Below are 71,841 nucleotides of genomic sequence, written 5' to 3'. Positions count from 1 at the left end.
GTATTCCTAATGTGGCCGAACCAAAGTCTGAAACAACTGTAACATGACCTGCCAACTCTTGTACTCAATACCCCGTCTGATGAAGGAAAGGATGCCAGTATGCCTTTTTGACCACTCTACTGATCTACGTTGCCACCTTCAGGGTACAATGGACCTGAACACCAAGATCTCTCTGTACATTAATTTTCCCCAGGACTTTTCCATTTAATCTATAGTTCACTCTGGAATTTGATCTTCCAAGATCCATCACCTCGCATTTGTCCGGAGTGAACACCATCTGCCATTTCTCTGTCCAACTCACCAATCTGTCTGTATTCTGCGGTATTCTCTGACAGACCCCTTCACTATCTGCTAATCCACCAGTCTTAGTTTCATCTGTAAACTTGCTCATGAAGCAACCCACATGTTCCTGCAAATCATTTATGTACATCACAAGCAACAGTGATCCCAGTACGGATCCCTGTGGAACACCATTGGTCACAGGTCTCCATTTTGAGAAGGTCCCCTCCACTAATACTCTCTGTCTGCTGTTGCCCAACCTGTTCTCTATCCATCTAGCTAGAACAGCCTGGACCCTGTGCGACTTCACCGTCTTCATCAGCTTACCACAGGGAACCTTATCAAATGCCTTACGAAAGTCCATGTATATGACATCTACGTCCCTTCCCTCATTAATCAACTAGGACTTGTATATAAAAGCAGGGATGTACTTCTTAGGTCCTATAAAGCTCTGGACATAGAGTCATAGAGATATACAGCATGGAAACAGACCCTTCAGTCCAACTCATCCATGCCGACCAGATATCCTAACCTAATCTAGGCCCATTTGCCAGCACTTGGCCCATATCCCTCCAAACCCTTCCTATTCATATACCCATCCAGATGCCTTTTCAATGCTGTAATTGTACCAGCCTCCACCACTTCCTCGGAAAAATGTGTTGCTGGAAAAGCACAGCAGGTCAGGCAGCATCCAAGGAGGAGAATCGATGTTTTGGGCATATGCTCTTCTCCACCACTTCCTCTGGCAGCTCATTCCATACACGTACCACACTCTGTGTGAAAAAGTTGTCCCTTAGTTCCCTTTGAGATCTTTCACTTCTCACCCTGAACGTATGCCCTCTACTTCTGGACCACCGACCCGAGGGAAAAGATCTTGTCTGTTTATCCTATCCATTCCCCTCATGATTTTATAAACCTCTATAAGGTCACCCCTCAGCCTCTGACACTCCAGGGAAAACAGTCCCAGCCTATTCAGTCTCTCCCGAAAGCTCAAATCCTCCAAACCTGGCAACATCCTTGTAAATGTATTCTGAACCATTTCAAGTTTCACAACATCCTTCCGATAGTAAGGAGACCAGAATTGGACACAATACTCCAAACTCTGCCTCACCAATGTCCTGTACAGCCGCAACATAAAATCCCAACTCCGATACTGGACCCTCCAACCACTGAAGGGAAGCATACAAAATGCCTTCTGTAATTGATCTGTGACTCGACTTTCAAGGAAGCGTGAACCGACACCCCAAGGTCTTTATGTTCAGCAACACTCCCTACATTCAGAGCGTGGCAAATTCATGGAATTCACTGCCACAGAAGGCCTAGTCAGTTACAAATCACACCACAACAGGTTCAGTTGGAAGCACTAGCTTTCAGAGCACTGCTCCTTCATCACGTGGTTGGGGAGAATAAGATTGTAAGAAACAGAATTTAGAGCAAACGTTTACAGTGTGATGTAACTGAAATTATATACTGAAAAAGACCTGGATTGTTTGTTGTCTCTCATGTTTTAGAATGACAATGTTGGTTTCTGTTCCTTCATACATAAATCACAAAATGTTTTTTTTTAAAGTTACATTCTCAAGTGAACTTGAGCAAGTTACATCCATTTGAGAGGGTCCGATAACTGTAGCGACCCCATTTTCACTTTGGCAGAGAGACCTCCGACAGTGGTCTTTCCCCACTGTGTCTTGGCAGCAGTTGCCCCAAGCTTTAGTATGTTCTTCATAGTCCAAGATCTTGCGATGTGCCAGTCTGCAACGCCCGGTCAGGGTCAACTCCTTGCTCTGGAAGACCAACAAGTTTCGGGCAGACCAAAGAACGTCTGTCATTGAGTGGATGGTCCTCCAGGTGCAGTCAATGTTTGTCTCGGTGTGTGTCCCGGAGAGCAGAGTCACGGAGCTGCTCGGGACAAACCTCGACCCAAACCATTACATCTCCCTCCAGATGTTATTTGCAAAGGCACATACCAGCAGGAGCTGGGTGACAGTCTCTTCACCAATGCAGCCACTTCAAAGGCAGTGTGCGGTGGCACATAGAAACCGGGCACACATGAAGGATCGAACGGGCATTGCCCTTCTCACCACCAGCCAAGCGACATCATGGTGCTTGTAGCAAAGTTCCGGCCAAGAGGCATTCTGCCAAATTCCTTTGACAGTCTGCTCAGGGGACCACATGTCAGGTTTGTGAGAGCTGCTCAGGAGAGTCAAATTAATCTGTCCGTGGGGGTTGGGGGGGTGATCCAAAACATTCAGAAGACAAAAGAGAAGCTTGAGGACGGTATAGATGTAATGAAACCAAGTGAAACAGTAATGGCAGTGTTGGTAATTCTCGTACTAATCAGGGCAGGCAAGAGCACGGCAGGAAACAAGGGAAGCCTTCAGTGAAATTGCATTGATTTCAGAGCAAGGGGCCTGACAGGTAAGGCAAATGAACTCACAGCGTAGATTGGAGACAATAGACTGGTGAGCCTAACGGCTGTGGTTGCTAAGTTGTGAGAGGGGATTCTGAGAGTTAGGATCACGAGGCATTTGGAGAGGCGAGGACCCATTTGGAACAGTCAGTGTGGTTGTGTGCGTGACAAATGGTGAAAGGTGCTCTCTGGTCTTCTGAAAAATTGTTGGTCTTCCAGAACAAGGAGTTGACCTTTCCCAAGTGTTGGAGGCACATTCCAAGGTCCAGGACTACATGCTGAGGGACGCATTAAAGCTTGAAGGCAGCTGCCAGCAAGACATAGTTGGGAAAGACCATTGTCAAAGGTCTACCTGCTCAAGGTAAACAGGGGTCCATTCAGTTATTGGACGTTCCTGGTGCATCAAATACAGTCAGAGAGTCACAGAGATGTACTGTATAGAAACAGACCCTTCGGTCCAACTTGTCCATGCCGATCAGATATCCGAAACCAATCTAGTCCCACCTGCCAGCACCCGGCCCGCATCCCTCCAAACCCTTCCTATTCATATACCCATCCAGATGCCTTTGAAGTTGCCTGTACAAATAAGGGTTTTCTTTGGTGTGTTTGTTGGAGAGCATCACACTCCAATGTTTCTTCATGTGCTATTTCACAGAACTAAACTGTGTCTGTGACTATATATGATTTGAAAATGCCGGTGTTGCACTGGGGTGTACAAATAGAGGGTGGGGAGTGGAACAGGCTGCCAGAGGGAGTGGTGGAGTGGAGTATAATTTTGTCATTTAAGAAACATTCAGACAAGTCGATGGATGGGACAGATATGGAGGACTGTGGACCAAATACAGGCAAACAGAACTAATTTAATTGTGAACACAAATACATTAAGGACAAAAGGATAACTAGTGAGAGAGTAGGGGGTCCTCAAAGATCAGCAAGGACGGCCTTTGCGTGGAGCTGCAGAAAATAGGAGAGATACTAAACGAGTATTTTGCATCAGTATTTACTGTGGAAAAGGACATGGAAGATTGAAAAAGTCGCAAAATAGATGATGACACTTTGCAAAGTGTCCATATTACAGAGGAGGAAGTGCTGGATGTCTTGAAACGAATAAAGGTGGATAAAACCCCAGAACCTGATAAGGTGTACCCTAGAACTCTGCAGGAAGCTAGGGAAGTGATTGCTGAGCCTCTTGCTGAGATATTTGTATCATCGATAGATTAGATTAGATTATTTACAGTGTGGAAACAGGCCCTTCGGCCCAACAAGTCCACACCGACCTGCCGAAGCGCAACCCACCCATTCCCCTACATTTACCCCTTTTTACCTAACACTACGGGCAATTTAGCATGGCCAATTCACCTGACCTGCACATCTTTGGACTGTGGGAGGAAACCGGAGCACCCGGAGGAAACCCACGCAGACACGGGGAGAATGTGCAAACTCCACACAGTCAGTCGCCTGAGTCGGGAATTGAACCCGGGTCTCTGGCGCTGTGAGGCAGCAGTGCTAACCACTGTGCCACCGGTGCTGAAAGGCTGGAGGTTGGCTAACGTGGTGTCACTCTTTAAGAAGGGTAGTAAGGACAAGCCAGGGAACTATAGACCAGTGAGCCTGACGTCCATAGTGGGCAAGTTGTTGGAGGGAATTCTGAAGGACAGGATACACAAGTATTTGGAAAGGCAAGGACTGATTAGGGATAGTCAACATGGCTTTGTGTGTGGGAAATCATATCTCACAAACTTGATTGAGTTTTTTGAAGAAGTACCAAAAAGGATTGATGAGGGCAGAGCGATAGATGTGATCTATATGGACTTCAGTAAGGCGTTTGACAAGGTTCCCCAAGGGAGACTGGTTAGCAAGGTCAGGTCTCACAGAATAAAGGGAGAACTAGGCATTTGGTACAGAACTGGTTCAAAGGTAGAAGACAGAGGGTGGTGGTGGGAGGTTGTTTTTCAGACTGGAGGCCTATGACCAGTGGAGTGCCACAAGGATGAGTGCTGGGTCCTCCACGTTTTGTCATTTACATAAGTGATTTGGATGTGAGCATGAGAGATATAGTTAGTAAGTTTGCTGATGACACCAAAATTGGAGGTGTAGTGGACAGCGAAGATTACAACGGGATCTTGATCAGATGGGCCAATGGGCAGAAGTGGCAGATGGAGTTTAACTCAGATAAATGCGAGGTGCTGCATTCTGAAAGCAAATCTTCGCAGGACGCATACACTTAATGGTAAGGTCCTAGAGAGTGTTGCTGAACAAAGAGACCTTGGAGTGCAGGTTCATAGCTCCTTGAAAGAGGAGTCGCAGGTAGATAGGATAGTGAAGGTGGCGCTTGGTATGCTTTCTTTTATTGTCAGAGTATTGAGTACAGGAGTTGGGAGGTCATGCTGCGGCTGTACAGGACATTGGTTAGGCCACTGTTGGAATATTGCGTGCAATTCTGGTCTCCTTCCTGTCGGAAAAATGTTGTGAAACCTGAAAGGGTTCAGAAAAGATTTACAAGGATGTTGCCAGTGTTGGAGGATTTGAGATACAGGGAGATGCTGAACAGGCTGGGGCTGTTTTCCCTGGAGCTGAGGGGTGACTTTATAGAGGTTTATAAAATCATGAGGGGAATGGATAGGATGAATAGACCAAGTCTTTTCCCTGGGGTCCGGTGGTCCAGAACTAGAGGGCATGGGTTTAGGGTGAGAGGGTCAAAGATATAAAAGTGACCTAAGGGGTAAAGTTTTGACTTAGAAGATGGTAGGTGTATGGAATGAGCTGCCAGGGGAAGTGGTAGAGGCTGGTACAATTGCAAGATTTAAAAGGCATTTGGATGTGTATATGAATAGGAAGGAGTGAGGGATATGGGCCGGGTGCTGGCAAGTAGGACTAGATTGGGTTGGGGTATCAGGTTGGCATGGGCGAGTTGGACCGAAGGGTCAGTTTCCATGCTGTAGATCTGTATGAGTGTATAAGAGTGTGCAGCATGGGCAATTTGGGCCGAACAGCCTGCCTCCATATTGTAAAGTTGTATGATTAGATGACAGCATCCACCGTGTCCTTTTACCTGGAGCAGGTGGTGAAGAATCAGTGGACAGAGCTGAATATAATCTGTGGAATAAATTGTTGAAAGAGGCATTTGAGCAATACTGGATGGAATAGGCAGGCAGTAAATAGAGGGAAATGGAGCAAATGTGGGGGGATATTTGTTTGTTTGAAGGGCTTGGTCCTGTTGTGAAAAGCATTGAACATAGCGGTTTATTGCAGGATGAAATAAAACGTGCGACATTTATTATGTGTCGATTTGAGTGAAACTGAATTGAACATAGACGCGGTACATAGGAGGCCGCACGAGGTACAAGTGAGCAGCATGTATTGGACAATCTGCTTTTTGCTTGTAAATCAGGGGGGAACGCGAACGCAGTCCCCCACTACCACAAATTTGCAGTCGAGTATCCCGCATTTGGGGACATCGCAGGCGTCAACACACCCGAAGTGCAATGGGATAGCCTCGTCCTGGGAGAACCACCATTTTTGTAATGTCAAAATTATACTTTATTCATAAATATTTGATCTATACAATTGGACATGCCATCCTTCTGTAAACATTCCATTTCTTTGCGTATCGAAACAGGGTAATCATTCCTATTCACAGGTTGGTGCAATTACATTGAGCTGAGGCGCCAGCAGAGCCCAAATGACTGCGTGGGCCCCCTGTTCTTCTTAGGCAGGCAGACTTTACACAGTGGTCTTTCCCCACCGCGCCTTGGCAGCAGCTGCCCCAAGCTTCAGCGCGTCCCTCAACACGTAGTCCTGGACCTTGGAATGTGCCAGTCTGCAACACTCAGTCAGGGTCAACTCCTTCAGCTGGAAGATCAGCAGGTTTCGGTCTCCCCAGAGAGTGTCCTTCACCGAGTTGATGATCCTCCAGGCGCAGTTGATGTTCGTCTCGGTGTGCGTCCCGGGGAACAGGCCGGAGAGCACGGAGTCCCGCGTCACGGCGCTGCTCGGGACGAACCTCGACAAACACCACTGCATTCCTCTCCAGACTTCCTCTGCATAGGCACATTCCAGAAGGAGGTGTGTGACAGTCTCGTCCCCCCCGCAGCCGCTTCGAGGGCAGCGTGCGGTGCGGCTGAGAGTCCGGGCGTGCACAGAGGATCTCACAGGCAGAGCCCTTCTCACCACCAGCCAAGCCATGTCTTGGTGCTTGTTGCAAAGTTCTGGCGATGAGGTATTCTGCCAAATGGCTTTGACAGTCTGCTCAGGGAACCGCTCGATAGGATCCGCCCTCTCCTTTTCCCAAAGGGTCTCAAGGACACTACGTGCTGACCACTTCCTAATGGACTTGTGGTCAAAGGTGTTTTTCTTCATAAATTTCTCCACGAAGGACAGGTGATACGGAACGGTCCAACTACTCGGAGCGTTCCGCGGCAGCGAGGCCAGGCCCATCCTTCGCAACACCGGGGACAGGTAGAACCTCAGTACGTAGTGATACTTGGTGTTTGCGTACCGGGGATCCACGGACAGCTTGATGCAGCTACAGGGCTGGCCATCAGGGTGAGGGTGGCATTAGGTGTTTTTTTTTCCCCCATTGCACCGGTCTTTGTACATTACGTCTCTTCGGACCCGGTCCATCTTTGATCTCCACACGAAGTGGAAGATGGCCCGGGTGACTGCGGCGGCACAGGTTCTGGGGATAGGCCAGACCTGTGCCACGTATAACAATACTGAGAGTACCTCACACCTGATGACCAGGTTTTTATCCGTGATGGAGAGCGACCGTTGCTCCCATCTGCCCAGTTTCTGCCTCACTTTGCTGATACGCTCCTCCCAGGTCTTGGCGCACGCCCCAGCCCCCCCGAACCAAATACCCAGCACCTTCAGGTGGTCAGTCCTGACGGTGAAGGGGATCAGGATTGGTCGGCCCAGTTCCCGAAGAGCATGGCTTCGCTCTTGCCTCGGTTTACCTTGGCCCCTGAGGCCCGTTCGAACTGGTCACATATGCACATGAGTCTGCGCACGGACAGCAGATCAGAGCAGAAAACGGCGACGTCATCCATGTGCAGGGAGGCCTTAACCTGCAGGCCCCCGCTGCCAGGAATAGTCACCCCTCTCAGGCTCGCATCCTTCCTGATGGACTTGGCAAATGGCTCTATGCAGCACACAAACAAGGCAGGAGAGAGAGGGCAGCCCTGCCTGCCTCCAGACCTGACTGGGAAGCTATCTGATTCCCACCCGTTGATTGAGACTGCACTGACAATGTTGGTGTAGAGCAGTCTGATCCAATTGAGATTCCCTCCCCAAAGCCCATTTTGGAGAGAACATCTCTCATATACCTGTGTGATATCCTGTCAAAGGCTTTCTCCTGGTCCAGGCTGATAAGGCAGGTGTCCAACCCTCTGTCTTGCACGTAGGCGATCGTATCCCTGAGGAGTGCGAGACTCTCAGCGATCTTCCTGCCCGGCACAGCACAGGTTTGGTCAGGGTGAATCACTGACCCTAGAGCAGACCTGACCCGGTTGGCGATTACCTATGACAGAATTTTGTAATCCGCATTCAACCGTGAGATTGGTCTCCAATTTTTGAGTTCCTCCCTCTCCCCCTTCCGCTTGTAGATGAGGGTGATGATGCCTTTCCTCATGGATTCACCCATGGTACCTGCCCGAAGCATACTGACATACACCTCCAGCAGGTCCTGGCCATTCAAGTCCCACAGAACGGAATAGAGCTCGACCGGTAAGCCGTCGCTTCCGGGAGTTTTATTCTTGTCGAAGGACTCGAGGGCCTTGGTCAGCTCGTCCAGAGATAGCGGCTGGTCCAGCCTCTCCCGTGTTCTGTCGTCTAAGACCTCCGTGATAGAGGACAGGAACGACTGGGAGGCCGTGCTGTCGGTCGGCTTCGTGTCATACAGACTGGCGTAGAAGGATTTACTGATCCTCTTGACGTCAGCCTGAGATGACGTTATCGAGCCATCTTCTTCCTTCAGGCTGCTGAGCATGGAGCTCTCTTTGTGCACCTTCTGGAAGAAGAAACGTGAGCACGTCTCGTCCTGCTCCACTGAGTGGACCCTGGACCGGAAGATTATCTTGGAGGTCTCCGAAGCAAAGAGCGAGGCTTGCTGGCCCTTCACCTCCTTGAGGTCCTCCGTGACATCCACCCCCAACGTCTGCAGCAGGAGCAGGTTCTGCATACTTTCCTGGAGCTGGGACAGTTTTCCCCGCCTCTCTCTCAGCTCCTGAACACCTTTGAGGATGAAGAAACTCTTGATGTTCCCTTTTACTGTTTCCCACCAGTCCGCTGGGGACTCAAAGAGGGGCTTCACGGTTCTCCAACCAGTCCCTCTTGAGCTCCTCAATGTTTCCCGGGGTCAACAGCTTTGTGTTCAGCTTCCACGTTCCCTTACCAGCCTGCTGCTCGTCCTGTAGGTGACAGTCGGCCAGCAGGAGGCAGTGGTCAGAGAAGAACACAGGCTTGACGTCGGTGGATCTGACCGAGAGTGTTCGGTACACAAACAGATAATCTATCCTTGAGTGGATAGACCCGTCTGCCCGTGACCAGGTGTATCTACGCTGCGCTCCGTCTGCAGGGGTGCTGAAGACGTCGTGCAGCTTGGCATCTTTTACCTTGTCCATCAGGGCTCTGGACGTGGCGTCCAGTTTACTGTCCCCCCCGCCGGATCGTCCAGCTGCATCAATGATACAGTTGAAGTCTCCAGCCAGAATGACCGGCCTGGACGTAGCCAGCAACAGTGGAAGCTGCTGCAGGATGGCCAACCGTTCACTCTTACCCACTGGGGCGTACACATTAATCAGTCTCAGGGGAGCATTCCTGTACATGACGTCGGTGATGAGGAGGCGCCCGCCCACCACCTCCTTAACCTCTGAGATGGTGAAGTTGCCTCCTCGCAACAGGATACCCAGGCCGGAGGCGCGGCTATCGTTGCCCCCCTGACCAAACTGACAGCCCATGGGCCCACAAGCTCGACCATCTCCTGTAGCTGCTGAGGTGTGGTATCCCACACTGCTGCAGAAACAGGACGTCGGCTTTAATGTTGGCCAGGAAGGCCATCGTAGAAACACATCACGTAGCCGATTTGATGCTACGCACATTGATGCTGGCAATTTTTAACCCCATTTTAACAGTTTACAAGGTTGACACTGTCCATTTGCTGCTGGTCTTGCCCCTCTGGGGTAGCTGTGTGCATCCCCGTGGTGACGGCAAACTGCTGGACCCTCCCAGGGCTGAGGTAGCTGTCCGGCACCACGCTGAAGCCATTTCCCTGCTGTGGTGTCTTTGGGTCGGGCCCAGGGTCCGCATAGTCCAGTTGTCCATCTGACAGTGGGGCTGTCACAGGACCGCTGCTCCCAGTTACCTGGAGCTGTGGGCCGGTGGGTACCTCTTGGTTCTCACTGGGTGGAGTGGTGAGAGTGAGGACCGGGGGCTACCAGGAAGGTAAATTAATCCTTTAAAAACTTATCTCATGAATAGGCGGAGCGCACGTTGAGCAGGAGCAGACATGGGACGGCTAAGAAAGTGAGGTAATATATTTGGGCTGTTGCTTTACCCAAAACAGTACTTATGTAGTGTCTCCCGCCCATCCTCCTCCTCTAACAAAAGAAAGGTTCTGTGCGCTGATTAGATTAGAGGCCACATTAGATTTGGTACTGGGTAATGAACCCGGCCAGGTGTTACATAAGGAGGTAGGTGAGCACTTTGGTGATAGTGACCACAATCCAGTTACATTTATTTTCGTGATGGAAAGGGATAGGTATATACTGCAGGGCAAGAGTTATAGCTGGGGGGTGGGGAAGACAATTATGATGTGATTAGGCAAGATTTAGGACGCATAGAATGGGGAAGGAAACTGCAGGGATTGGGCACAATTGAAATGTGAAGCTCATTCAAGGTACAACTACCGTGTATCCTTGATAAGTATGTGCCTGTCAGGCAGGGAGGAAGTGGTCAAACAAGGGAACTGTGATTTACTAAACGAGTTGAATCTCTTGTCAAGAGGAAGAAGGAGGCTTCTGTAAAGATGAGACATGAAGGCTCAGTTAGCCACTTGAGAGTTACAAGTTAACCAGGAAGGACCTAAAGAGAGAACTCAGAAGAGGGGACATGAGAAGTCTTTGGTGAGTAGGATGAAGGAAAATCCTAAAGCTTTCTATAGATATCTCTGGAATAAAAGAATGACTAGAGTAAGATTAGGACCAGTCAAGGACAGTAGTTAGATGTTGTTGGAGAAGATAGGAGAGGTGCTAAATGAATATTTTTCATCAGTATTCACAGAGGTAAAAGACAACGTTGTCAAGGAGAATACAGAGATACATGCTATTAGACTAAATAGGATTGAGGTTCATATGGAGGAAGTGTTAGCAATTCTGGAAAGTGTGAAAATAGATAAGTCCCCTGGCCGGATAAGATTTAACCTAAGATTCTCTGGTAAGCTATGGAGGAGATAGAAGAGCCTTTGGTTTTGATCTTTATGTCATTTTCTACAGGAATAGTGCTAGAAGACTGAAGGATAGCAAATGTTGTCCCCTTGTTCAAGAAGGGGAGTAGACACAACCCTGGTAATTAAAGACCAGTGAGCCTTACTTCAGTTGTGGGTAAAGTGTTGGGAAGAATTATAACAGATAGGTTTTATAATCATCTAGAAAGAAATAATTTGATTAGGGATAGTCAACACAATTTAAGGGTAGGTCGTGCTTCACAAACCTTATTGTGAAGGAACCGGGGCAATTTGTACCGATAGGATGGTTTCCACCTGAACCGATCTGGAACCAGTGTTCTTGCAAAAAGGGTAAATAGGCTGGTCACTAGGACTTTAAACTTGTGAGTTGGGCGGGGAAGGGAAAGGGAAAGCAATAGGGAGTATGGAGTCAAGTAGAAAGATAAGCAGCAGGTTAGCATATGTGCAGGGTTTCAGTTCAAGGCAGACTAGGAATGAAGCAAAAAGGAAGGATAACTTAGGACATATTACTAGAGATGATGGAAATCACAAGGATAAGAAAATTAGCATTAAGGCGCTTTACCTGAATGCTCGTGGTATTTGTAACAAAGTCGATGAATTAACAGCACAAATCATCATGAATGATTATGATGTGGTAGGCATCACAGAGACATGGTTGCAATGGGTTCAGGACTGGCATTTAAACATTCAAGGATTTACAACTTATCGAAAAGGCAGGGAGGTGGGCAGAGGGGCGGGCTTGCCTTGTTAGTCAAGAATGAAATTAAATCTATGGCACTGAATGACATAGGGTCAGACGACGTGGAGCCTGTGTGGGTGGAGTTGAGGAAACAAAGGCAAAAAAAAAACATAATGAGAGTTATGTACAGACCTCCCAGCAGTGGTCAGGACCAGGGGTGCAAGATGTACCAGGAAATAGATGGGCATGTCAGAAAAGCAGGGTCATGGTGATCATAGTGGACTTCAATATGCAAATGCACTGGGAGAACAATGTTGCCAGTGAATCCAAAGAAAGGGAATTAATGGAATGCTTACAGGCTGGCTTTTTGGAACAGCTTGTGATGGAGTCCACAAGGGAACAGGCTATTCTGGATTTAGTGCTATGTTATGAGCAAGACTATATATAAGATCGTAAAGTAAGGAAGTAGCAATCATAATATGGTAGAATTCAGTCTGCATTTTGGAAGGGAGAAGACAAAATCAGATGTACGATGTTACAGTTAAGTAAAGGTAATGACAAGGACATGAGACAGGAACTGATGAAAATCAACTGGAAGCAAAGCCTCGTGGGGAAGACAGTAGAGCAACAATGGCAGGAGTTTCTGGGTGTAATTGAGGACGCAGTACAGAGACTTATTCCAAAGAAAAGGTTATCCGGCGGGGGGGATTGGAATTAGACAGCCATGGCTGACAAAGGAAATCAGGAAATGTATCAAAGAAAAAGAGAGCATCTATAAAGTGGCCAACAGTATGGGAAATCAAAAGATTGGGAAGCCTACAAAAACAAACAGAGGATAACAAAGAGAAATAAGGAAGAAGAGGATCAAACAAGGCAAGCTAGCCAGTAATATTAGAAATGATAGTAAAAGTTATTTTCAATACATAAGAAACAAACAAGAGGCAAAAGTAGAAATTGGGCCACTCCAAATTGATGCAGGAAGGCTCGTGATGGGAGATAAGGAAATAACTGAAGAGCTCAATAAGTACTTTGTATCAATCTCCACAATGAAAGACATGAGTAATATCCCAACAATTAAGGAGAGTCAGGGGGCAGAGTTGAGTATGGGAGTATGGTCAACTAGGAGAAAGTGAGGACTGCTGATGCTGGAGTACCAGAGTTGAAAAATGTGGTGCTGGAAAAACACAGCAGGCCAGGCAGCATCCGAGGAGCAGGAGAATCAACGTTTCAGGCATAAGCCCTTGTTCAGGAATGAGGCTGGTGTGCCAAGCGGGCTGAGATAAAAGGTAGGGGGGAGAGAATTTGGGGGAGGGGCGCTGGGAATACGATAGGTGGAAGGAGGTGAGAGTGAGGGTGATAGGCTGGAGAGAGGGTGGTGGTGGAGAGGTCAGGAAGAAGATTGCAGGTCAAGAGGGCGTTGCTGAATCTGAGGGTTGGGACTGAGATAAGGTGGGGGGAGGGGAAATGAGGAAGCTGGAGAAATCTACATTCATCCCGTGTGGTTGGAGGGCTCCTAGGTGGAAGATGAGGCGCTCTTCCTCCAGGCATCGTGTGGCCAGGGTCAGGCGATCGAGGAGGCCAAGGTCCTGCATGTCATTGGCGGAGTGGGAGGGGGGAGTTAAAGTGTTCAGCCACGGGGCGGTTGGGTTGGTTGGTACGGGTGTCCCAGAGGTGTTCCCTGAAACGTTCCGCAAGTAGGCGGCCTGTCTCCCCAATGTAGAGGAGACCACATTGGGTGCAGCGGATACAGTAAATGATGTGTGTGGAGGTGCAGGTGAATTTGCGAAGGATATAGAAGGATCCATTGGGGCCTTGGAGGGAGGTGGGGGAGGTGTGTGCGCAGGTTTTGCACTTCTTGCGGTTGCAGGGGAAGGTGCCGGGAGTTGAGGTTGGGTTGGTGGGGGCTGTGGACCTGACGAGGGAGTTGCGGAGGGAGTGGTCTCTCCTGAATGCTGATAGGGGTGGAGAGGGAACTATATCCCTGGTGGTGGGGTCTGTGTGGAGGTGGTGGAAATGACGGAGGATGATACGATGTATTCAGAGGTTGGTGGGGTGGAAGGTGAGAACCAGTGGCGTTCTGTCCTGGTGACGATTGGAGGGGCAGGGTTCAAGGGCGGAGGTGTGGGAAGTGGAGGAGATGTGGTGGAGAGTGTCGTCGACCACGTCGGAGGGGAAATTGCAGTCTTTGAAGAAGGAGGCCATTTGAGTTCTTCGGTTGTGGAATTGGTCCTCCTGGGAGCTAATGCGGTGGAGGCGGAGGAATTGGGAATATTGGCCTTCGTGATGGGGGATGGAAGTGTATAGGGACTGGATGTCCATCGTGAAGATAAGGTGTTGGGGGCTGGGGAAGCGAAAATCATGGAGGAGGTGGAGATATGGGTGGTGTCCCGAATGTAGGTGGGGAATTCTTGGACTAAGGGGGACAGGACAGTGTCGAGGTATGCAGAGATGAGTTCGGTGGGGCAGGAGCAGGCTGAGACAATGGGTCGGCTGGGGCAGTCGGATTTGTGGATTTTGGGAAGGAGGTAGAGACGGGCAGTGCGGGGTTGTGGGACTATGAGGTTGGAGGCAGTGGATGGGAGATCTCCTGAGGTGATGAGGTTATAGATGGTCTGGGAGATGATGGTTTGGTGGTGTGAGGTGGGGTCATGGTCAAGGGGGCAGTAGGAGGAGGTGTCCGCCTACACTTCCATCCCCCATCATGAAGGCCTCCAAGCCCTCCGTTTCTTCATCTCCCACTGACCCAACCAGTACCCTTCCACTGACACCCTCCTTCGGCTGACTGAACTGATCCCCACTCTTAACAACTTCTCCTTCCAATCCTCCCACTTCCTCCAAACCAAAGGAGTAGCCATGGGCACCCGCATGGGCCCCAGCTATGCCTGCCTCTTCTTCGGATATGTGGAACAGTCCATCTTCCGCAGCTACACTGGCACTACCCCCCACCTTTTCCCCCGCTACATCGATGATTGTATTGGCGCTAACTCGTGCTCCCACGAGGAGGTTGAACAGTTCTTCGACTTTACTAACACCTTCCACCCTGACCTCAAATTTACCTGGACCGTCTCAGACTCCTCCCTCCCCTTCCTAGACCTCTCCATTTCTATCTCGGGCGACCGACTCAACACAGACATTTACTACAAACTGACCGACTCCCACAGCTACCTAGATTACACCTCCTCCCACCCTGCCCCCCCTGTAAAAACGCCATCCCATATTCCCAATTCCTCTGCCTCCACCGCATCTGCTCCCAGGAGGACCAATTCCACTACCGAACAACTCAAATGGCCTCCTTCTTCAAAGACTGCAATTTCCCCTCCCATGTGGTCGACGACGCTCTCCACCGCATCTCCTCCACTTCCCACACCTCCGCCCTTGAACCCCGCACCTCCAATTGCCACCAGGACAGAACGCCACTGGTTCTCACCTTCCACCCCACCAACCTCCGAATACATCGTATCATCCTCCGTCATTTCCACCACCTCCACACATACCCCACCACCAGGGATATATTTCCCTCTCCACCTCTATCAGCATTCAGGAGAGACCACTCCCTCCGCGACTCCCTCGTCAGGTCCACACCCCCCAACAACCCAACCTCCACTCCCGGTACTTTCCCCTGCAAAACTTGCGCACACACCTCCCCCCCACCTCCCTCCAAGGCCCCAATGGATCCTTCTATATCCGTCGCAAATTCACCTGCACCTCCACACACATCATTTACTGTATCCGCTGCACCCGATGTGGTCACCTGTACATTGGGGAGACAGGCCGCCTACTTGCGGAATGTTTCAGGGAACACCTCTGGGACACCCGCAGCAACCAACCCGACCGCCCCGTGGCTGAACACTTTAACTCCCCCTCCCACTCCGCCAATGACATGCATATCCTTGGCCTCCTCCATCGCCAGACCCTCGCCACACGACGCCTGGAGGAAGAGCGCCTCATCTTCCGCCTATGAACCCTCCAACCACACGGGATGAATGTAGATTTCTCCAGCTTCCTCATTTCCCCACCCCCCACCTTATCTCAGTTCCAACCCTCGGATTCAGCATCGCCCTCTTGACCTGCAATCTTCTTCCCGACCTCTCTGCCACCACCCCCTCTCCGGCCTATCACCCTCACCTCCTTCCATCTATTGTATTCCCAGTACCCCTCCCCCAAATTCTCTCCCCCCTACCTTTTATCTCAGCCCGCTTTGCACACCAGCCTCATTCGTGAACAAGGGCTTATGCCTGAAACGTCAATTCTCCTGCTCCTTGGATGCTGCCTGGCCTGCTGTGTTTTTCCAGCACCATATTTTTCAACTATGGGAGTATGGTAGCCATTACAAAACAGAAAGTCTTGGAAAGCTAAAAGGTCGAAAAATTGATAAATCTCCTGGCCCCGATGGGCCTCATCCTAGAGTTCCGAGGGAGGTGGCTGAGGAAATAGCGGAGGCGTTTTTTGTGATCTTTCAAAAATTATTGGAGTCAGGTAAAATCCCAGACGATTGGAAAATCACTGTTGTAACCCCCTTGTTCAAGAAAGGATCAAGACAAATGATGAAAAATTATAGAATTAGCTTAACTTTGGTTGTAGGCAAAATTCTAGAATCCAGTGTTAAGGATGAGATTTCTAAATTCCTTGAAGTGCAGGATCGGATTAAAACAAGTCAGCATGGATTTAGTAAGGAGGAGGGCATGCCTGACAAACCTGCTAGAATTCTTTGAAGAGGTAACAAGTAGATAAGACCAGGGAAACTCAGTGGATGTTATCTATCTAGACTTCCAAAAGGCCTTTGATAAGGTGCCTCATGGGAGGCTGCTGAGTAAGGTGAGGGCCCATGGTGTTCGAGGTGAGCTACTGGCATGGTTTGAGAATTGGCTGTCTGACAGTTGGGATAAAAGGTTCTTTTTCGGAATGGCAGCCAGTGACAAGTGGTGTCCTGCAGGGTTCAGTGTTGGGGCTGCAGCTGTTCACTTTATATATTAATGACCTGGATGAAAGGACTGGGGAGATTCTGGTGAAATTCACTGATGATACAAAGTCAGGCAGACAGACAGGTAGTTCTGAGGAGGTGGGGTGGCTGCAGAAACATTTAGACAGTTTAGGAGCGTGGTCCAGGAATAGGCTGATGAAATTCAGTGTGAGCAAACACGAGGTCATGCACTTTGGAAAAAAAGAATACAGGCATGGACTATTTTCTAAACGGTGAGAAAGTTCATAAAGCCAAATTACAAAGGGATCTGGGAATGCTAGTCCAGGATTCTCTAAAGATTGACTTGCAGGTTGAGTCCGTGATTAAGAAAGCAAATGTAATGTTGTCATTTACCTCAAGAGGGTTGGAATATAAAAGCAGCGATGTGCTACTGAGAGTTTATAAAGCTCTAGTTAGGCACCATTTAGAATACTGTGTCCCGTTTTGGGCACCACACCTCAGGAAGGACATACTGGCACTGGAGCGTGACCAGCAAAGATTCACATGGATGATCCCTGGAATGGTAGACCTAACATATGATGAACAGCTGAGGATCCTGGGATTGCATTCATTCGAGTTTAGAAGGTTCAGGGGAGATCTAAAACAAATTTACATGATAGTGCATGGCTTAGAAAGAGTGGACACTGGGAATTTGTTTGTGTTAGGCGGGGAGACTAGGATCTGTGTGCACAGGCTTAGAATTAGAGGGGGGGTCAATTTAGAATGGAAACATTTCTTCAGCCAGAGAGTGGTGGGCCTGTGGAATTCATTGCCATGGAGCGCAGTGGAGGTCAGGACGCTGATTGTCTTCAAGGCAGAGATTGATAAATTCTTAATCTAACAAGGAATTAAGGGCTACGGGGAGGTGAGGGTAAGTGGAGTTGAAACGCCCATCAGCCATGACTGGAGTGGACTTGATGGGCCAATTGGCCTTACTTCCATCCCTATGCCTTTTGTCTTATTGAATTCTTTGAGAGGGTGACCAAACAGTTGGATGAGGGTAAAGTGGTTGATGTGACGTACATGGATTTCAGTAAAGCATTTGTTAATGTTCCCCACGGTAGGCTATTGCAGAAAATATACAGGCATGGAATTGAGGGTGATTTAGCAGTTTGGATCAGTAATTGGCTAGATGAAAGAAGACAGAGTAGTGGTTGATGGGAAATGTTCATCCTGGAGTTCAGTTACTAGTGGTGTACCGCAAGGATCTGTTTTGGGGCCACTGCTGTTTGTCAAGGTGCAGAAGGATGGGTTAGTAAATGGTACGATTCTTGCTAGAGCGGATGAGCAGAGAGATCGCTGTGTCCGTGTGCAAAGATCCCAGAAAGTTGCCACCCAGGTTGATAGGGTCGTTAAGCAGGCTTACGGTGAGATTGAGTTTGGAGCCATGAGGTTTTGTTGCAGCTGTACAAAATTCTGGTGCAGCCGCACTTGGAGTATTGCGTACCGTCCTGGTCACTGCATTATAGGAAGGATGTGGAAGCATTGGAAAGGGTGCAGAGGAGATTTACCAGGATGTTGCCTGGTCTGGAGGCAAGGTCTTATGAGGAAAGGCTGAGGTACTTGAGGCTGTTTTTGTTAGAGAGAAGAAGGTTAAGTGGTGACTTTACAGAGACATATAAAATGATCAGAGGATTAGAAAGGGTGGACAGTGAGAGCCTTTTTTCTCGGATGACGATGGCTGGCACAAGGGGGCATAGCTTTAAATTGAGGGGTGATAGATATAGGTCAATGCCAGAGGTAGTTTTATTACCCAGAGAGTAGTAAGGGTGTAGATTACTCTGCCTGCAACAGTCGTAAACTCGCCAACTTTAAGGGCATTTAAATGGTTATTTGAAAAATATATGGATGATAATAGAATAGTGTAGGATAGATGGGCTTCAGATGATTTTACAGGTTGACGCAACATCAAGGGCCGAAGGGCTTGTATTGCACTGTAACTACGACAGAGGATAGTGGTAGATGGTTGCTTTTTGGACTGGAGACCTGTTACCAGTGGTGTGCAACAAGGATCAGTGATGGGTCTACTGCTTATCGTCTGTTTTATAAAAGATTTGGATGTGAATATAGTAGGTATGTTTAGTAAGTTTGCAGATGATACCAAAATAGATGGTGTAGTGGACAGTGTAGAAGATTATGTTGTCGATACAATGGGACCTTGATCAGATGAGCTAATGGGCTGAGGAGTGGCAGATGGAATTTAACTCAGATAAATGTGAGGTTCTGCATTTTAATAAGGCAAACCAGGGGTCGAATTCTACAGTTAATGACAGGGCCCTGGGAAGTGTGGCTGAAAAAAGAAACTTGGGAGGTACAATTTGCATAGTTCCTCAAAAGCGGAGTTGCAGGTAGACAGGGTGGTGAAGAAAGCATTTGGCATGCGTGCCTTTGTTGGTCAGAACACTGACCTTTAAGAGGCTCTATTCTCTCCTTCATGACTCTTTTGGTTTTCATGCACGCTTGCAAAGTCTTTGGATTATCCCTAACCTTCCCTGTCAAGGTTATCTCATATCCCATATTTATCGTCCCGATTTCCCTCTTAATAAAGCCCCTACTCCCCTGATATTCTTCAAGGGTTCCTTTGATCCCAGTTATACTGAATAGTAATGTAATAATACACAAAGAATCAAAAAAGTTATTGCTCGAAGGAACAACAGGTTAAATTTCTCAATCATGTCAAAGTGAGAAATATAGTCACAACCACAGCTGTGCAGCATTTCCTCCAGGTTTCCCACATTAGCAACCAGATTGATTAATTTAATTTCACAACTGGACAAACACTCAGAGAGGACAGTAAGCCAAGTGCACTGGGAAACTCAATCCATACCAAAGTTTGTGCGAAGATTTGTAGCTCGGGTGCTCGTTGTTGTGGTTCTGTTCGCCGAGCTGGAAGTTTTTGTTGCAAACGTTTCGTCCCCTGGCTAGGCGACATCATCAGTGCTTGGGAGCCTCCTGCGAAGCGCTTCTTTGATGTTCCCTCCGGTGTTTATAGTGGTCTGTCCCTGCCGCTTCCGGTTGTCCGCTTACATGAACATCAACTAGCCACGAAACGACATGACCAGCTATCCTTAGTAGCCACACACGCAGACAACAAGCAACATGAATTCGACTGGGACAACACTACTATCATAGGGCAAGCCAGACAGAGAACAGCCAGGGAATTCCTAGAGGCATGGCATTCATCCACAAACTCCATCAACAAACACATCGACCTGGACCCAATATACCAACCACTACAGCGGACAGCTGAAACTGACAACCGGAAGCGGCAGGGACAGACCACTATAAACACCGGAGGAAACATCAAAGAAGCGCTTCGCAGGAGGCTCCCAAGCACTGATGATGTCGCCTAGCCAGGGGACGAAACGTTTGCAACAAAAACTTCCAGCTCGGCAAACAGAACCACATCAATCCATACCTTCCTGACTCCAGGCAGAGATAACAGATAGCATTGAATCATTCAGCAGAGTTAGAACATATACAACATTAGACTGAACAATGAAGCCTGGTATCCATTTCTTTTCTGTTGAAGTAAAGATCATTGCTGAGATGGAAGATACGTCCTAAACTATCCAGAAAATTGAAGAGGGGATCTTATCAATGGGAGCCAGTGAGCGAGAGGCAGCAATACAAATAATCTCTGAGTTGCTAGTGGTTTATTCAAAGACATTCGATGTCAGCACTTTATTTGGAGTTAATCCCTCACCACGAGGTGAAATGTTGGGCTCTATGAGGGATAACCACTTTGACCTCACAGAACCTGACAGATCCTTCCTCACCCAAGGAAGAGTTCACCTGGGCTGTATGGAGACCAGCAGCTGAGGATACAGACTGCTTGGTGAGTGCTAACAAACATCCTGTGTATTCACTCCAGAGAATAACCTGTCCCATCAGTTGGGACATGTACACAGCTAATGTTTCCCTGACTGCCATTCACAGCCTATATCAAATTCTCACTCAGCCCAGGAATGGCAGGCATGGTAACCACCTTGTTCCCACACATATTCAGCGGCCTACTTGTGCCTGTCACCAATGGGGTGAGTTACTTTCTATCCAATGATTTAGATACTGATTCACAACAGAGAGGAATCATGGTGAAGTTTGATCTTGATACAAGTCAGTCACTGAATGAAAAATGTGTGAGGTCACTTGAGGCCCTGTTTAATCAGGGTGGTTGAAGTGACATCTATGGTGACAGTAGGAGGATGGCAACAGCTAGTAGGGATTGCATTTGATCAGGGGTGGTTCTGCTGGCCAGAGCTGGAGATACCAGGACTTTCTGAGACACATTTCACATCAACTGGTTTATGATTTCCTTGACATGGTGAATTCTCCACTAATTCAATTAATGGCAGCTACTGACCTTTGGAATTTCATGGATGGGTGACACTGCTTGTCTCGTTATCATATTGTCCCATTTTCAGAAACAGGTTAGCAAATGAAATGGGGCCAAGTAAGTTAAAATGCCATTTGCAGACAAAATCTCAATTCAGCTAAAAAAAAAGTGTGTACGGTTTGTCTCATTGAAATGTGCAGAGTCATTGTAGAATCACTACTTGAGGAAATGTGAGTTTTGGAGACTGGATGGCTACAGAACATTCTGACGAAAGAAACAGTTTGAGAAACAGTTCACATTCATACCAATGACATAGGTAGAAAGAGAGAAGTTGCAACAAGAATTTGGGAAGCTATGCAACAGAATAAAAACTTGGATCTCAAGGTCACTGGATTACTATCAGTGTGACATGTTCGTGAATACAGTAATAGGCCAATCGAATAGACAAATGCATGGCTGATGAGTTGGCATAGATGAAAGGCTTGAGATTTCTGGATCACTGGCTTCATTTCTGGAGAACGTAGGACCTATACAAGTCTGATAGCATGCACCTGAACCAGAATGAAAGCTACATCCATATGGAAAAGATTACTAGTGCAGGTGGTGGGGGTTTAAACTAATTTGGCAGATGGATGTCATACAAAATGGAGGCACAGTAGGGGAAGAGGTGAATTCATAAAGACTATTTCTACAATGAATGGCAAAACTGGTTACAAACTAAGCTACTGTTTAGAATTAAATTACAAACCCTTTCATCCCAAATCTGCACCAATTATCCGAGACTCTTAGAATGAGTCATAGAATTGTCCAACACGGAAACAGACACTTCGTCCAGCTTGTCTGTGCTGACCAGACATCCCAATCTGACCTCGACCCATTTGCCTGCATATCCCTCTAAATCCAAAATTTAAAAAAAGGAAAATGGTAAGAAACAGCCAAATGGGGCCAAGTTTAACAGATTAAAAAAAGATTCCCGCCATTGAGAGAACAATGCTGACAGTTTTAGAATTAATGAGCTCTTCAGTTCAGTTGGTAAGTCAGTTAGACTTAGGTCTTTGACTGGAAGTAACAGTTCAACTTTCACAGCTTAAGACAATGTTAAAGGTACTGATTTCTGGAACTCACCAAGATGGATGTGTGCACCTTGTTAAGTTTCAGAATTTTTCTTTTCCAGGAGAGAGATTTTTTTCTGTCAAAAAGCATGACGTTCTGCCATTAACTGATACAGCTCATGTTTACTGGAAAAAGTAGTCCAAAAGCTGTTGCTAGGCAACCTTCAGCACAGAATCTTCCAAATCTTCCAAGCCAAGTCTACCAAGCAATTAAAGCCATAAACCTATCTTTTTGTCTCTCTTAAAAGCTTTGGCTTGTCTTTTCCACACAGTTATTTGACTTCCAACCAAAACAATGGGATATTAACAGCTCACATCAACTTTTGAGTTTTGTAATTACTGCTGAATACAACGCTTAGAAATTACGTCTATTCAAAACTCTTTCAACCTAGAATGTCCAAAATCGTCCATATTCCAGTTCCTCACAGTCCTTGAATAAAATTTGTATTCCCTAAAAATTGTCCAGTGTGAATGTTAGTGAATGGGGAAGTGGATGAATGAGTGAGTGGATCAGGTGACAGGGTACATAAAGAGGCAGAATGGTGAGGTATGTGGCCAGGTTTAAGAAGCTAAGTGGTAGGGTGGCAGCTGTATGAAATGGGTGAATACTTGGGTGCTCTTGGATCGTCAGGTCACGAGATTTTATAGGTTTGTAAAGTAGTCTAGTTGTGAGATTTTATAGGTTTCAGGGCGAGCCAGGCTAGTTTGTGTAGAGGACATAGTGGGGCTGTGAGCTTTTGTCAAGTTGCAAAGTACTCAGGTCAGGTTAAGTTGGTTTGGGAGAGGGGCAGCAGGTTGTGAAATTTTACAGAGCTGCACAGGTAAACATGCTGGGTTGAGGTGTTCTTCGGGTTGTGAAATTTTATTGGGTTTGGGCCTATTCAGGTCTGTTAGGGAGGGGATAGTCAGGTTTGAAATTTCGAAGTTTCATAGGTTTGGGGACGGGCCAGGTCTTTTTGAAGGGTTGGTCCAGTGGACTTTAGTCATGAGGTGAGAACTGGTCAGTTTGGGCCAGTCACTGAGTCAGATTGGGCTGCAGAGAATCGGGGGTGATGTGGGGAGTACTCAGAAGGTTGTAGAGACTGAGCAGTGTGTCAAAGTGAGCAATTTAGGGAGTCAAGTGTAAGTGTACCTAGGAGTTAGAGGAGTTTATTTTTCTGTCTTAGAATTCCTGTGTAATTATCCAGGTAAGAAAAATCAGAACTGTCCAAAATCTTGCATGCTGACTCAGACTCTTGTTGGAATCTCCGGTCTTTCCAGTAATTTCTATGGTGTCAGTCTGTCTGGAATATTTCACACTTTGTATGAACAACAACTTCCTTCAGAGAGAGTGCAGCACTCAACAGCATGCCATTGACGTCATCTGCTTCCCTTGCTGTACTTCACTTCTGAGTGATATCTCTGCAAGCAAAGAAACATCCTTTCTGAATGCTTTAGAGTTCTGAAGAAGGGTCACTGTACTCAAAACATCATTCTACTTTCTCTCCAAACCTGCAGCCAAACCAGTTGAGTTTCTTCAGTAATTTCTGTTTTTATTTTCAAGCAAATGCAAATGGTTTGAGAATGATGTTTTTAACTGGCATTTGGTCAGACTCTATTACCACTTTCTTTCTCCCAGACAGGTGCAACTTTTCAATCAGCAAAGAATCTCTTTCTCAATCTGTATACAGTGTTGTTCAGTTTGTGTTAATGCTCTGGATACAAACACAGCGGGTTGTCCTCACTGCCTGGGGGTTAGTCCAAGTCCTGTTTCACTGACATCACACTGCAGGGTGACTCCATTGTTACATCATAATCCCTCAGCACTGGTGATGTCATCACTAGTTGTTTGATGGGAGTGAAAGCTGCTTCTTGTTCTGTGTCCCAGTCCCACTGAACATCCTGCACAGTGAGACTGGGTACAGGTAAACACTCTGACATTGGACTGGGCAAGAACCTGACCAGGTAGGTCCTGTATGGGTTCACTGATATTCCAGATGGTTCAATAACTGTGTGAAGGCTTTATGACAGAACCCACACTGATTTTATCCCTTATGTGAGTACATTGCCCAATGTTACGCTGACTGTGAAAGCATTGTCACAAACATTGCAATGGAAGAGAGATTCTCTATGAATCCTATGATGTCCCAGATGGTTAAAGACATCACAAAATCTTCATTACAAACCTCATAATTGAAAGATTACTCCCCTGTGTGGATCCTCTGATGGAGCAGGAGGTTCCATGACCTTGAGAATGATTTGGTGCACAATTCACACCTAAAGGGTTTCTCGCCGGTGTGGATGCATTGGTGTCTGCGGAGGCTATCTGAGTACAAGAATGACTTCTCACACACCTCACACTTGAATAATTTCTCCCCTGTGTGAATGCGTTCATGCCTGCGGAGGCTCGATGAAACTGAGAATGATTTGTCACAGTCCTTGCATATGAACGGTTTCATCCCTGTGTGAATGCGTTGGTGTGCACAGAGGCTCGATGACTGTGAGAATGATTTGTCACACACCTCACACACGAATGGTTTCTCACCTGTGTGAATGCGTTGGTGTCTGCGGAGGGTAGATGAATCCAAAAATGATTTGAGACATCCATTACATCTGAATGGTTTTTCCCCTGTGTGAATGCGTTCATGTGTACAGAGGATTGATGAGTGTGAGAATGATTTACTACATACTTTGCAAATGAATGGTTTCTCCCCTGTGTGATTACTTAGATGTACATGGAGTTTCATTGATGATGAAAATGATTTGCCACACACCTCACACTTGAACAGTTTCTCCCCAGTGTGGATGCGTTGATGAGTCCGGAGGTTCCCTGAACGTGAGAATGATTTGTCACACACTTCACATGTAAATGGTTTCTCGCCTGTGTGAATTCGTTGGTGTGTGTGGAGGGCTCCTAACTGTGAGAACGATTTGTTGCACACCTCACATGTGAACGGTCTCTCTCCTGTATGAATACGTTGGTGTTTGCGGAGGGTGGATGAGACTGAGAATGACTTATCACACTCCTCACAGGTGAATGGTTTCTCCCCTGTGTGAATGCGTTCGTGTCTTTGAAATGCTGATGAATCTGAGAATGATTTGTTGCATATCCTGCAAGTGAATGGTTTCTCCTTTGTGTGAGTACGTTCATGTATGAGGAATTTTGATGACTGTGAGAATGATTTGTCACACACCTTGCATACAAATGGTTTCTTCCCAGTATGAATAGGCTGGTGATTCACCAGGCCCGATAACTGTGAAAAGTTCTTGTTACATTCCACACATTTGAATGGCTTCTCCCCACTGTGAAGGCGGCGGTGATTCACAAGTGTCGATGACTTTGCAAACATTTGGTCACATACTTCACACTTAAATGATTTATCTTCCATGAAGCTGCCCTTCCGTTAATAGTTGTACAGCAGATGTTCCTTGTGCCTGAGAGTATCTTATTAAACCTGTGAAGCCTCCTTTCCCCCCTCACACTTGAACCTGTAAGATTGAGTCATTGGTTCATGAGGCTCACGGAATAACTGAAGTTCTCGTCACACTTGGAGCCACCGGCACTTCTTCCCAGCCGCACCCTGACCAATCACCCACAGCCGAACCTTCAGAAAGGTTGGTTCTGTTGGAAGGCTCCACACCACTGACCAGTTTCAAATCTAATGATGCATCCCCTGACCCAACCGATTTCCAGATGATGGTTTCAGTGCCCAACCTTCTCTGTATTGAGCAATGCTGTGAAGGGCCTGGATTCTTCTCACAGTTGTGCAGTTAAGTTTGTTGGGTGATGGTCAGAATCTCCCTGTAGTGTTTATCCTCTCTGTATGCTCTGATGTACTGTGGCACAATTTCTCTGTAAAACACGAAAGAAGACATGATTTTCTCGAATACTCCCTCCTCCTGTCTTGATGTTACTGGTGCAGGCAGAGAGTAGCTGAGCGACCACCAGGAAAGGCAAAGGGAGTAGGCAGAGAGTGCATGAATCCCCTGTGGCCATTCCCCTCAAAGAATAGTACACCATTTTGGATGCTGTTGGGGGGGGGATGACCGTTCAGGGGAAATCAGCAGTAGTCAGGTTGGTGGCACTATAACTGGCTCTGGCGCACTGCAGGAAATGGTAAAGGTAAACAGGCAGTTAGTGATTGAAGACATGATAGTTAGGGGAACAGACAGGAGATTCTGTGGACGGAAAAGGGAATCCAAAATAGTGTGTTGCCTCCCAGGTGCCATGGTCCAGGATGTCTCAGAGTGGCTGCTGAATGTTCTCAAGGGTGAGGGCGAGCAGACAGAAATCATTGTGCACTTTGGCACAAATAACATAGATAGAAATAGGAATGAGGTCCGCAGAGTGATTATAGAGAGCTAGGAAAAAAGTTAAAAACCAGGACCTCGTTGGTGATAATCTCCAGATTACGTCCACTGCCATGTGCTAGTGAGGGTAAGAACAGGAGGATATGGCAGATGAATCAGTGGCTAAAGAATTGGTGCAGGTGGCAGGGATTCAGACTTTTAGATCATTTGGATCTTTTCTGGGGCAGAGGTGACATGTTCAAGAGGGACGAGTCTCATTTGAACTGGAAGGGGACCAATATCTTGGCGTCCAGGTTTGCTTGTGCTGCAAGGGAAAGTTTAAACTAGATTTGCAGGGGCTGGGATCCTCAACAGCAGGGAGGCTTGAAGGAGATACAGTAGTCAGAAATAGTAAGTTGAAGAGACAGGTCAGGCTGAAACATGACAGGGAGCAAGGAACGCCTGTTGGATTAAATTACATCTATTTCAATATCAAGAGGGCTGGCAGGTAAGGCCAATGAACTCAGGGTATGGATAGGTACATGGGACTGGGATATTATAGCCATTACAGAAACATGGCTAAGGGAGGGACAGTACTGGCAACTTAATGTGCCAGGGTATGGCTGCTTTTGGCAGGACAGAGGTGGTGGAAAGAGGAAAGGGGATATTGCATTTTTGATTAAAGCAAGTATCACAGCAGTAATCAGAGATGAAATTATTGAAGGATCACCCAGTGAGGCTTTGTGGGTGGAGATAAGAAATAAGAATGTGATGGGGTTGTACTAGCCCCCAAATAGTCAACGGGAATTAGAGGAACAAATACGCAGGGGGACTGGGGAGACTTGCAGGAGCAATAAGGTTGTCATAGTAGGGGATTTTAATTTTCCTAACATAGACTGGGACTGCCAGAGTGTTAAAGGCTTAGATGCAGTGGAATTTGTTAAGTGCGTTTAGGAAAATTTCCTCAAGCAGCATACAGAGGATCCTACTCAGGACGGGGCAAAATTCGACCTATGCCTGGGAAATACGGCAGGACAGGTGAGTGAGGTGACAATGGGGGAGCACTTTAGGACCAGTGACCATAATTCTGTTAATTTTAAAATAGTTATGGAGAAGGACAAAACTGGTCCACAGGTTCTAGTTCTAAATTGGGGCAAGGTGAATTTTGATGGGATTAAACATGAGCTTGCAGGTGTTGATTACAGTAGTTTGTTTGCAGCCAAAGAGACCTCCAGCAAGTGGGAGGCCTTTGAAAAGTGAGATAGTTAAGAGTTCAAGGTCTATATGTTCCTATGAGGGTGAAGGAATAGGGAACCCTGGATGACAAGAGATATTGAGGCTTTGGGCAGAAAAAAGGAGGCATGTCTCAGTTACAGGCAGCTGGGAATCCCTGGAGGTAGACAGGGAATACAGAAGTTTACTGAAGAAGGAAATCAGGAGGGTGAAAATGGGCACGAGATCGCCTTGGCTGAGAAGATTAAGGTGAATCCAGAGAGGTACTTGAAGTATTTTAATGAAAAAGGATAACTAGAGAGAGAATAGGGCCACTCAAGGACAAAAGTGGACCCACAGGTTCTATGTGTAGAACCACAGGAGATAGACAAAGTTCTCAATGAATATTTCTCCTTTGTTTTTACCATGGAGAAAGACATGAAGACTTGGGAACTTGGAGAAATTAGTGGTGATATCTTGTGGACAGTAAAGTTATATACAAGAGGCTAGAGAAGAAATTGCAAGGGCAATTGATGATTTTTACATCATCGTTAGCCACAGGTGAGGTCCCGGAAGACTAGAGGATAGCAAATATTGTGCCCTTATTCAAGAAGGGCTGCAAAGAAAAACCTGGGAAAAATGAACAGTAATCCTAACATCTGTGGTGGCTAAGTTACTTGAGAAGATTCTGAGGGACAAGATATACATGCATGTGGAAACACAGGGCTTGATTACGAGTAGTCAGCACGGCTTTGTGAATGGGAGATCTCACAATTTTGTTCGAGTTCTTTGATGAAGTGACCAGGAAGGTTTACGAGGGCAAGACGGTAGACATAGTCTGTATGGATTTTAGTAAGGCCTTTGATTAGATTCCACATTGTGGGCTGTCCCAGAAAGTTAGATCACATGGAACCTAGGGTGAGCTGGCAAGTTACATACAAATTGGCTTGATGATAAGAAGCAGAGTGTAATAATGGAAGGATGCTTGTTGCACTGGAGGCCTGTGACTAGTGGAGTGCCTCAGGGATTGGTGCTGGGCCCACTGCTATTTGTTACCTACATAAATGATTTGGATGAGAATGCATAAGGCATGATTAGCAGGTTTGCAGATGACATTAAAATAGGCTGTATCGTGGACAGTGAGGAAGGTGATCGGAATTTGCAGCTGGACTTTGATCAGTTGGGGAAGTGGGTCAAGAAATGGCAAATGGAGTTTAATATAGACAAGTGTGCGGTCTTGCATTTTGGAAAATTAAATCAAGGTAGGAGTGTTATGTGAATAGTAAGGCCTCAAAGAGTGTAGTCGGGCCTTAAAGAGTGTAGTGGAACGGAGGGATCTTGAAGTTCAGGTTCACAGTTCTCTGAAAGTGGTGTCACAGGTCGACAGGGCAGTAAAGAAGGCTTTTGGCAAACTGGCCTTCATCAGTCAGGGCACTGAGTATGGAAATAAGGAAGTTATGTTGCAGTCATACAGGATGTTGGTGAGGCTGCACTTAAAGTATTGTGTTCAGTTTTGGTCAATTTGCTATAGGAAGGATCTTATTAAACTGGAAAGAGTGCAGAAGAAATTTACAAGGATGTTGTCTCGACTCAATGGTCTGAGTTATTGAGAGAGGTTGGACAAGCAAGGACTTTTCTATTTTGAGTGTAGGAGACTTGACGGGAGATCTTATAGAGGTGTATAAGATCATAAGAGGCATGAATAGGGTGAATGCATTCAATGCTTTTCCCGGGGTGGGGAATCGAGGACTAAAGGGCATCAGCTTAAGGTTAGAGGGGAAAGAATAAAAGGGAATCTGAGCGGCATGGTGGCACAGTGGTTAGCACTGTTGCCTCACAGTGCCAGAGACCCGGGTTCAATTCCCGCCTCAGGCGACTGACTGTGTGGAGTTTACACGTTCTCCCCGTGTCTGCGAGGGTTTCCTCCGGGTGCTCCGGTTTCCTCCCACAGTCCAAAGATGTGCAGGTCAGGTGAATTGGCCATACTAAATTGCCCATAGTGTTAGGTATAGGGGTAAATGTAGGGGTATGGGTGGGTTGCGCTTCGGCGGGTCGGTGTGGACTTGTTGGGCCGAAGGGCCTGTTTCCACACTGTAATCTAATCTAATCTAAAAAAAAATCTAATATTTACACAGAGGGTGGTACACATATGGAATGAACTGCCAACAGAAGTGGTTGAGATGGGTACATTAACAAGATTTAAAAGACATTTGGATAAATACATGTATAGGAAAGGATTAGAAGGACATGGGTCACCTGCAGGGAAATGAGGTTAGTGTAGATGGACATTTTGGCTAGCTTAGAGAAGTTTGGGCCAAAGGGTCTGTCTCCGTATTGTAGGACTCTATAACTACTCAGGTTTGATTTATTTGTACTTTCACAGGCTGTGGGTGCCATTTGCATTTATTGCCCATTCCTTTGAGAAGGTGGTTATGAGCCCCTTTTTGAACTGCCTTCGTCATACAGATAGCTACACCATCAGGGAATTATCAGATTTTAACCCACCAAGTGCCATTATAGTTCCATATGTGGCTTTCGATGGCAATATGGAAATAGTCACTTTCCTATGCATTTGATACCATTGTTATGATGGTGGTAGAAGTTGTGGGTTTGTGAGGTACTGTCAAATCAGCCTTGGTGAATTGGTACCATATGTATTTATAGATGATACACACAGCAGCCATTGTCATAAGTGCTGGAAGGAGAGAATATTCAAGTTGGCAGATATGGTGCCAAGTGGGCTACTTTACCCTGTATGGTGTCAAGCTTTCTGAGTGTTGTTGAAGCTGCAGTCACCCAAGCAAGTGCAGCGTATTCCATCACACTCATGACTTGTGCCTTGTAGATGAATAACATAACAAAGTTCATGCAATCTGACCTGCTTTTATAGCGACAATATCTATAAGGCTGGATCCTTTTCGGCTTCTGGGCAATGGTAACCCCAAGATGTTGACTGAGGAGATTTGGCTGTGGCAAGTCCATTCAATATTAAAGTTAGATTCTGTCTTGTTGAAGATGGTCATTGCTTGCCACTTGTGCAATGCGAATGTTGCATGCCACTAGTCAGCCCGAGCCAGGCAATGTTCCAGGTCTTGCTGCACATGTATATGGACTGAGGTTGTAGTGGGTATATTTGCCGAGCTGGGAATTTGGTTTGCCTTCAACAATGCACCAGAACAAAGACCCAATACTCATCATGTACAGGACAAATGAGGTGTATAAGATTCCATGTAGAGACCGCATGGAAATACTACATAGGACAAACAGGCAGACAACTAGCGATCCGCATTCATGAACATCAACTAGCCACTAAACACTATGACCAGCTATCCTTAGTATGTATACACACAGATGACAAATACCACAAATTTGACTGGGACAACACAACAATAATAGGACAAGCCAAACAGAGGACAGCCAGAGAATTCCTCGAAGCTTGGCACTCACCCATGGGCTCCATCAATAAATACATTGACCTAGATCCAATATACCTATTACTGCTATGAACAACCGAATCAGCAACTGGAAGTAGCGGGAATGAAAGCAAATAAATTTCAATCGAAACAGTATAGCAGCGCTTCACAGGAGGCTGCACAGCACTGAGGATGTCACCTAGAAGGGACAAAACGTTTGCAAACCAAATTCCCACACCCAAGCTACAAACCTTTACACAAACCATGTATATGGACTGTTTCCTCATTATCTGAGGAAACATGAATAGTGCTGAACATCATGGAAGCATCATGAAATATCCCCATTTTTTGACTTTATGGTAGGTGGAAGGTCTCAGATGAGCAGCTGATCAAGGTCAGGCCTTGGACATTACATAAGCAATTCATGCAGTAATGTCCCAGAACAGGGATAACTGGCCTCTAACCACCATAATCATTTTCCTTTGTGTTAGATATGAATCCAAACACTGGAGAGTTTCCCTCTTAGTCCCACTGACTCGAGTTTTGCTTGGACACTTTGATGCCACACTTGGAATTGGGATCTTTACTGTGGTGTCCTGGTCAATATTATTCCCTCAATCAACACAGCTGATTGTCTGATCATTATCACAATGCTGTTTGAGGGAACTTGCTATGTACAGAATGGCTGCCCCACTTCAAAAGTGCCTCAATGGCTGGAAAGAACTTCAGAAAATCTACTGTTTGGGAAAGGCTTTCTACAATTGAAAATCTTTGTAATCTTTTTCGATGGTGTTACAGAGACAGGGTAATGGGAGAGCTTGGAGGCACCAAAGGACAGGCCACATTCAGATTCCAACAGAAAGACAGAACTGACCAATTCACAATCCACAGGACAATAACAAGGTCCCAGCACACACACACAGAACTCAATAGGAAATCAGTAAGAATCCCCAGACACTCTGGATCTCCCAGATAATGACACCTCACCTTCTCATATTCAGGAGTGAACCATCAAATTCAGCCTGGAAATCAGAGGGAAATGCTTCCAATAAACACACTCAATATCCAACACACAGCTCCAGTCACACAGTTCAGCACAAAGCACCAAGTAAACAGCTCTCTCAGCTGGATCTTCTCACACAGCATAAGGGACATTTCCACCCCTGATTACCCACAGGATAGTCAGACTGCCTGAAGATTGGTGTGGATATTATGGGATACAATTTGTATAAAAGCTGCTCCTTCACTCACCATCTCCTCACTTGGTTTTCAGTCCCTATAGGAAGTGAACCAGCTCTGGAAGAGGAAGTGGAGACACTGGCAGAGTGGGTGGGCTCTCTGATTGACGTCTCTCACAGTCAATCCACATATTTCTGGGGCAACATGAGTTTCCCGAAACTTGGGAAACTGACCGGGGAAATGGAGGTGACTTTGAGCAGCAAATCATGATTTGGAGGCCTCAGCACCACACTCTACCGCAAACCCACAGACAACCTCACAATACTACACTTCTCCAGCTTCCACCAAAAACATATTAAAACAGCCATCCCCTATGGACAAGCCCTACGCATACACCGGATCTGCTCAGATGAGAATGACCTCCTCAGGAGACAGACATGTGCTGCAACCGACAGGGCAACCTTCGTTGTTCAGTATTTCCCAGGAGTTGAAAAACTACACCATGTTCTTCGTGACCTGCAACACATTATCAATGAGGATGAACACCTCACCAAGACCTTCCCCACACTTCCACTACTTGCCCTTAAACAACCGCCAAACCTCAAACAGATCATTGTTCATAGCTGGGTCTCAGGACAACTCCATACAACCCTGTCATGGTAGGTGCTGCAAGACATGTTAGAATGTGGACATAGATACCACCATTACACGTGGGGACACCTCCCACCTTGTACGTGGCAGGTACTCATGTGACTCAGCCAAAGTTGTCTATCTTATATGTTGCAGGCAAGGATGCCTGGAGGCATGGTACATTGGGGAAACCGAGCAAAGGCTATGACAATGGATGAATGGACACTGCACAACAATCAACAGACAGGAGGGTTCCCTCCCAGTTGGGGAACACTTCAGTGGTCCAGGACATTCGACCTCGGACCTTCGGGTGACCATCCTCCAAGGCAGACTTCAGGACAGGCAGCAGCGAAAAGTGGCCGAGCAGAGGCTGATAGCTAAGTTCAGTACCCATAGGGAGGGCCTCAACCGGGATCTTGGGTTCATGTCACATTACAGGTGACCACCATTGCACTATATACACACAGACACACACACACAGGCACTCCTATACACATACATACGGACACACATATACACAGATGCACACACAGACACCCACACACCCTTACAGACACACATACTCCCACACTCACACATGCACCCTCTCACAGACTTTAGACACACTACACACACACATACACTTTCTCACACTCACAACCCCCAACCCAGACAGACACACGCAGACAAACAGACAAAGACCCACATATATTTTGTGGGGTGAATTTGTACTTGCAGGGTTACATTATACTTTGCTCAAAAACTGCATGAATTCATGTAAAACTCCGTTATCTCACTTTTTAGATTAGAATCAATCTAAACATCATGACATAGACAGAGAACACAGGGGGCTAACACCTTTAACATATTGTCTAGCTATCACCCATTGTTAACAGCTAACCTGAGAATGCAACTTTTAAAAAAAAACATTTTGTGATTTACACATGAAAGAAGTGAAACCATCATGGTATTCATACAGATGAAAGACTCAACAATCAATTTTTTAATGTATAATTTCAGTTACATCACACTGTAAATTTTTGCTATAAATTCTGTGTTAGGATTGAGCCCTCCACTATCACCTGATGAAGGAGTGATGCTCCGAAAGCTAGTGCTTCCAATTAAACCTGTTGGACTATAACCTGGTGTTGTGTAATTTTTAGCAGCAAATCAGGTGGGGATTTAAACTTGTTATTGCCGATCTGAACAAAACCTCACTTATTGCGGCTGCTGTCTCAATTCCTGTGATAAATGTGAATAGTGCGGTACATCCTTGGAGAACTGAATCTTGTGGTATCTGCGAGGAAAGACAAATGGACTGGGATATCACAGAACAAATGAACGTACCAGGACATCGTGGGAGAGGAATCACAAAAGGACAACCACCTGACGAAGAAGCAGTGCTTCGAAAGCTAATGCCTCCGAAAAAAACCTGTTGGTCTATAACCTGGTGTTTTGTGATTTTTAACTTTGTCACCTGGTAAATGTTTGACAGAGATTTCTAATGTGGGAATAACATTTTTCATCCTCGGAGGCTTTCAATCTGACAACATCAGGAGACAGAGAGACAGGAGGGAGATTGATCTAACCTGGGGGATTGTCACTGTGAGAGTGAGAGGAGACACTTACTCCTTGAGCTGCTAACTGAAATCGCTGTCCTGACCAGATGTCACTTGTGAAGATTCAGCATCTCAGTTTGAATGTCCGAGGCTCAATTTTCACCTTTTCTGGTTCCTCTCCCATGATGTCCTCATACATTCATTTGTTCCGCAGTCTCCCAGTCTGCTTATCTTTCCTAATACTTCATTTAGTTCTCCTGGGACATCCCAGACTTTTCACCTCTCTTGAACTGTCTCAGTTTAGATCATTTTTGAGAGTGATATTGTTCAGTGTACAGTACAGTTCAATGATTGCAACCATTCTTTCTCTCTGAAAAATACTGTGATCCACCCCCAGGTGTAACTAATTTCTTAATCACTCTTCAATATCCCAAATTAAAAATCACACAACACTAGGTTATAGTCCAACAGGTTTTTTGGAAGCACCAGCTTTCAGAGTGTTGCTCCTTCATCAGGTGGTTGTGGAGTATAAGATCGGAAGACAGAATTTATTGCATAAGTTTACAGTGTGATGTAACCAAAATTATATACTGAAAAAGACCTGGATTGTTTGTTAAGCCATCTTTTAGAATGGGCATGCTGGTTTCAGTTCTTTCACATGTAAATCCCCGAACTTTCTTAAAGTTACATTCTCAAGTAAACTTTAATAATAGGTGCCATGTTGATCCAGATAATGCATTGAAGGTGTGAGGTGCCCTGTATGAGGCTGTCTGTGCCCCAATGTTCAGACTGATTCTAATCTAAAAAAGGGATTTACAGAATCTTACATGGATTCATGCAGTTTTTGAGCAAAATAAAATGTGATGCTGCAAGTACAAATTCACCCCACAAACTGATATATGCATGTGTGTATGTGTGTGCGTGTGAGGTGGGGGTAGGCATGAATGTCTGTGACAGACTGTGTATATGTGTATGAGTGTGAGTGTAAACAGGTATAAGTCTGTGAGAAATTGTATGTGTGAGTGTATATGAGAGCATATGAGACAGCTTGATGAGAGAGGGTCTGCAGGAGTGTGTGTGAGTGTGTGTAGTGCAGTGGGGTCACCTGTAGTGTGACATGAACCCAACGTCCTTGTTGAGGCCATCCCCATAGGTACCAAATTTGGCTATCAGTCTCTCTTGGCCACTTTGCATTGTTGCCTGTCCCGAAATCCGCCTTGGAAGATGGTCACCTGAAGGTCCGAGGTCGAATGTCCCAGACTGCTGAAGTGTTCTGCGACTGGGCGGGAACACACCTGTCTGTTGATTGTTGTGCAGTGTCCATTCACCATTGCCGTAGCCTCTGCTCGGTCTTACCAATGTACCATGCCTCAGGGCATCCTTGCCTGCAGCGTATAAGATAGACAACGTTGGCCGAGTCACATGAGTTCCTGCCATGTACATGGTGGGAGGTGTCACTCTGACACCATGATGTGTCATAATAAGTCTGAAAAAGTTAATTGCTAATTTACCGTTAGCTTTCCTAATTGTTTGCTGCACTTGCATGTTAACCTGCAAAGACGTATTGATGAGGACTCTCAGGTCCCTTTGTACAACTACCCTTTTTAACCCCTTACCATTTAAGAAATACTCTGCACATCTGTTCCTCCTACGAATATGGATAACTGCACATTTTCCCACATTGAACTTCATCTGCCATGCTCTCACCCATTCATTAAGTCTTGTACCTGCTTTGTATTTTCCTCACAGTGCACATTCTCATTGAGCATGTGTCATCCATAAACTTAGAAACGTTATATTTGGTCCCCAGATCCAAATCATCAATATACTGTTACGCCTTGCTGGGTAGCAAGTAAAAGTAAAGTTGTGTAGTCATCACAAAAGTTAAAGATTTCAAAATGTATGCAGAATTCCTGAATTTACCGGTCTTTGAGTTCAAGTTGATGGAAAGCATGGACCATGTTTTCATACTGAACAAAAATTACGGGGTATTACAAGTAAATAGAATCGAGCTACAAGTAACTAATTATAAATTGTCATGATATAACTCAACTAATTAAAACTCTACTCCCGTTATAAACTTCCCCTCTACACATACGGTCAGACAATTATACATGGGTGTTATAGACAGATGGAAACAGGTGAGCAGCTCAATGGTCCTTGTTCACAAGGCTGCTGAGATAACTATATGGCTGATCAAAATGTTGCTTTTTGATCTTCCTTTTCTGGTGGCTTTCACTTGTTTATAATAGGTACAGGCTGACAGGATCATATTTGTAAAGTCTCCAGTTTACTGTTGTGGGAGAAAGTGCTGTGCTTTTCCAGCAACACATTTTCAGCAGTTTACTGTTGTGGTTCTATTCGCCGAGTTGGGAATCTGTGTTGCAGACGTTTCATCCCCTGTCTTAGTGACATCCTCAGTGCTTGGGAGCCTCCTGTGAAGCGCTTCTGTGATGTTTCCTCCGGCATTTATAGTGGTTTGTCTCTGTCGCTTCCGGTTGTCAGTTCCAGCTGTCCGTTGCAGTGGTCAGTATATTGGGTCCAGGTCGATGTGCTTATTGATTGAATCTGTGGATGAGTGCCATGCCTCTAGGAATTCCCTGGCTGTTCTCTGTTTGGCTTGTCCTATAATAGTAATGTTGTCCCAGTAGAACTCATGTTGCTTGTCATCTGCGTGTGCGGCGAACCGGAAGCGACAGAGACAAACCACTATAAATGCTGGAGGAAACACACAGAAGCGCTTCACAGGAGGCTCCCAAGCACTGACGATATCACCTGGACAGGGGACGAAACGTCTGCAACACAAATTCCCAGCTCAGCGAATAGAACCACAACAACGAGCACCCGAGTTACAAATCTTCTCACAAACTTTGAACACCTACAGGCGAGAGACGCTAAGACAAGCCTGGAAATGGGACTCCTGTGTCAACCGCCTAAGCACCACATACGAACAACTCCGGTTCCTGCACCAATGCTGAAAGAATGGAATCCATCCACCAAGTGTCAGATACAGACCACCAGTCAACAACCCACAAGCCAGGGACACAGCCAGACAGAATGGATTCAGGATGATCCAGGTAATGATTACAGACTCTCACAACAGACTTCACAAATACAGACAAGAAATTGCGCGCCAAAATCGTTAATTTCAAAAACCACCAATCAGGAATGGACCCGGACCATAGAACAGGCCGTCACCATAGGACAGAACAGGACAACACACCGCAAAAAAACGGTACTAAAAGAAAAAAATGGCCAAACTAACACACAACAGAGAGGACACCACAACACATACCTGGGTTAGAAGCCTCTCCCACAGACAGCTCACAGACACGGAAAGAAAAATACTGGCCAAGGGACTCAACTACAACCACAGGGACGCCAAGACAGCAGACTTCCAAGCAGCACTAGAATGCACACTCAGGAACAATGGACTGACAGAAGAGACACAACAAACAGTGAGACAAAGTATCGTACCTCTGATAACAAGGAAAAGACAAACATATAACCTCAACACCAAGGAGAGGGAAGCACTAAAATCACTAAGAAACGATAAGAACATAATCATACTACCAGCAGACAAAGGCAGAATGACGGTCATCCTGGACAGAGCACAGTACATCCAAAAAGCGCAACAACCACTTGCAGATACCAACACCTACCAAAAGAGAGAGTTTGACCCCACCTCACAGCTCACCAATAGGATAAACAACACACTGAGGAACCAACAAAAAAATGGACAGATAACCAGGTTTGACCTACAAAGTATGAAACCTGAAAGCAACAACACCCCCAGATTCTATGAACTACCTAAAGTGCACAAACCAGACATCCCACTCAGACCAATAGTATCACTACCAGGGACACCATCACACAAACTGGCTAAAGAACTACAGCAGAAACTGAAACACCTGATCAGCGGATCCAGACACTCTATACAGTCAACACAGGAATTCTTGGATATCATCAGAAATATACACATAGACAAGGAAGAAACTTTGGTCTCATTCGATGTAACGGCACTGTTCACCTCTATCGACAAAACCCTAGCCAGAGAAACAATAGCTAACCTGCTGGACATACAGAACAGACAACAAAACGGGGAACCTATCAACAAAAACGGCATACTCAAACTACTGGACCTGTGCCTCACAACACACCACATTCAACAACCAAATATATGAACAAATCATCGGCACACCCATGGGCTCACCCATCTCTGGACTCATAGCAGAAGCAGTAATGCAAAGGTTAGAACAAACAGTCTTACTGCAAATTCAACCCAAACTCTGGATGACACCTTTGTAATCATTAAAAACACAAAAATAGAGAACACACACCGGATCATCAACGCCACACTCACAGGAATCTGATTCACTAGAGAGGAAGAAAAGGACAACCAACTCCCATTCCTAGACGTGATGGTACAGAGATCACCTAACGGAGAATTCACCACAAAGGTATACAGGAAAGCCACACACACAGACCAAGTCCTGAACTACGAGAGCAACCACACCAATACACACAAAAGAAGTTGCATCAAGACACTGTTCAAAAAGGCCACAACACACTGCAGTACACCAGAACTACAAAAAGAGGAAGAAGAACACCTATACAATGTATTCGCCAAAAACAGATATCCGCGCAATTTCACCAACAGATGCCTAAGGGAAAGACAACGGAACGAGGACATGCCGCAACCCAAAGGACTAGCCACACTACCATACATTAAGAGCATTTCCGAACTGACAGCCAGACTACTGCGACCACTAGCACTCATAACAGCACACAAACCAACAGCCACTTTCAGACAACAACTCACCAGGACAAAGAACCAGAAACCCAGCATGAGCAAAACCAATGTAGTGTACAAAATCCCAAGCAAGGACTGCACAAAACACCACATAGGACAATCAGGAAGACAGCTAACGATCCGCATCCATGAACACCAACTAGCCACAAAACGATACGACCATCTATCCTTAGTAGCCACACACGCAGATGACAAGCAACATGAGTTCGACTGAGACAACACTACTATTATAGGACAAGCCAAACAGAGAACAGCCAGGGAATTCCTAGAGGCATGGCACTCATCCACAGATTCAATCAATAAGCACATCGACCTGGATCCAATATACCGACCACTGCAATGGACAGCTGGAACTGACAACCGGAAGCGGCAGAGACAAACCACTATAAATGCCGGAGGAAACAACACAGAAGCGCTTCACAGGAGGCTCCCAAGCACTGAGGATGTCACCTAGACAGGGGACGCAACGTTTGCAACACACATTCCCAGCTTGGCAAACAGAACCACAACAATGAGCACCCGAGCTACAAATCTTCTTACAAACTTTGATCTCCAGTTTACTGTTCAAGAAACCTGCTGAGGAAAAAAACCTGCTATCTTCATGCTTGAGATGAATTTTACTGCAGAGTAAAAATTGCTCCTTGCTCCTCCAGAGGTCTGATGGTTTCTGCCAAAACAACACACCCTCAAGCAATTCAGCTACCTGGTAGCCCATCATGTAGCTATTGGCAAGCAGAGAGTTTATATCAACATTTACCAGTCACTGGACCAGAAACTAATCAGCTACTTTTCACTGGCTGAAATTCCATTCATACACACAGCTCTATCACCAGCTCATCAGTAACCTTCATCCACAACTGCTTACATCTGTACACTGCACTTACGAGTGTCAAGACACTTGCTTTTAAAAGTGCTCTGGTCCTCCAACAATTCTGGTTTTCAAAATAGCTCTTTTCTCATTTTAGTCCACAATTAAAAACACAGAAAATGAAAATACATAGTTTTCACCTAATAATGTGAACAATTTGTTTGAATTTTTTGAAGAAGTAACAAGGAGGATTGATGAGGGAAGAGCGGTAGATGTGATCCAACTGAACGTCAGTAAGGCGATCAACAAGGTTCCCCATGGGAGACTGATTAGCAAGGTTAGATCTCACGGAATAAAGGGAAAACTAGTCTTTTGGATACAGAACTGGCTTGAAGGAAGAAGACAGAGGGTGGTGGTAGAGGGTTGTTTTTCAGACTGGAGGCCTGTGACCAGTGGAGTGCCACAAGCATCAGTGCTGGGTCCACTACTTTTCATCATTTATATAAATGATTTGGATGTGAGCATAAGTGGTATAGTTAGTAAGTTTGCAGATGACACCAAAATTGGACGCGTAGTGGACAGCGAAGAAGGTTACCTCAGATTTCAACAGGATCTTGATCAGATGGGCCAATGGGCTGAGAAGTGGCAGATGGAGTTTAATTTAGATAAATTTGAAGTGCTGCATTTTGAGAAAGCAAATCTTCACAGGACTTATACACTTAATGGCAAGGTCCTAGAGAGTGTTACTGAACAAAGAGACCTTGGAGTGCAGGTTCACAGCTCCTTGAAAGTGGAGTCACAGGTAGATAGGATAGTAAAGAAGGCGTTTGGTATGTTTTCCTTTATTGGTCAGAGTATTGAGTACAGGAGTTCAGAGGTCATGTTGCAGCTTTTCAGGACATTGGTTAGGCCACTTTTGGAATACTGCATGCAATTCTAGTCTCCATCCTATCGGAAAGATGTTGTGAAATTTGAAAGGGTTCAGAAAAGATTTACAAGGACGTTATCAGGGTCGGATGATTTGAGCTTTGGGGAGAGGTTAAATAGGCTGGGGCTGTTTTCCGTGGAGCGTCAGAGACTGAGGGGTGACTTTATAGAGATTTATAAAATCATGAGGGTCATGAATAGGATAAATAGACAAGGTCTCTTCCCTGAGGTGGGGGAGTCCAGAATCAGATGGCATAGGTTTAGGGTGAGAAAGGAAAGATATAAAAGAGCCCGAAGGGGAACTCTTTCACACAGAGGGTGGTATGTGTATGGAATGAGCTGCCAGAGGAAGTGGTGGAGGCTAGTACAATTGCAACATTTAAAAGGCATCTGGATGGGTATATGAATAGGAAGGGTTTGGAGAGTTATGGGCCGGGTGCTGGCAGGTGGGAGTAGATTGGGTTGGGATATCTGGTCAGCATGGACAAGTTGGATTGAAGGGTCTGTTTCCGTGCTGTACATCTCTGTGACTCGATGACTAACATTGAACCAACTACTATTCCTGTGGTACCTCACTAATCACAGCCTGCCAACATGTGAATGACATCTTTCTTCCTATTTTCTGATTTTTGCCTGTAAACTGATCCTTAATCCATGTCAGTAAATTATCTTTTATGTGTTTTAATTTTGCTCACCAACCTCCTGTGCAGGCTTCATCAAAAGCCTTCTGAAAATCTAAATATATCATGTCCATTGATTCCCTTTTATTAATTCTGTTAATAAAGTCTTCAAAAAAACTCCAACAGGTTTGTCAAAAGTCATTTCCCATTCACAAATCTAAGCTGACAATACTCAATTAGATCATTCTTATCTAAGTGTTCATTTATCACATGGTTTTAATAGATTCTAGTGTTCTTGTTCCCACTACTGATGTAAGGCTAACAGGTCATAGTTTCCAGTTTTCTTTCTTGTCCCCTTCTTAAACTTAGACGCAATATTTGCTATCTTCCAATCTGCAGAACCATTCCAGAATTTTGGAAGACAATCACCAATGCACTCACTATCGCAATTTGTTACGATTGGACAAGTCGGATCTCAGGATGAAATCTGATAAGGCAGATAATGGGATTCATTAAAATTCCAGCTAATGTGGTGGTAAGTCACTAAAATATAGTCACATGAGACTGCAAAGTTTATTTAACAAAACAGAAGATTATTACATAAAAGACTAGAACAAAACTAAACAAACCAAGCTATATGTAGAAGATAATTAGAAAAAAATTTAAATGCACTGCTACACAAAGTTTACAGAGGTAGAAGACAGAGGCTGGTGGTGGAGGGTTGCTTTTCAGACTGGAGGCCTGTAACCAGTGGAGTGTCACAAGGATCGGTGCTGGGTCCACTACTTTTCATCATTTATATAAATGATTTGGATATGAGCATAGGAGGTATGGTTAGTAAGTTTGCACTAAAATTGAATGCATAGTGGACAGCGATGAAGGTTACCTTAGAGTACAAAGGGATTTGATCAGATGGGCCAATGGGCCTAGGAGTGGCAGATGGAGTTTAACTTAGATAAATGTGAGGTTGTGTCGCATAATCTTACCAGACCATAGAGGCTACTCTCTCATGAGAGAAAAGTGACTGGTGGTGATTTAACATGACCTCCACCAGACCTCAGGTGAGGGAAGAGGTTGAGAAGGAGAGTCTTTCATAATAACCTCAGACCAGTGATGGGAATTGAACCCACGCTGTTGGCATCACACTGCTCTGTAAGCCAAAAATCTGGCCAACTGAGCTAAACTGATTCCCAAATGTGATATGCTGCATTTTGGAAAGGCAAATCAGGGCAGGACTTATACACTTAATGGTAAGGTCCTGAGTGGTGTTGCTAAACATAGAGATCTTGGAATGCAGGTTCATAGTTCCTTGAAAGTGGAGCCGCAGGTAGACAGGATAGTGAAGAAGGTGTTTGGTACATTTGCCTTTTTTGGTTACAGCCTTGAGTATAGGAATTGGGAGGTCATGGGACAAGATTGGTATGTGAGCTGCGAGAGGAAGTAGTGGAGGCTGGTACAATTACAACATTTAATACACATCTAGATGGGTACACGAATAGGAAGGGATATGGGCCAAATGCTGGCAAGTGGGACTAAATTAATTTACGTCTAAATTAATTAATTCTGGTCAGCATGGATAAGTTGGACTAAAGCATCTGTTTTGGTGCTGTGCAGCTCTGTGACACAATTTAATTTCCAATACCATCAATCCAAGTCCAGAGCATTCTGTATAAAATCTTTAGGCCTTACTTAATTGATTGTCCCAGCTTCCTTCCTGTGGATTGTTGAATCTTCTTATATGAATACTCATTGAATTGAGAGCTTGAACTTTCTAAGTGTCTAACTTACACATCTGGTTTGGAAGGTGCACAAACGACACTGTTGAACTGATATGATTGTATTTTTCTTGAACTGTTCTAAACTCCTTTAAAGAGAGAAACCACAATTGCTTCTGACCCCACAAACTGCTACAAAGGAAAACTTTCACTTGCTGGTATTGAAAACTAAAATCAATCCATGACTTCACCTAATGAAGGATCAGCTTCAGAAGATTTCAAATAAACCTGTTGAACTGTAACCTGGTGTCATGTGACTTCGACTTCATCCATCCTCATCCAACACTGGCACCTCCACGTCTTGATTTTTCTGAACTGACAATAAGCAAATTTTAAACATTTATCTAGCTGTCACAAACCAATGGCCTTCAATGTTATCCACTTGTCATAAACCATCACAGCATTAACAGTTTTCCATTAAAAAATTGTAGGTGTCTATAGCCATATGGTTTCTGAGCAAGGATATTGAACTTAATTTTATTTAAAAGAAACTTTGGTAGAAAAGACCCACATTCATCTCTGCTTCTTTGTAAACTTTAGCATCCAAACACGATATTAAAATGTACACGAAGTGTTTCAACTGAACAAAATAGGTGGTCGCCATTTCCTGGTTCATTTCACATGGGAGTGACCTGACCAATCAGAATCAACATGTTTTGAAATTAAAATAAAGCCTGGCAGTTAATTGTCAACCAGCATTAATGGGTGCACACTCGGTGGCAATGTCTGCCAAGTGAGTACATTTGCCAAACAATAAACACTCTCCTCTCGTGCAGTATCAATTTTCGTTTTCCCCTTGAACTGATATTCTTCAGAATTAACCTGATAAGTGCAAGAAGAAAAGCTTCCACAAAATATCTTTTCAGCAATATTAATATTTACATAAGTTAGACATCTTTCTTCATAATAGCTACCGTTTTCAACATTCTGGAATTAGACGATAAGGTCCTGGTAACTTATCATTAATTTGTCCAGTAAAGACTTATTGCAAATTCTAATTTCATTCAATTCCATATTCTTCCTTGACTCTAATGCTGGGAGGTTTCTAAGATCTTCCTCAGTGAAGACAGACACAAAGTAATCATGTAATCAACCAGGAAACACACTGACTATGTAAATGCCTTTCACACATTTTGCACATGACTGATTTCTCATCAGTGTGGATTCTTCAGGATTCTGATGCTTCAGGAGATGGGAATTTGCATTAAAGCTTTTCACAAGCATTGCATTTGAAAGGTTTCTCTCCTGAGTGAAACTTTTGATGTCTCAGGATAGTTAATGAACCATAGAATTTTACTTTACAAAAGGAGGCCATTTGATCCATTGTATCTGTTCTAGCTCCCAAAAACGTAATTGCAAATCTTGCAGTTGAAAGCTTTCTCCCATTTATAGATCCTCTATTGGAGCAGGAGCTAAGATGGCATTAAGAAGGATTTGGTGCACACATTACACAACAATAATGTGGTATTTGCAGAGTATCATGACTGTCTGAAGGTTTTGTTACACGTCAAACCTGAAGAGTTTCTGCACTGTGTGAATCTTCTGGTTTATCAGGAGGCATATAGACATCTTAAAAGCTTGATTCCAAACTTCACTTTGATGGGTCTCTCCCCTGTAGATTGCCTGGTGGTGCAACAGGCTTCTTAAATCTGCCAAGCTTTTATCTCAATACCTCATACTTATCTAGTTTCTCCCTTGTATGGATGTGTTCGAGTGTTTACAGATTTATTCAATGCACAAATGATATATCTCAAGACTCAGATGACTAGCTTCTCTCCTTCGTGGAAATGTTGATGTGCACAAAGGTTTGTTAAATGTGACAAGGAATTGTCACATATCTCACATATTCTCTCTATGTGAATCATGTGCAGTATCAGGAATCTTGACGATGTCACAAAAGCTTTGTTGAAACCTTGGACGTGAAGACTTTCTTTCCAGCGTGGATCTTCTGATAGACCTCAATAACCACCGAATGCTTTGTCACATACCTCTCATTTGAAGGGTTTTTCCCCTTCATGAATCCTTTGGTGTCTCAAGAAAGTACAAGAGTTAGTGAAAGTCTTCTCACAAACCTCACATCTGAATGGTCTCTCCCCTGTGTGCAAACGCTGGTGTCTCCTGAGTTTAGATGACTGTGAGAATGATTTGTCACACATTTTGCAATTGTATGGTTTCTCCCCAGTGTGAATGCGTCGATGCACGCGGAGGGTCGATGAGTCTGAGAATGATTTGTCGCATACCTTGCATGTGTACGGTTTCTCTCCAGTGTGAATGCGTTGGTGGGTGAGGAGGGTTGACGACCGTGAAAATGACTTATTACACAAGCTGCATGTGAATGGTTTGTCCCCTGTGTGTATGCGTTGGTGATTGAGGAGACGGGATGAGCGTGAGAATGACTTGTTACACACCTCATAAGTGAATGGTTTTTCCCCGGTGTGAATGCGTTGGTGGAGGCGGAGGTGTGATGAATGCGAGAATGATTTGTCACAGAACTCGCATGTGAATGGTTTCTCCCCAGTGTGAATGCGTTGGTGTGTACGGAGGTTAGACGACTGAGTGAATGATTTGTCACAGAACTCACACTTGAATGGTTTCTCCCCAGTGTGAAAGCGTTGGTGCAAGCGGAGGTGTGATGAACGCGAGAATGATTTGTCACATAACTCACACGTGAATGGCTTCTCCCCTGTGTGAATACGTTGGTGGAGGCTGAAGTTTGATAAACGTGAGAATGATTTGTCACAGAACTTGCATGTGAACGGTTTCTCCCCAGTGTGAACACGTTGGTGTACACAAAGTTGAGATGAGTGTAAAAATGATTTGTCACACACCTCATACCTGAAGGGTTTCTCTCCTGTGTGAATGCGTTGGTGAGTCAGGAGGATTGTAGATGTCGCAAAAGCTCTTTCACAAACTTCACATTTGAAAGGTTTCTCCTCTTGATGAACATATCGATGTGTGCGGAGTTGTGATGACTGCGAGAATGATTTATCACACACCTCACAGCGGAAGGGTTTCTCTCCTGTGTGAAGACGTTGGTGAGTCAGGAGAGTTAGATTAGATTAGATTACTTACAGTGTGGAAACAGGCCCTTCGGCCCAACAAGTCCACACCGACCCGCCGAAGCGCAACCCACCCATACCCCTACATTTACCCCTTACCTAACACTACGGGCAATTTAGCATGGCCAATTCACCTGACCTGCACATCTTCGGACTGTGGGAGGAAACAGGAGCACCCGGAGGAAACCCACGCAGACACGGGGAGAACGTGCAAACTCCACACAGTCAGTCGCCGGAGGCGGGAATTGAACCCGCCTATGGGGTTATGAGGCAGCAGTGCTAACCACTGTGCCACCGTGCCGCCCACTGTTGTAGATGTTGTGAAAGCTTTATCTCAAACTTCACACCTGAATGGTTTCTCCCCTGTATGAATATATCGATGTGTGCGGAGGTGCGATGACTGCGAAAATGATTTGTTGCAAACTTCACAATGGAATGGCTTCTCCAGGCTGTGGATACTTCGGTGTTGCATGAGCATTGAAAACTGCATGAAATCTTGGTCGCACACCTCACACTTGAAAAGTTTCTCTTCCATGAGTGTGTTCAGCAGATGCACTTTGGGCGTGAGGAGATCTTTTGAGCTCATGGAGTACTCTTCACACACCTCAAACTTGAACAGCCTCTCCCCTGTAGGAATGAGTCAGTGGTTCATGAGGCTCGATGAATGATTGAAGCTCTCACCACACTTGGAGCCACTCACACTTCTTCTCAGCCTCACCCTGACCGATCACCCACAGCCGAACCTTGAGAAAGGTTGGTTCTGATGGAAGCTCCACACCACTGACCAGTTTCAGATCTGATGATATGTCAAAGCTTCTCTGATTCAACCAATTTCCAGACAATGGTTTCACTGCCCAACCTTCTCTGCGTTAAGCAATGCTGCGAAGGGACGGGATATCTTCCCACAGTTGTGTAGTTATTCCGAGAGTGATGGTCAGGATCCATTTGCAGTGTCTACATTTATGTTGCCTGGTCTATTACAGTGCATTCCTTCTGTAAAATAGGAAAAATAAACATGAAGCCCAACTTTCCCAGTTTTAGGTGTACAACATGTCCAGAGCTCTCCATCGTGACAATGTGCAGCCTCTCCCTCTGCACTAACATACAATCAAGTCAAAGAGGCTGGCAGTCTGTACTTCAATGCTAAAGTCAATGACATTCACTTAGCAAGAAATGTGAATTGAAGACAGGCTGGGAGCATATAAATTAATGCAAAGTGAGTGAAGGCTAAGAAAGCAAGCTAAGGACCATTACAGGAACCATGTTTCAATGTATAAAATAGCTTAGCAGAAAAATATAAATCATAGGTGTCCATGAGATCCAAAGAAAAAAACTGATGATTAAAGAGCTAAAATGCATTGGCCCGTGAGCAGGTGTGATGCTGGTGATTTGAAGACACTGACGTATGTGGACAAGCGATCATGATGTTGGTGGCCATGGAACATACAGGGGCATTGCTGCAAAGAAACATTTGGTGATGCCTGGGGCAGGCATTCAGCAAGTTGCAGGAACCAGGCAGCGTTCTCTCCAAGTTGGGTGACTGTTGGGAAGCTCCACGCACTTTGGTTGTTGCTGACGAATAGTTTCAACTTCAAGAAAACTCTGTTCTGTACAGACCTTGAAAGTCCTTGCATCAGCAAAACAAATTACAGGGAACTTGCCGCCAGATACCTACTCCAACTTACATAGAGTCATAGAGATGTACAGCATGGAAACAGACCCTTCGGTCCTACCCGTCCATGACGACCAAATATCCCAACCCAATCTAGTCCCACCTGCCAGCACCCGGCCCATATCCCTACAAACCTTTCCTATTCATATACCCATCCAAATGCCACTTCAATGTTGCAATTGTACCAGCCTCCACCACTTCCTCTGGCAGCTCATTCCACCCTCTGCGTGAAAAAGTTGCCCCTTAGGTGTCTTTTATATCTTTCCCCTCTCACCCTAAACCTATGCCCTCTTGTTCTGGACTCCCCGACCCCAGGGAAAGACTTTGTCTATTTATCCTATCCATGCCCCTCATAATTTTGTAAACCAGATAAGGTCATCCCTTAGCCTCCAAAGCTCCAGGGAAAACAGCCCCAGCCTGTTCAGCCTTTCCCTGTAGCTCAAATACTCCTACCCTGGCAACATCCTTGTAAACCTTTTCTGAGCCCTTTCAAATTTCACAACATCTTTCCGATAGGAAGGAGACCAGAACTACACGCAATATTCCAACAGTGGCCTAACCAGTGTCCTGTACAGCCACAACATGACCTCCCAACCCCTGTACTTAATAGCTTGACCAATAAAGGAAAGCATACCAAATGCCTTCTTCACTATCCTATCTACCTGCGATTCCACTTTCAAGGAGCTATGAAACTGCACTCCAAGGTCTCTTTGTTCAGCAACTCACATTACCATTAAGTTTTCAAGTCCTGCTAAGATTTGCTTTTCCAAAATGCAGCACCTGCATTTATCTGAATTAAACTCCATCTGCCACTTCTTAGCCCATTGGCCCATCTGATCAAGATCCTGTTGAAATCTAAGGTAACCCTCTGAACTGTCCACTGCACCTCCAATTTTGGTGTCATCTGCAAACTTACTAACTGTACCTTTTATGCTAGCATCCAAATCATTTATGTAAATTACAAAAAGTAGAGGACCCAGCACCAATTCTTTGGTCCAGCACTCCATTAGACACAGGCCTCCAGTCTGAAAAACAATCTTCCACCACCACCCTCTGTCTTCTACCTTTGAGCAAGTTCCGAATCCAAATGGCTAGTTCTCCCTGTATTCCATGAGATCTAACCTTGCTAATCAGTCTCCCATGGGGAACCTTGTCAAATGCCTTACTGAAGTCCACATAGATCACATCTACTGCTCTGCCCTCATCAATCCTCTGTGTTACTTCTTCAAAAAACTCTATCAAGTTTGTGAGACATGATTTCCCATGCACAAAGCCATGTTGACTATCCCGAATCAGTCCTTGCCTTTCCAAATACATGTACATCCTGTCCCTCAGGATTCCCTCCAACAACTTGCCCACCACCGAGGTCAGGTTCACCGGTCTATAGTTCCCTGGCTTGTCCTTACCGCCCTTCTTAAACAGTGGCACCATGTTTGCCAACCTCCAGTCTTCCGGCACCTCACTTGTGACTATCGATGATACAAATTTATCAGCAAGAGGCCCAGCAATCACTTCTCTAGCTTCCCACAGAGCTCTTGGGTACACATGATCAGGTCCCTGGGATTTATCCACCTTTACCCGTTTCAAGACATCCAGCACTTCCTCCTCTGTAATCTGGACATTTTGCAAGATGTCACCATTATTTCCCTACAGTCTATATCTTCCATGTCCTTTTCCACAGTAAATATTGATGCAAAAAACTCATTTAGTATCTCCCCCATTTTCTGTGGCACCACACAAAGGCCGCCTTGCTGACCTTTGAGGGGCCCTATTCTCTCCCTAGTTACCCTTTTGTCCTTAATGTATTTGTAAAAACCCTTTGGATCCTCCTTAATTGTATTTGCCAAAGCTATCTCATGTCCCCTTTTTGCCCTCCTGATTTCCTTTTTAAGTATACTCCTACTTCCTTTATATTCTTCTCAGGATTCACTCGATCTATCCTGTCTATACCTTACATACGTTTCCTTCTTTTTCTTAACCAAACCCTCAATTTCTTTAGTCATCCAACATTCACTATACATACCAGCCTTTCCTTTCACCCTGACAGGAATATACTTTTTCTGGATTCTCGATTCTCGTTATCTCATTTCTGAAGGCTTCCCATTTTCCAGCTGTCCCTTTACCTGCGAACATCTGCCTCCAATCTGCTTTCAACAGTTCTTGCCTAATACCGTCAAAATTGGCCTTTCTCCAATTTAGAACTTCAACTTTTAGATCTGGTCTATCCTTTTGCATCACTATTTTAAAATGAATAGAATTATGGTCGCTGGCCACAAAGTGCTCCCCTACTGACATCTCAGTCACCTGCCCTGCCTTATTTCCCAAGAGTACGTAAAGTTTTGCACCTTCTCTAGTAGGTACATCCACATACTGAATCAGAAAATTGCCTTGCACGCACTTAACAAATTCCTCTCCATCTAAACCTTTAACACTATGGCAGTTCCTGTCGATGTTTGGAAAGTTAAAACCCCTGCCATAACTACCCTATTATTCTTACAGATAGCTGAGATCTTCTTATAAATTTGTTTCTCAATTTCCCTCTGACTATTGGGGGGGTCTATAATACAATCCCAATAAGGTGATCATCCCTTTCTTATATCTCAGTTCCACCCAAATAACCTCCCTGGATGTATTTCCGGGAATATCCTCCCTCAGCACAGCTGTAATGCTATCCTTTATCAAAAATGCCACTCCCCTCCTCTCTTGCCTTCCCTTTCTGTAGCATTTGTATCCTGGAACATTAAGCTGCCAGTCTTGCCCATCCCTGAGCCACGTTTCTGTAATTGCTATGATATCCCAGTCCCATGTTCCTAACCATGCCCTGAGTTCATCTTCCTTCCCTGTTAGGCCCCTTGCTTTGAAATAACTGCAGTTTAATTTATTAGTCCTACCTTACAGTTGGGAATTTGCATCGTGAAAGGAGAGGAAAATTCGAAGTGATAGTTGAATACGATAGATTAGAATGCCCCATCTCTCAGACTGTGCCCCCTAATTCTAGAATTCCCAATGAATGCAAAAAGATTACTTTTATCTACCCTGACTTTTCAAAATAATACTTTGAAGACTTTGATCAGATCATCCCTTAACCTTCTAAATTCTCTAGAAAACAGGCCTAAACAAGTCTTTGCTTTCTTTTCTGATACGTTCACAGAGATAGGGCAGTCGAAGATCCTGCAAAGACGTAAAAAGACAGGCAACATGCAAATCCCAGTACACATAGTGAACTGACTGTTCACTGTCCGCAGTATAATAACCAGCTACTAAAACATATAGAACTCAACAATAGAAAATCAGTAGGAATCCTTACTCTGCACCTCCGAGATAATTAGACCTCACCTTCTCATATTCAGGAATGAGTCACCAACAAAACACAGCCTGGAAATCAGAGCGAAATGCTTCCAATAAACACACTCAATATCCAACACACAGCTCCAGTCACACAGTTCAGCACAAAGCACCGCGAAAACTGCTCTCTCAGCTGGATCTTCTCACACAGCATAAGGGACATTTCCACCCCTGACTGCCCACAGGATAGTCAGACTGCCTGAAGATTGGTGTGGATATTATGGGATACAGTTTGTGTAAAAGCTGCTCCTTCACTTACCAACTCATCACTTGGTTTTCAGTCCCTTTAGGAAGTGAACCAGCTCTGGAAGAGGAAGAGGAGACAATGGGCAGAGTGGGTGGGCTCTCTGATTGACGTCTCTCCAAATATTTCTGGAGCAACATGAATTTCCAGAAACTTGGGAAACTGACCGAGGAAATGCAGACGTAGTTCTGGGGTATTTAAACTTGATAGTGATCCACCTGAATAAAAACTCATTTAGTCATGAAGGGCATCGATACGGTGAATAGCCAAGATAATTTTTTCAGGATATATCGGAGTCAAAAGCTAGAAGGCATGGGTTTAAGGTAAGTGGAAAGATTTAAAGGGACATGAGGGGCAACTTATTCACACAGATGATATTTTGTGTATGGAATGAGTTGCCAGAGGAAGTGGTGGAGGCGCGTACAATTACGGCATTTGAAAAGCACTTTAATGGGTACGTGAATAGGAAGAGTTTAGAGAGATATAGGGCAAACACAGGCAACAGGGACTAAATCAGCTGAGGATAACTAGTCAGCGCGGACGGGTTGAACTGAAGGGTCTGTTTCCCTGCTGTATGAGTCTATGCCGTCTGTGTTCTCTTGGTAAACCTTTGATGGAGATTTCTAGTGTGCAAATGGCAGAAGATATTAGGATATAACAGTAAAGGTTTGGTCAAAGTGGCGAGGCTGAACGAGACTGCAAATTTGTTTTTATATTCAGGCATGAGGTGGAGGCATTGCTGGCTGAGGCAGCATATATTGTCCATCCTGACTGCCCTTGGGAATGTGGTGGTAAGCTATCTTTTTCAACTGGTACTATTTTTGGTAACAGGTATACACAGAATGCAGTATGGGACTTCCAGGATTTTGAGCCAGTGACACTGAAGAAATTACAATATAGATCCAAATCTGGATTCTGGATTAGTGGTGCTGGAAGAGCACAGCAGTTCAGGCAGCATCCAAGGAGCAGCGAAATCGACGTTTCGGGCAAAAGCCCTTCATCTGGAGCCGAGTGGCTTGGAGCGGAACTTTCAGGTGGTGGTGTTCCTATGTATTTGTTGCCCTTGTCTTTCCAGATGATAGTAGTTGTGGGTTTTGAAGGTGCAAAGGAGTCTTGGTAAATTTCTACAGTGCATTTTGTAGATGATACACTTAATATCAGTGGTGGAGAGAGTAAATTTTTGTGGATGTGGTGCCAATCATATGAGTTGCTTTATCCTGGATGGTGTCAAGATTTTTGAACGTTGTTGGAGCTGCACCCATCCTGTCAAATGGGGTGTATTCCATCACACACTTCACTTATCGTTTGTAGATAATGGACGGGAACTGGGGAGTCAGGAGGTGAGTTACTTGCTGCAGTATTTCCAGCCTCTGAAGTGCTCTTGTAGCCATTGTATTTAGACAGTGGGTCCAGTGGCATTTCTGGTCAATAGTCACTCCCAGGATGTTAATAGTCATTAATATGAATTTCAAGGGGTGATAGTTTGATCATCTTTTAGAGGAGATGTGACTAAATTTAAAATAAAGAGAGATCAAAATGCAGAGAGGATTAAGAAATGAATTCACAAAGTAGACCCGATATCTCTCTTCTTAGGTCTACCAAATTTACCATCTTTAGACGGACATGGGAAGAAACTATTTAATATTCTTGCATTCTGTTCACGGAAGTATATTCTGATGAACTGGGTGTCTGACAATCTGCTGGGCTTGCTGGGATGGCAGAAATTAATTATGGAGCACATTCCCTTGGACTTTTTACAAACATGGTGCACCACACAACAGACATTTTTATAAGACATGGCAGGCCTACTTGAGTTATTTGGATTTAGATTTGTCAGCTACCTTACCTAGGGCATTTGTTTAACCAGGACAATTAGGTTTGTCGAGTCCTGGGCCCTGGAGGGAGTCTCCTGAGTTAATATGGGTATATATACAATACTTCCATTCTTTTGTTTGGGAGCTTTGCGCCGAACATAACTGTTCTGCATTCAGTGTTTTTTTTTGCTTTCCTTTCTTTTTTTGGATCTATTAGTTATTTACTTATTTATTGGTGTTGCTTTGCACAGTGTTAGGGTTTGTTTTGTATTATAGGGTAGGTTAGTAGTTAGTAGACAGTAGTTATATTGTAATTTGGTTTTTTCCTTTTATTATACTGATATTTGTTATTGATTGTATTTTTCAATAATTGTATATGTTTGTAAAGTTAAAAAAATTGCTAATGAATATATTTACAAAAAAAATGAATTCATGATTATGGAACCTGAATGGCTTACATTACAGCCATCAATGGAAGAAAGTGGACAGATTCACGAAACACCAGAATTTGACATCCATAGCGATCTTGGTTGGAGATGAGGCAAAGGCTGACAGAGATATGATGAGATGAGGTCAGGGAATAATTTGTACTTGAGTGTAATAATTTGAATTTGAGGCAGTGGGGCATGGGGTCAGTGCAAGTCAGTGAGCACAGGGGTGATAGGTATGAGAATTAAGATAGGGAGGGCAGAGATTTAGCTGGTTTGTAGATTATGACGGGGGGGAGATCAGAAGGAGGACAGAATATCATTGGAATGGTCTACTCTAGAAGAAACAACATATGGATGAGGATTTCAACAGTAGAAGATCAATGTTGGAATAGAGGGAGGGGGAGATTGATGTTACAGAGGGGGAAGTACGTGAACTTTATAATGGAGAGGTTTAAGAAAAGAATTCATGATCATGAGCCTTACGTTACAACCATCAATGGCGTACTAAACACTAGAATCCGGACTGAAGGCCTGTGACCAGTGGAGTGCCTCAGGGATTGGTGCTGGGCCCATTACTGTTTGTTATCTATATCAATTATTTGGACAGGAATGTACAAGTTTTCTGAATACACGAAAATAAGCAGTATTGTGAACAGTAAGGAAGGCTATCAGAAATTTCAGGAATTTGATCAGCTGGGGAAGTGGGCTGATAAATGGCAAATGATGTATAATATAGATAAGTGTGAGGTCTTGCATTTTGGAAAGTCAAATCAAGCCAGGAGTTTCATGGTAGGGCCTTAAGGAGTGAAGTGGAACAGAGGAATCTTGGAGTTCAGGTTCACAGTTCTCTGAAAGTGGAGTCACAGGTAGACAGGGCAGTGAAGAAGGCTTTTGCCACACTGGCCTTTATTTAGTCAGGGTATTGCGTATAGAAGTTGGGAAGTTATGTTGCAATTATATAGGAAGTTGGTCAGTTTGCACTTGGAGTACTATGTTCAGTTTTGGTACTATGTTCAGTTTTGGTCACCTTGCTATCGGAAGGATGTTATTGAACTGGAAAGAGTGCAGAAGAAATTTACAAGGTTGTTGCCTGGACTCAATGGTCTGAGTTATAGGGAGAGGTTGGACAAGCTAGGACTTTTTTCTTTCAAGCATAGGAGACTGAGGGGGCATCTTACAGAGGTGTATAAGATCATGAGAGGCAAGGGTAGAGTGAATGCACTCAATGTTTTTTTCCCCAGAGTTGGGGAATTGAGGACTAGAGGGCATCAGTTTAAGGTAAAAGGGGAAAGAATAAAAGGGAACCTGAGGGACGTTTTTACTCAGAGGGTGGTACGCATACAGAAGGAGCTGCCAGAGGAAGTGGTTGAGGTGGGTACATTAACAACATATAAAGGGCATTTGAACAAATACATGGATAGGAAAAGATTGGAAGGATATGGGCCAAGTGCAGGGAAATGGAGTTAGTGTGGACGTACAGTTTGGGCCAAAGGACCTGTCACCATGCTGTAGGACTCTATGTGAGTGTATGGAGTTGGGATCTCAGCTGGAGTTTGAAGAGGATGCTGATCAATTGTTGATGGAATTGAGAGTGGAGAGGACAATTGAGAGGAATTTAAGCAATGTACAAACTGGAATAATCCTTTAGACTCATTACGCCATTCAATTCAATCATGGCTAATCTGAACAATACCACTTCTGATGGTGCCGCACTCCATCAGTCCTGCACTGGAGAATGATCCTAAGCTTCAGTCTCTGCAGCAAGATTAGCCCCCACAACTTTCTCACTTGGAGATTAGAGTGCTAACTAAGCCACAGCTGACAATGATTTATAACATTTCAGAGGAAGAAAGAAAAATAGGAACATAATTAAGCCATTTGGCCCATTGTGCTGCTCTGCTAATCAAACAGATGACTTATTTCTATGCCATTTTCCCTGACTATCCCTAAATTTCTTTCTGTCTCAAGCATCCAAAAATCTAATGATTTCTGTCTTGAGTAGGCTCAAAGATTTCAGTATTTGATTCAATTTCTAAGAGTTAAGTCCCAAGACTGTGTCCCCAATGCTTTTTCTCCTGTAAACTGGAAGCCTGAAGTTTGATTTGAGTTAAAATGGAAAAGTGAGAGCAATAGACTTCAATGTTACTCTGTGTGTCTGGTTTCGTGAAGCTAGAGTCAGAAAGTCAAGACAGATTCAAGGCATCTTCTGCACCACCAGACAGTTCACAAGGGAGAGATCCTTCAGGTGTAAGTTTTGCAATGAAACTCTGTGATGTGACATCGATGACACTCCTGATCAATGGTTCCCCCTTTTTTTAACCTCTTAGATATCTGCATCCTTTGCATGTTGTGTGTTTAAATTGAAGTAGAAGTATACAGTGGAAGATTAGCAAGTGAACATGTGGTTTCCAAGTGGCTACATGGCCATACAGACCCCAGGGAAAATTGCTCCTGAAAAATCAGAACATTCACAATGCTGTCACAACTCACTGGGGCAGTATACTGGAATTAAGTCTGCACTATTCCCTGTCGTCTTAACTGTGAAAATATTCAATTGAATACGCGAAAGTTCCCAATTTATTTTACTGACAAGAGTTTTACATTATTACTGACGATTACAAGAACTCACTCATCAGATTTCAGAATGAAACAGAAAATATATTTATTTCAAACGAATTGTTTTTAACTGAAGGCAGAAATGAAACACGAATGACAACTTAGATCTCACTACAACTTAAATTCTACCCTTTTGAAAAATTTCCCATAAATGTACAAACAGGCTCACAAGGAGACAAGTCACAAATATTAAGCTGGGGTTGGGGGAAGGGTAGTGTTGCTTCGATCAGTTGAGTGGACAGCTGGTTAGCAATGCAGAGACACCAACAGCCCAGGTTCAATTCATACACCAGCTGAGGTTTACCATGAAGGTCTCAAACTCACCACTTTCCTGAGGTGTGGTGCCCCTCAGATTAAATTGCCACCAGTCATCTCTCTAATGAGAGAGCAGCCCTATGGTCCTCTTGGTCAATGTTGACTTTACTCCCTTATATTAAAGGTTGTGGAGAAGAAACAAAAGTCAATGAAGCACAGTTCTGGCACCAGTGCAGATCCGAAACAGCTGAGATTCTTTTCTTCAGTTTCCTTTTGACTTTTCGATGAAGACGAGGAGGTAGTCACAATGATTCTCACCCTTTCATTCACTGGTTGAGGTTTTACCCTTTCAGGGTCTCTGAAAATGGTTTCCCCTTTTCCTTCCAAGAAGGGAATTTGCACAGAGGGGAAGTAGCTAGCTGCTTGGAATGTCCTTTTACTTCTACACTTACAGAAAAGAAGCCAAGAAAACTGTTTTATCCTTCACAGACTGAATGTTCCTGCTGTATTCTCCAAACACAAAGCTGTAGTCACTGGCCAGGAACTAATCAATAAATTGTGCAATGCTGAGTATTCCTGATCACACACATTTAGAGTCACAGTCAAACAGCATGGAAACAGACCCTTCTGTCTAGCTAGTCTACACCAACCAAGTTACCAAACTAAACTAGTTCCATTTGCCTGTGTTTGGCCCATATCCCTTCAAACCTTTCCTATTCGTATTTATCCAAATGTCTTTTAAATGTTTTAACTGTACCTGCATCCACCACGTCCTCTGGTGTAAAAATAAAGTTGGCCCTTACATCCTTTTTAAACTTTCTTCTCTCACCTTAAAAATATGCCCTCTTAACAATATAAAGAACCTATTAAAAATCTGTCTCAAGACAAATTGTTCCTGGATATAAACCCACAGAGCAAAGTGTCTGACAGCCACTCCCACTGCCTGAGAAAGGCCACAGTGTATATACAACTTATGAGTCCTGCTTATTCATTCTTTCCATCCTTTAACATTTTCTTAAAATTTTTGAGTTGTTTCTTTGTTGCTAGATGGTTTGTTTTGGTGTTCCTTTCTCCTGGATTGGAGATAGCACATGAAACAATGTTTTACTGAATTTGCCTTTGCCAAAAGTGTGTTTATGGGAGGCTAACCTATATTGGAACAGTAGATTATTAGTAATTAAATAACATATTCTTTTGTTAAGTATTTCAATAGTTAATGTTCCGTAAATTTGTTTTGTTTCTATTTTAACTGGGCATAAAAATAAAGTGTGTTTTGCTTAAAGCCCAGTAGTTTGACCACTCGAATCACATCTGGACACATCGCTTTACAGTTGTCTTTAAATAAAATAAGAAGTTAGAGTCTAGGCTAGCTCCTTGATATATTTTTGGGAGGTTGGCCTGCTCCATAACAAGTCACTGTTGCCTTCCTCTCCTCAACCACCCTTTTGTCCATTCCCCACGTGGGATAGTAGAGACCTGTCTACAGTTGAGAGTAGAAGTACAAAAGCCACTACAGACATTACTAAAAATGAGCACACCAATTAAAAAATCTAAGAAGCAAAAGAAAACTAATACTATAAAGAATGAAGACTGGGAAATTTTGAATATATTCCAACTCTTACAAAATTATCTAATTTATGATTACAAAATGCATTGATCATGAAGACAACTGGATGATTCCATTATGTTTCCGTTGGTCTCACAATTGCTTTTCAAAGTTTGATTTCATAAATTCCTTAAAAAATAGATAACAAGTGTATCGGCTCTGCCTGAATGTTTGTGTTTTTTCCATCTCAAATTGACTGCATTAGGAATTAATAATGGAATTTTTGTGAAGTGTAAATTGACCTTTTGTGATGTTCAACACTGATTTATTAAACATCAGACAGGAAGACTTCCAATCAAAGAAATGATGGGAATAATGAGGGTGGTGAGTTTCTGCCAATTGGATCTGTTTGAGGTGGCTCTTCACGTTACAGGTTTTTAGGTGTTCGGGCACCAATAGTCAGTCATATTCATGACACCATGCTGTGGCCAGTAACTATTTCAGAAAACTGCAGGCCTACAGATGATAACTTATTTCAATTCTGTCACATAAACCAGGAAAGTAGTTAAAATAATCTAATAAAATCACAATGACACTACCATCTCAATTAATTTGAGTTTCTGCTTTCATTCTGCTTATGATAGCTTTTAAGAGTGTTCACTCTCTGTCATTTTGATCTTGAGATGGCTGGAGGAGAAGAGATAGAGAAAGCAGGAAAGACAAAAGAGAATTAAGGACAAAGGGGTCGAAAGCAGGTCAAAGTGGAGAATGGAGGAAGAAAGCAGAAGTAGGAGTAGAGAAGAAGAATAGAGGAAATTGCTCCCATTCCTCCCTCCTCAGTACGTTCCTCCTAACACAATCCCCCATTTATTCCTCACTCCTGTGTTCTTCTCCAGTGCATGTGCTGATTCCACCACTGCACAGCTTCACTACACTGGATGATGTGTCTTCCTCTTCTGATCTGCTATCAAACACATCCCGTGGCTAAACATCCCACACTGATGTCAATTTGAAAGCCTCCGAAGATGAAGAATGCTATTCCCACACTAGAAATCTGTCAAACATTTACCAGGGGAACTGAGACAGCAGCTGTAATAAGTGAGGTTTTATTCAGATGGACAATGACAAATTTAAATCCTCACCTGATCTTCTGTTCAAAATCTCCTCCATTTCACCAATCAGTTTCAGAAGCTTCAGGAAATTAATGTTGCTCCAGAAATAATTGGAGCAATTTGAACTTCAAACAATGTTACATATAGTGTACAAAATGGTCACTGTCCTCAAACCTGTATTTACATATGATGACACCAAATATCACATTCATACAGCAAGACATTCTGTGTAAAGGTACTTCTCCAAAAATACTTGATTCATTAAAAAACAAACTTGTATGCTCTGTTATTTGCAGGTTACTCCACATAAAAACCTATCAAGAAAAGTTATCACATGAATATAAAAACCATGTTCTTATTCATTCATTTCATTTTTATCTGCTCATATGCATATTGCACACATGATACTTTTAAGCATTCAAATCTATTTGTAGTGTATATACACAAGTTTACATGAATTGTTCATCTCGTGTCTGCTCTCAGGAGAATGTTGCCATTACAGCATGTGTTGTTACTATAGTATGTGTTGTTGCTGAACTGTTGGGGAATGGTTCACCTGTGGGAATGATGGTTGTTCATTTCTGCTCTCACTCAGTGAAATCAGATCAGCCTCATCAGCTATCTGCTAAGAATCAGTGGCTTCTCTGATAGCACACAAATATCTGCATTTGCAACAACAGATCTGGTCATTCACTTACAGTGTATATAATTCAAGTGAGAACTTCTCTATACAGTTCCAAAATTACCTCACTTTTGTTGAGTGTGCATATTGACACTCTGACCAGCTCAACATAGAGTCATAGAGATGTACAGCATGGAAACAGACCCTTCGGTCCAACCTGTCCAAGCCGACCAGATATCCCAACCCAATCTAGTCCCACCTGCCAGCACCCGGCTTATATCCCTCCAAACCCTTCCTATTCATATACGCATCCAAATGCCTCTTAAATGTTGCAATTGTACCAGCCTCCACCACATTCCTCTGGCAGCTCATTTCATACACGTACCACCCTCTGCGTGAAAAAGTTGCCCCTTAGGTCTCTTTTATATCATTCCCCTCTCACCCTAAACCTATGCCCTCTAGTTCCGGACTCCCCAACCCCAGGGAAAAGACTTTGCCTATTTATCCTATCCATGCCCCTCATAATTTTGTAAACCTCTATAAGGTCACCCCTCAGCCTCCGACGTTCCAGGAAAAACAGCCCCAGCCTGTCCAGCCTCTCCCTAACTCTCAGTTCAACTAATAATTCGTCTGTCTCCAAAATAAGATTTTGCTTTCATTTCATTTTGATCTTGTCACTCACTCGTTATTTTCTCCGGCCTCAGTAGATGTTCAGGTATTGGAAGAGCAGTTTAATTGTAGCAAAATCATTAGTTCAGAGTGTAAGTTTGCTTGCTGAGCTGGTAGGTTTGCCTCCAATGTTTCGTCACCATGCGAGGTAACATAATCAGTCAGCCTCTGTTGAAGTATTTGTGTTCTGTCCTGCTCTCTATTTATGTGTCTTGGTCTGTTTAGATGGGTGATATCATTTCCAGTTCTTTTTCTCAGAGGTTGGTGAATGAGATCCAAATCTATGTGTTTATTGATGAAGTTCTGGTTTGAATGCTAAGCCTCTAGGAATTCCCATGCATTTCTCAGTTTAGCTGTCCTCGGATGGATATGTTGTCCTAGTTGAAGTGGTGTCCTCCTTCGTCTGTTTGTAAGGATACCAGTGATAGCTGGTCATGTCTTTTCGTGACGAGTTGGTGCTCATGTATCCTGGTGGCTAGTTTCCTGCCTGTCTGTCTAATGTAGTATTTGTTGCAGTCCTTGCAGGGTATTTTGTGTATGACATTCATTTTGCCGGTTGTTGATACAACGTCCTTTAGGTTAATCAGTAGCTGTTTCAGTGTGTTGGTAGGTTTGTGGACTACCATGATGCCAAGGAGTCAGAATAATCTGGTAGTCATCTCCAAGATGTCTTTGATATATGGTAGTGTAGCTAGAGCCTCTGGGTGTGTTGTGTCTTCTTGTTTGGGTTTGTTGTTTAAGAATCAGTGGACTGTATTTATCAGGTACCCGTTGTTCTTTAATTATACTATATAGATATTTTTCTTCTGCTTGTAGTTCCTGGGTGCTGCAGTGTGTTGTGGCCTGTTTAAATAATGTCCTAAGAACAGCAGAAGAAAGATACCCTGCAGGGACTGCAACAAACACTCCATCGGACAGACAGGCAGGAAACTAGTCACCAGGATATACAAGCACCAACTAGCCACTAAAAGACATGACCCACTATCACTAATATCCTTACACACCAACAAAGGACACCACTTCAACTGTGACAACACATCCATTTTAGGACAGGATGAACAGAGACATGCATGGGAATTCCTGGAGGTCTGGCATTCAAACTGGAACTCCATCAATAAACTTAAAGATTTGGACACCATTCACCAAACTCTGAGAGAAAGAATTGGAAACAATATCACTCACCTAAACAGACAAGACACACAAATAGAAAGCAGGACAGAACACAAGTGCTTTATCGGAGGCTCACTGATGATGTTACCTAGCATGGTGACAAAACATCTGAGAACCAAACCTACCCACCTCAGCGAGCAAACTTATAAGCTGAACCTCAACCTGAGCTACAAATCTTCTCAAAAATCACAGATCATTAGTTGCTGGACTGGACAACAATTCACTTTTTCGGGACATACTTGCTACATTCTAAGACTGTCTCATATACATCAATGAAGGATTCAATTGGTTTGTCAGAGGATGAAATGGGGAGTTGTGAGGCTTCGGTGTGTGTAATTAGGAGGTTAGTTACACAGCTGCCTAGAAGGTGACCACGTTTGTACCTGTTTAATCTTTCCAGGGTAAAGGTTCCTCTACATAATCTAATTCAGAGTCAAGAAACTTTGTCACAGTGTCTTGGGGAGTTATAACTGTCTGTCAACAATGTCTATCTGCTCCCTGGTACTTCATTTCCAAGTGATATCTCTACAAACAAAGTAACATCCTGTGCAAATCCTATAGAACAGATACTATGTCATCATGCAAATCTCTATACCAGGTAAGGATTTACAGTGGTATTGGGTACAGAAGAAAAAACTGCTTTCACTCACATAAAACAATGAATGAGAATAGCCTGAAATGAAAAAGATGCTTTGAATTGGCTTGTGGTCAGACACCACCATTTCTTGCACTCTCAAAAACAGGTGGTGGAAGGAATCTTCACAAACAAATTTATAAATCTGTACACAGTGTTGTTCAGTTTGTGTTAATGCTCTGAATACAAATACAACGGGTTGTCCTCACTGCCTGGGGGTTACTCCAAGTCCTGTTTCACTGACATCACACTGCAGGGTCACTCCATTGTTACATCATAATCCCTCAGCACCGATGATGTCATCACTAGTTGTTTGATGGGAGTGAAAGCTGCTTCTTGATCTGTGTCCCAGTCCCACTGAACATCCTGCACAGTGAGACTGGGTACAGTTAAACAATGTGATCCCAGATTGGTAGGAATTTGTTTGGGTTCGCTCATGTTCGATGAATTCCAACAACTGTGTGAGAGTTTTATTACAGAAGTAAGAGCAACAGACTTCCTTCCATGTTAGTACATTGATGGACAAAGACATACCCTAACTCTGGGAAAGTCTAGTCATAAACATTGCACCTGAAAAGTTTCATCGTCTGAATTCTGGGTTTTTACAAAGTCACAGCAAAATGTTCACAAACATCAAATGGTTACTTCCCCATATGGATTCTTTTATGGAGGAGAAGGCTCCATGACCTTGAGAATGATTTGTCACAAACCTCACAAGTAAATGGTTTCTCCCCTGTGTGAATGCGTTGGTGTGCATAGAGGTTCCCTGATCGCGAAAATGATTTATCACACACCTCACACTTGAACGGTTTCTCACCAGTGTGAATGCGTTGGTGTGTATGGAAGGTAGACGACTGAGAGAACGATTTGTCACACACCTCACACGTGAATGGTCTCTCCCCTGTGTGAATTCGTTGGTGTTTTCGAAGTTCTGCCAATGTTGAAAACGCTTTATCACACACGTCACATCTGAATGGTTTCTCTCCAGTATGAATGCGTTGGTGTACAAGGAGGCTGGATGACTGTGAGAAAGATTTGTCACAAACCTCACATCTGAATGGTTTGTCTCCTGTGTGAATGGGCCTGTGTTTCACCAGGCCTGACAACTGTGTGAAGCCCTTGTTACAAACCTCACATTTGAATGGCTTCTCCCCAGTGTGAATGCGTCGGTGATTTGTGAGTGTCAATGACCTTGCAAAAGTTCGATCACAAACCTCACACTTGAATGGTTTCTCTTCCATTTAGCTGGCCGTGCGTTAATAGTAGTATGGCAGGTACACCTGCTCTGTACCAAATCCTCACAAGATTGGGTAACCTCCTCATAGACCTCTCATTTGAACAGTCTCACACCTGCAGGAATGAGAGAGTGGTTAATGATATGTCAAAGCTCCCCTTATCCAAACGATTTCCAGATGATGGTTTGAATGCCCAACTGTTGAGCAATGGTGTGAAGGAACTGAATGCCTTCCCACAATTGTGCAGATGTTCCCTGGGTGATGGTCAGGATCAATCTGCAGTGTCTATCCTCTCTGTATTCTCTGGTGTAGTATGGTGCAATCCTTCTGTAAAATAGGAAATAGAAACATGATTTCCTCCAACCCCGTCTCCTCCTTTGCTGAAGATCTGACTCCTCAGTTCTTTATCATACTTTTAGAGAATGTTGGGGTCACTAGCTAGGTCAGCATTTGTGCCCATCCCTAACTGCCCTTGGTGATGATCTGCCTTCTTGAACCATGACAGTTAATTGCATTATAATTACTCTGCTGGTCAGAAGAGAGTTCCAGGACTTTGCCTCAATGATAGCGAAAGAATGTCGATATAGTTCCAAGTCAGAATGGTATGTTGCTTCTCAGGGAACTTATACAATGTGATATTCCCATTCATCTGTTGCCTTTCTTTGAGTCAAGGAGATTTGCTGCACAGAAAGATGCCCATGTTCCATGTTACTTATCAAGCACCTATCTGCTCAAATCATATTTACCAGCACATGGCTTACATCCTCCAATGCTGTGATGTTTCAAGTGAACATCTAAGTACTTCATAAATGTTGTGAAGCTTCCAACATTCTTTCACGCAGTGAATTCTAGATATCTCCCAACATCTGGCGAAAATGTTAGTGACTCAAATCCCTTATAAAGCCTCGTCCCCTTCCCTCAGATCTATGATCCTGGTTACTGAGCTCTCTATAAAGGAAAAAGTTTCTTCCAATGCAGCGAGCGTATGGCGCCCCCATTAACCTGTACACCCTGATTAGGTCGCCCCCACCCCCTCAGCCTTCTCTGTTGTGAGGAATACGTTAGTCTATCTAGTCGCTATTCATAGCTGAAACACTCCAGCCCAGGCAACATCCTAGTAAATCTCCTCTGCACCCTCTCTAATGCAAACACATCCTTCCAATATCATGGCAATAAGAACTGGACACAGCACTCTAACCTAACCAACCTTGTATAGCTCAAGGGTTCTTTAGTCAATATGTTAACTTATAAAGGCAAGTATTCCATTTGCCTTCTTAACCACATTATCTACCTGTCCTGCTGCCTCCAAGGATCTATGGACATCCATACCAATGTCCCTCAGATCCTCTGTATTTCCTGGACACCGACCACTTATCATGTACTCCCTTGCCTTGTTAGTCCACTGAAAACTCATCACCTTACACTTTTCAGGATTAAATTCTGTTTACCTCCTGTTCTACCCATCCGACCAATCCAACTATACGGATCCCATATGTTCCTACCTCCTTAGCCAATCTCCCATTTGAGATCTTGTCAAAAGCCAATATCAAGTCTTGAAAAATGCAATCAAATTTGTTAGACATGATCTCCCCTGAAAATAATCACACTTACAACACTAGATTATTCCTTGCCTCTTCAGAGAGAGATTAATTCAGTCCCCCAGAATGTTTTTCCAATTGTTTCCCTACCACTGATATTACATACAGTGGCCTGTTATCCCTCGATTTATCTCTCCCATTCTTACTGAATAAGAGTACTTATCACACCATAAGGCACAGGAACAGAAGTAGGCCATTTAGCCCATCAGATCTGCGCTGCCATTCAATGAGATCATGCTGGTCTGATAAGCCTCAGCTCCATTTTCCTGCCTTTTCCCTATAACACTTAATTCCCGGGCTGATTAAAAAAATTCTCCTACTGATCTCCATCTGAATCTCTTTCAAGATCCAACCTTGACATACTCCTGTAGGAAAGAATTCTACATGTTCACTACCCTCACAAGAAATTCCTCCTCATCTGTCATAAATGTGTGTTCTCTTATTTTGAAATTATTCCCTTTGGTCATAGACACCTCACAATGGGAAACAACTTTTCCTCATTTAACCTGTTGAATGTCCCAAGAATCTTACGCACTTCAACAAGGACGCTTCTATTTTTCTAGATTCCAATGAGTACAGGCCCAACCTACTAAACACCTCCTCATAAGACATTCCCTCCATACCTGGTATCTGCCCAGTGAACCTTCTTTGAACTGCCTCCAATACCAGTACATCTTTACTTAGATAAGGGGACCTAAAACTGTTCACAGTCTTCCTGCTGATGTCTCATTTGTGCCTTTTCAGCAAAATCTCCTACTCTTATATTCCAATGCCTTTGCAATGAAGGCCAAGATATATTTTGCCTTCCCTATTACCTGAACTTGGATGCAAACTTTTTGTCATTCTTGGACAAGAAATCACAAATCCCTCTGTTCTGCAGTTTTCTGCAGTCTTTCTTCACTTAAATAATGTTCAGCTCCTCTATTCTTCCTGTCAAAGTGCTTAACTTCACATTTTCCCATATTATATTCGATCTAAGAAGTTTCTGCATACTCTTTTAAACTGTCTATATCCACTTGGTGCCTTTTTGCGTTATCCTCACAACTTGCCTTCCCACCTATTTTGGTGCCATCCACAAATTTGGCTATAGTGCATTAAATTTCTTTATCCAAGTGATGTTATAATATATATAGGATATAACTGTAGCCCAGCACTGATTTTTGTGGCATGCCGTAGTGAAAGGTAGCTGTCCTGAAAATTCTTCCCTTATGACAACTCTGGTTTCTATTAGTTAGCCAATCATCTATCCACGTTAATATACTGTCATGAACTCTTATCTTATTCAATAGCCTGATGTGGTACCATCTCAAATGCCTTTTGAAAATCTGAATATATTGCATGCACTGCTTCCCCCTTATTTATCTTGCTTATCACCTCCTTAAAGAACTCTAGTAAATTTGTCAGGCATTCTTTCCCTGCTCATGAAGTTGTGATAACTCTGTTTGATTATACTACGTATGTCTAAATGAATAGGGTGTAGGTTTGCTCGCTGAGCTGTAGGTTTGATATCCAGACGTTTCATTACCTGGCTAGGTAACATCATCAGTGGTGACCTCCAAGTGAAACAAAGCTGTTGTCTCCTGCTTTCTATTTATATGTTTGTCCTGGATGGGGTTCCTGGGGTTTGTGGTGATGTAATTTCCTGTTCGTTTTCTGAGGGGTTGATAGATGATACCTAGATCAATGTGTTTGTTTATGGTGTTGTGGTTGGAGTGCCAGGCCTCTAGGAATTCTCTGGCATGTCTTTGCTTAACCTGTCCCAGGATAGATGTTTAGCACACAAACCCACATGACTCATCCAATTCAGAGAACACTTCTTCCTCACTGGGCTATGAGGAAGAGCCATGAAATTTTCTTCAACATCTGCTATTGTTTCTCTAACATCTTTGCTGCTAAACTCTTTTCCGAGTCCTCTCCAGCCAGCTTTGCTCTCTTTCCTTGACAATTAGCTTTATTTAAGCTTAGCACAGTTGTTGCTGAATGAATATTCTCCCATTCAAACTGAATGTGAAATTCTATCAATTTACAGTCACTGTTTCCGATGAGATTATTTATCCTGGTATCATTCATTAAGCCTGACTCATTACACATCACCAGCTCAAAACAGCCTGATACATGGTTGAATATACGACATTTTGTTCTGGAAAACAGTCCTGATTACACTCTCTGCATTCTTCTGAAGCAAATCTGATTATCCCAATCTACAAGAAGATTAAAGTCAACCATGTTTAATGTACTGCATGTGTTGCATGCCTTCATTACCTTATAATTTATTGGCTTATACTGTATAGCTATTATTAGGGGTCCTATGGATTACTCCTACCAATGTCTTACATCCACTCATGTGGATTCTGCATCTTTTGATCCAAGATCATTTCTTGCTATTGTGCTTATTCTTTCGACACTGACAATGCTATCCTACCACTTTTTCCTTCCTGTCTGTACCTTGGAAAAGTCACCAAAAGCGGAATATTTAGTACCCAGCTATGACCTCCTTGTAACACCCTCCAGTACTCCAGTGTCTCTCCTGTGATCAGAGAGAATTTGAGAATTAATGGCAGAGCCCCTGCAATTTCCCCTTCTGACTCCCACTACAGTTTGGGATACACTATATCTAGGCCTGGGGTTAATCCATTTTTAAGACTGCTAAAATTGCTAATATCTCCTCACTATCAATGTGAATCAACATACAGACTATATCACAGTATCCCCACCCTGACATCTCCATTGTTCTTCTCTAAATGGAATACAGACACAATTCATTTAAACCTCAAAACGGGGACTCGGCAAGGTGATGGCGATTCTGTAAAACTGCTGTGGACAGCTCTGCCGAACAGCCAAGGCATACTGGTGTTTTTTGCCATCCTGGCCAACTTATGTGGTGGAATTATTAGTTTAAAACCTTACAGAACACATATTTGTTAATATTTGGGAATGGGAAGGATGCCAAACGGAAAAGAAACAAGCAAACAGCAGCACCTACAACACCAGAGACTGCAGCAGGAGCAGCCTCTCCTGACCCCGCTGGGGACCTGACAAGACTCACATGAATTGGCTGCGGCAATAGAGAGAAGGGCCTGTGCCCGAAACGTCGAATCTCCTGTTCCCTGGATGCTGCCTGACCTGCTGTGCTGTTCCAGCAATAAAGTTTCAACTGCGGCAATAGAGAGACTTACTTTGAAAGTTAAGGCTGTGATTGAGGAGATCCATGGGGAGATTCGTGCCCAGGTCGAACCTATCACGTCCATGCTGCAGAGGCATGAGCAGGAGATCCAGGGCCTCGGGAGAGGCTGGAGGAGGTGGAGGGTCGAACTAAGGCCTCGGAAGCTGCAATGGAGTCCTCGTCCAGTTGGATCCAGGTGCTAGAGCGAGACGTGCGAGCCTTACGAGACCATATCGACGACCTCGAAAATCAAGGTCGGAGGATAAATCTCCGAATTGTTGGGCTCCCTGAAGGTGAGGAAGGTGAGCAGCCATTCAATTTCTTTGAAAACTGGCTGCTGAAGTTTTTGGGCCTTCACATCAAGTACAGCAGGCTACAGATTGAAAGGGCTTATCGGGTTACAGTGCACAGGTCAGGCCCAGTGCAGCATCCCCGCTCGGTCCTAGTGCACGTCCATTCATGTAAGGACAAGCAAAAAGTTATAGAAGCTTCCAGATCCCTGGGGAAAGATCTTCAGGCACTGCTGTACAAGGGGTCAAAAATCATGTTTTTCCAGGATTTCTTTGCAGCTGTAATTCGAAAGAGGAAGTCCTTCGATGAAGTTAAAAAGAGTCTGAGGAACCTGGGCATCCAGTACTCCATGAGATATCCCGCAGTGCTCCATTTCAGCCACAAGGACTCAGTTTATAAATTTGACAGCGGATAAAGCTAAAATCTTTGTAGATGCTTTAAAATAGACGGACTGGCCTGAAGAATATGGTTAATGTTTGTTCTCTTTTCTATCTTTCCCCATGTTTTCCCTTCCTTTTTTTTAAATTCCTTTCTTTCTCCCTAATAATTTCCTTTTTGGAAAGGGGGGAAAAGACCTTGGAATAAGTTGTTCCTTTTTTTTAATAACTGGATTTTCTGATGGGAAATTTTGTGGCTGTTCTTTGTTGTTTTCCCCCCTTTTTTTGCTTCTCTTTTCGTCACAAGTGGGGGTGACATGAAGCCAGGGATGGGTGGAGTGCTCATCCTGACTTGGTCTTTTTTCTGTTGTTTTTTTTTCTGGCCTAAGACTGGGGCACAGTCCAGGTTTGAAGGATCTGTGAAGGAGGGGATGGGCAGGGGGAAGAGTCTTCCATTCAAGGTTTTATAGTTGTTTTTTTTTGTAGTTTTTTGGTAGTAATAGTTATTTATAGCTATGATAGAGTAGTTTTTGTATGTATAGTTCTTCGACTCTATGAGTCTTTATTTACTTATGTTCGGTGCTTTGTAAGCAGGGTTCTCCCTCCCAGGGGTTCAAGGGTCTCTGAAAGGGGATATGACTCAGTGTCTTATTAAATGGTGCACCTGGAACATTAAGGGAAGTCATTCGTCTGTTAGAAGGAAAAACGTGCTTTCTAGCCTTAAGAGGCAAAGGCTGATATTGTTTTGTTGCAGGAAACCCATCTTGATGATGGGGAACATCTGAAATTACAACGGGGGGTTATGACCGGGTATTCTTTTCATCCTTTACTACTAAAAGTAGGGGAGTAGTGATACTTATCCAGAAAAATCTTTCGTTCACATTATTACAGCAGGTGAAAGATGAGCAGGGACGGTTTGTGATACTTAAAGCCCTGATACATGGGGAGAAATATGGCATTTTAAATGTCTACTGTCCTCCGGTGCATCCCTTCAAATTTTTGATTAGTGCTTTCTCTAAGTTGAGTGCTTTTGGAACATTATTATGGGGGTATTTTAATTGTTTTTTGGATCTGACAGTGGACAGAATGCTTTGTGGGCCCCCAACTATTTCTTCGCAGGCCAAGCAGGTGGTTGACTTACGTGAGGAGTTGGGGCTGGTGGATATTTGGAGATGTCTTCACTCTACCGGCAGGGACTTCACCTTTTTTCCAAACCCACATAAATGTCACATGAGGATTGACCTCTTTCTTGCTCCCTCGGCCCTTCTGGATTCGATTATGGGTTGTAAAATTGGGAATATAGCTATCTTTGATCATGCAGCAATGTATTTGGAGGTTAAGGCCAAGAGTGAGGGGCTAGGTTTGCGGCACTGGCGTTTGGACCCTTTTCTCCTTAAGGATTCCAAATTTGTGGAATACCTTTTGAAGGAGTTTCAGGAATTCTTGACATCGTACTCCATCTATGCTATGGGAGACTGCTAAGGCCTTTGCTAGGGGATTAGCTATTTCCTATTCGGCAAGCCAGAAATGACAGAAGGGGGAACAGCAGCGACGCCTTGAGACGTAGTTGAAAGCCACCGAGGTGGCACATTGTGCGCGGCCTTCGGTGACTAATCTACAGTGGATCACGGCCTCCGGGCTGCCTTGAATTCAATACTGACACAAAACGCAAAGAAAGAACTGGCTTTTGCTAGACAAAGGCTGCTCGAATATGGGGATAGGCCAAGGAAGTATTTAGCGTACCTGACTAGGAAACAGTGTGTTCCCCAATCCATTACTGCAATCAGAGACAGCGCCGGGGTCCTTACATCCGATGCTAAAATGATTAATGAGGCTTTTCAGAGCTTTTACTCTGAATTGTATTGGTCTGAAGATTGTGAGGACAGGAGGGCTAAAATGGAGACCTTTTTTAAGAAACTGGACCTCCGAGGGGTAAACTGGGAACAGGCCTCTCTCCGTAATGTCCCCTTGACATTTCAGGAAATACAGAAGGCAGCTAGGTAACTTCAGAGTGGGAAAGCGCCTGGCCCTGATGGTCTTCCGGGTGAGTTTTATAAGGAGTTCATAGGGATTCTGTCAGGGCCGATGTTGAAGATGTACAATCACTTCTATATGCATGAACGCCTACCACCATCTTTGAGAGAAGCTAATATTTCCCTAATTCTTAAGAAGGAGAAGGTTCCTGAGGATTATGCCTCATACAGGCCCATCTCTCGATTAAATTCAGATTTCAAGATTCTGTCCAAGATCCTGGCACTGAGATTGGAGAGGGTGTTGTCCTATATTATTAAAGAGGACTAGACAGGCTTTATAAGGGGCCATAGGTCCACCAATAATATTAGAAAGTTGCTGAATATGGTCAAGCTTGTCAGCAACGATCAATTCAGGGGTTGGTGATTTCCTTAGATGCAGAGAAAGCATTTGACAGGGTGGAATGGCCATATCTTTTTTATGTCTTAGAATGGAGCTGAAAATGTGTTGCTGGAAAAGCGCAGCAGGTCAGGCAGCATCCAAGGAGCAGGACAATCGACGTTTCGGGCAAGAGCCCTCCTGAAGAAGGGCTCATG

General features: G+C 44.2%; 4 protein-coding genes and 1 pseudogene across 8 annotated transcripts; 1 reads left to right on the top strand and 4 right to left on the bottom strand.

Moving 5' to 3' along the window:
- Nucleotides 1-6,077: 6,077 nt before the first annotated feature.
- LOC148141021 (U1 spliceosomal RNA) lies at nucleotides 6,078-6,214 on the bottom strand (annotated as a pseudogene).
- Nucleotides 6,215-23,370: 17,156 nt separating this feature from the next.
- Nucleotides 23,371-51,734, bottom strand: LOC148141018 (uncharacterized). Of its 2 annotated transcripts, none has more exons than XM_087978742.1 (2): nucleotides 51,489-51,734; nucleotides 23,371-26,069 (listed from the first exon to the last, which is right to left on the bottom strand). In XM_087978742.1, exon 2 carries the CDS (start codon nucleotides 25,603-25,605, stop codon nucleotides 24,418-24,420), a length of 1,188 nt encoding a protein of 395 aa, XP_087834868.1. In that variant the 5' UTR covers nucleotides 25,606-26,069; nucleotides 51,489-51,734; the 3' UTR covers nucleotides 23,371-24,417. The 2 variants fall into 2 exon arrangements, 1 of the variants encoding a protein (XP_087834868.1); XR_015752918.1 differs by lacking the exon at nucleotides 23,371-26,069 and adding an exon at nucleotides 47,065-47,473.
- LOC148141020 (uncharacterized) lies at nucleotides 32,596-40,442 on the top strand. 2 transcript variants are annotated; one of them, XR_015752922.1, is made up of 2 exons: nucleotides 32,596-32,969; nucleotides 33,097-34,556. XR_015752922.1 is itself a non-coding variant. In XM_087978767.1 (2 exons), the coding sequence occupies exon 2, from the start codon at nucleotides 37,730-37,732 to the stop codon at nucleotides 38,660-38,662; it is 933 nt and encodes a 310-aa protein (XP_087834893.1). In that variant the 5' UTR covers nucleotides 32,596-32,969; nucleotides 37,363-37,729; the 3' UTR covers nucleotides 38,663-40,442. The 2 variants fall into 2 exon arrangements, 1 of the variants encoding a protein (XP_087834893.1); XM_087978767.1 differs by lacking the exon at nucleotides 33,097-34,556 and adding an exon at nucleotides 37,363-40,442.
- Nucleotides 42,201-47,014, bottom strand: LOC148141019 (uncharacterized; the record flags this gene model as incomplete). The annotated part of the gene is made up of 2 exons (XM_087979056.1): nucleotides 42,201-46,440; nucleotides 46,828-47,014. Coding segments are annotated over 2 exons (1,215 nt in total), but the record flags the coding sequence as incomplete, so codon positions are not given.
- Nucleotides 51,735-61,260: 9,526 nt separating the features above from the next.
- Nucleotides 61,261-69,093, bottom strand: LOC122541649 (uncharacterized). 3 transcript variants are annotated; one of them, XM_087978793.1, is made up of 2 exons: nucleotides 68,620-69,093; nucleotides 61,261-64,525 (listed from the first exon to the last, which is right to left on the bottom strand). In XM_087978793.1, exon 2 carries the CDS (start codon nucleotides 63,849-63,851, stop codon nucleotides 63,252-63,254), a length of 600 nt encoding a protein of 199 aa, XP_087834919.1. In that variant the 5' UTR covers nucleotides 63,852-64,525; nucleotides 68,620-69,093; the 3' UTR covers nucleotides 61,261-63,251. The 3 variants fall into 3 exon arrangements, with proteins under 3 accessions (XP_087834919.1, XP_043534514.2, XP_087834920.1); XM_043678579.2 differs by having other exon boundaries at nucleotides 61,261-64,172; XM_087978794.1 differs by having other exon boundaries at nucleotides 61,261-63,960.
- Between the last annotated feature and the right edge of the window lie 2,748 nt (nucleotides 69,094-71,841).

The sequence above is a fragment of the Chiloscyllium plagiosum genome, unplaced genomic scaffold (genome assembly GCF_037043375.1).
Source record: "Chiloscyllium plagiosum isolate Xiang-an unplaced genomic scaffold, Cpla_swu_hap1 HiC_scaffold_35, whole genome shotgun sequence".
NCBI lineage: Eukaryota > Metazoa > Chordata > Chondrichthyes > Orectolobiformes > Hemiscylliidae > Chiloscyllium > Chiloscyllium plagiosum.
This window is presented reverse-complemented; position numbering and strand designations above follow the sequence as displayed.

Excerpts from the sequence above, each read along its gene's own strand:
- LOC122541649 (XM_087978793.1), bottom strand. The coding sequence starts at position 63,851 with ATGGAAGAGAAACCATTCAAGTGTGAGGTTTGTGATCGAACTTTTGCA.
- LOC148141018 (XM_087978742.1), bottom strand. The coding sequence starts at position 25,605 with ATGGAAGATAAATCATTTAAGTGTGAAGTATGTGACCAAATGTTTGCA.
- LOC148141020 (XM_087978767.1), top strand. The coding sequence starts at position 37,730 with ATGGCCAAACTAACACACAACAGAGAGGACACCACAACACATACCTGG.